General features: G+C 34.3%; 1 protein-coding gene across 1 annotated transcript; it reads right to left on the bottom strand.

The window, feature by feature from the left end:
- Positions 1–33,255: 33,255 nt before the first annotated feature.
- Positions 33,256–67,009, bottom strand: LOC101890652 (tyrosine-protein kinase Dnt). Its single transcript, XM_005181747.4, has 4 exons — positions 66,314–67,009; positions 35,024–36,143; positions 34,609–34,905; positions 33,256–34,367 (listed from the first exon to the last, which is right to left on the bottom strand). The coding sequence occupies exons 1-4, from the start codon at positions 66,462–66,464 to the stop codon at positions 34,256–34,258; spliced, it is 1,680 nt and encodes a 559-aa protein (XP_005181804.2). The 5' UTR covers positions 66,465–67,009; the 3' UTR covers positions 33,256–34,255.
- Positions 67,010–72,089: the final 5,080 nt, after the last annotated feature.

Here is a 72,089-nt window from a genome sequence, read left to right as displayed (position 1 = left end):
GAGCTATATCTAAATTTTGTCCGATTATCTCCAATTTCCATAGGGTTTGGGCCAAATAAATGATTTGTGCAAAATTTCATCTGGATAGGGCAATAAATGCGAACTGTACATTGTTTACAAAAATATATGGACAGACGGACGGACGGACGGACAGACGGACGGACGGACATGCATAAATCGACTCAGAATGTGATTTTATGCAGATCATCAAAAGGAACTATGGGTCTATCTCGTTTTCTTTTGCCTGTTACAAACAAATGCACAAAGACATAATACCCTGACCACCTTGTGGTGTAGGGTATAAAAATATATATAAATGGAAATTAAATTATTTTCAACATTTTCAATATTGTGTGCGGCAACTAATAAATCAAAACAAAACTACATCTTGGTTTATCATGAACAATCAAACCAAGAAACCGCGTGTTCCAATTTCAAAACTGGGCATTGAGCGCTGGACTTGGAACCCTTTCTTTTGTTGTCTGACACACTAACCATGTAAATTTGACAATAAATCCCTCTAATTCTCATGTCAACTGCCTCTCTCTCTCAGCACAATGTACCGCGTTATTAAAGACAAGTTACACCGCAACAAGTGTTGTTGCAACTTGCAAGTATCAATAATTTCATCATCGCTGTACTGTACTATCATGTGGCGCTACAATACCAATCTCATAAATATGTGCTTTGTGTCAATTTTGAAGATAACGTTATTACACCAGTTGGACGGGGCTAAATCGCTGACTAGGAATATAATTTATTTACTTTATGGGTTCTCAAAGGAAATAACGAACTTAACATGGAGTTTGGTACAAGGTAATTGCGAAAATCGGCTAATTTCTCTTAACAATGTAAATTAGGAAAGCATTTTCTGGAATGCAAAATATCACAACTAATCATTTCAATGGATAATTGAAGAACTTAAAGGTAAGTGTTTGGTAAAAATAAACGTTGGAAAAAACATTTAATTTATTTGCAAAATATGTTAAATGTAACACAGATTGCCTTTTAGGATTGACTTAATATTGATCGCTGATTTTTTTATCGGGTATCGTTTAATTATTCTGATTTCTAACTATCCAAATATGCACAAAGAGACCTGTTCATTGGAACTAAGGAAGTTGTAAATATAATTTTAACACCAAATAATTAAGCAATGTGGATTATGATCCTCCCTATATACGAGAATTTCAAGCGTTGTTGAGTATTTATTTAGAGAACAACATTCGAGTTTGTAAAAATTATATAAATTTAAATTATCTGTCTAAAATTTTGTGGTGTGCATAATACTGGCCATAACCAAATTTCGGCTGATAAATAGACCCCTGCTGGGCTTTGCTCTACTGACAACTGCGCATACGCGGAATTTTTAAGAACCTTAGAAATTAGAACATTATTTTCAACGTTTAATACGATGCAGGTATCGTCATTGTAATTTGTACATTTTTGTTAAAATGTTGCCTGTTGTAGGAATATTTTTGCAATGTCCAATTTCAATTTATTTCAAAATATCAATGCATAGAAAACTTTTATGCCAATTATTCATGTATTAAAGATTACAATAATAAAAAATATATAAATATTTTGAATAATTCAAAGAAAAATACAAAATGGCTCCCCAGCAATATGAATATTGAAAGTTTAATTAATATAAAGATTTAAAATTGTTTAAAGATGTTGGTCCAGCAGCATAGAATTAGATAAAAACAACAAGCATTACAAAATATGTACTTGATTGAAAAAAAACTCTTCCACTTTTTCTTAAAGGTGAAGTAGGAATATGAGAGCATTTTAAAAGAACTTGGTAAAAGGTTCCATACTCTATAGATTGTTCAAATATTGAAATTCTAATCAGGGGAACGTCAATTTGTACATTATGTGTTGAATGTATAAGAGAAACCCGACTAACTAACATTGAAGGTGCTGAAATTTAATTTGTTTATAGAAATGTAAAACAACTCTTTGACTTATAAAATCACGAAAGCTGCATCCGAGAAATCCTTCCATTAACTTCATAGCACGTACGTACAGTTGTAGGAGCATGTGCTTTTAGGCTATAAAGTCTTCTTCAAATAAGACAAACATTTCTTGAAATATAATTTATGTGGCCTATGTAATTCAGATTAGACAATGCCAAGACATTTCATACAATCAACAGTCAGAATAAAGGTATTACCAATTTTAACACTGGAACAAGATGAGACTAAGGCTATGTTTTTGCACGACTAATATAATAAGAAAATATCATCAGCAAAAACATAAGGATGGCAAATTGGACTTCTTAGGGCATTAACAATATTATTAACGTAGGAAAGAAGGAGAGTGGTTAAATTGATCCCTGTTTGTGCATGTTTTATTAACTGGTATTGTTACTTATTATACCCTACAACTCTGTGTCTAAGATTGATAAGTTTGATTGGGCCAAAAATTATGTAACACCTCAAAATATTGGTCCCCGACATAGGAAACAATATATGGATCTTCATACCTCGCAGAGCTAAGTCGATCTAGCTATGTATGTCCATACGTCCGTCTGTCCATGTTAATTTGTAATCACGCTAGACATCGCAATTATGATCCGATCCTCACGGAATTGAAATTTGAGGTGGGGTTAGGGTCAGAATAGAACCCTATTGAAATGGCTGAAATGGACCAAAAACAAATAAATTTCCTGCTTTTGCTTTTGCTCTACATGCTACATATATAAACCAATCGACGCTGAATTTAGAATGGAGTCTGAGATTAATGCTGGGCAGCAGCCTACCAAATTGGGCGACCATCGGACAATATTTCGTGGGTAAAATATAGCCTAGCTTTTATGTAAGACAATATGAACATTTCAACTAAATCGCGAATATATTTATACCCTTCACCATACTATGTAGGGCATATTAACTTTGTCATACCGTTTGTAACTCCTCCAAATACTCATGTCAGACCCAACAAAGTGTATATATTCTTGATCAGCGTAAAATTCAGAGATGTCCGTCTGTGAAAACCACTCTAGCTTCCGAACGAATTTATATAAAAGGCTAAAACTTTGCATAAATTTTTATTTTAGGCAGGTTAAGTTTGTAAGTGCGCCATGTCGGTCCACGTTTTCATATAGCCCCCATATAACGGTACCTTTCTACATTCGGTAATTTGGTAATTGTTCGGTAATTGTTTCAAATTTGGTATTTGAAGTTCGTAATGAATGCTACAGCCTATGACAGAAAATTGTCTGTGCAGGTCCACGTCTTCATATAGCCCCGATATTTGGTACCTCCCGATATTCGATATTTTGATGATTTTAGTGTCATTATTCACCCGAAATACTTCAAATTACGTACTTAGAGTTTTTAATTGGAACTACAATCTGTGCCAGAAAATTGTTTAGGTACAATACTCACCGATATTGGTTAAGATGTTGTATTTAAACTTCGTAATGTATGCTGCACCCTGTGACAAACAATTGTCTATGCAGATCCAGGTCTTCGTATAGCTCCGATATAACGGTACCTCCCTATATACGGTATTTTGATGATTTTAGCAACATTACTCACCGTTTATTTATGACAAACAATACCAATGCAGGTCCACGTATTCGGTATTTTTAAGATTGTAACAGATTTTATTTTTTGAAAATTTTCAAATTAGTTCGAAATGGTGGAGGGTATTTAAAGTTCGGCCCGGCCGAACCTTCTGATTTTAAACTTTGATTTAATCCTGACAAAATCACAAATACATTAAAATGTTGCTTCTGGCCGTTACAGTGATACTGATAGCCAAGACATTGGATATATGGCAAAATAGGTACAATACATATATATGTAAAAGAAATAGATCTTATTTTTCTGTTTATAAGTCGGGATCCGCCGGGCCTATTTTCACAGTGCTCATCAATCAATTCGGAATGGTCTCTAGCCAGAAAAGGATAAAATCTATGAAAATAGCGGAATAATATGCATTTAAAAAGGTGAATATTTTGTCTTAATTTTTTTCAATTTTTGTCATATTTTTTTATCGCATGCGATTTTTTCAATTTAATTTACAATTTTAATTTGTACATTTTGTAAAGTTTTTCTACACCCCGCAACACTATGTTTTTAGGATATTTTATACAGATCGTCCGATCCCCAAAAGAATTTTGCATGAGGGTAGGGTTGTGGTTGAAGATGTTTTAGATGTACAAATGAACCAAAAAATTTAAGAATTTACAGTCGTTTTACAGGGCACAATTGAAAACCAATTAACACGAAATTTTGCATAAGAAGAGACTTAAAGACAGGGAAGAAGTCTAGCATTTTGGATGACCATTAAATTATATTTAGCTGCAAAACGGGCCACAACTTTCGTGTGAAATTGGAAGGTAATTATACCCTACACCACAAGTTGGTCAGGGTATTATGTCTTTGTGCATTTGTTTGTAACAGGAAAAAGGAAACGAGATAGACCCATAGTTCCTTTTGATGATCTGCATAGAATCACATTCTGAGTCGATTTATGCATGTCCGTCCGTCCGTCTGTCTGTCTGTCCATGTATTTTTGTAAACAAAGTACAGTTCGCATTTATTGCCCTATCCAGATGAAATTTTGCACAAATCATTTGTTTGGCCCAAGGGCGAACCCTATTGAAATTGGAGATAATCGGTCAGAAATTTAGATATAGCTCCCATATATATATTCGTCCGATTTGCTTTTTTTTATTGGGTACCAAACGTGTAATATCAGCCCGAATAGTATGGAATTTTGCACATACGACCAAATTAGGCCTAAAAATAAGTATGCCAAATTTTATCGGAATCGGTTCAGATATAGCTATATATTGTTCATCCGATTTGTTATTTTTGTTCTCCGTAGCCGTAATATGCACTCTGTAACAACAATATTTGGGGAAATCTATCAAATACAGCTCAGAAATACGTTTGCTAAATTTTATCGAGATCGGTTCAGATTTGGATATAGCTCCCATATAACTTCGTACGATTTACCTTTTATTGTGCACCAAACGTCTTATATTTGCCCAAATAGGATGGAATTTGGCACTTACGACCGAATTAAGTCTAGAAGCTAGTATGTCAAATTTGGTGAAGATCGGTTCAGATATAGCTATAGCTCTCATATATACTGTTCATTCGATTTGTTATATTTGTTACCCAAAGCCGTAATATACACTCCGTAACAACGATATTCAGGGAAATATATCAAATACAGCTCAGAAATATCTTTGCTAAATTTTATCGAGATCGGTTCCGATTTGGATATAGCTCCCATATATATATATATATATATATTTATCCGATTTCAAATTAATTGAGCACCAAATGGGCAATACAAGTCCGAGCTTAAAAGATACAAATGCTTCGGCATATTTAGTCCCTTGAACTTTAAACTATAATTATAATCATAGCGTGTATGATTGAATTATCCCATAAAAACTTTTAATTGTTCTGCGGAGCTCTACTAAATTAGCAAAGTGGTGTAGGGTATCATAAAGTTGGCCCCGCCCGACTTTAAGACTTTTTTACTGGTTTTCCAAATGGATTTGGATATAAGGAGACTTCCGACATATTTAGGGTATCACAGTGTAGGCTCCGCACGACTATGGCCTTTCTTACTTGTTTTTATACCCTCCACCATACTATGGAGGGTATATTAATTTTGTCATTCCGTTTGTAACTCCTCGAAATACTCACGTCAGACCCAACAAAGTATATATATTCTTGATCAGCGTATAATTCTAAGACGATTTAGCCATGTCCATCTGTCTGTCTGTCTGTTGTTATCACGCTATCGAACAAATTGAGATAGAAGGCTTAAATTTTGCACACATGTATATTTTGCCAGTAGGCAGGTTAAGTTCGTAAATGGGTCATGTAGGTCCAAGTTTTCATATAGCCCCCATATAACGGTACCTCTCGATATTCGGTATTTTGATGATTTTAGCGACATTATTCACCGGAATTGTTTCAAATTTGGCATTTGAAGTTCGTAATGGATACTACAGCCTAAGACAGAAAATTATCTGTGCAGGTCCACGTCTTCGTATAGCCCCCATATAACGGTACCCCCCGATATTCGGTATTTTGATGATTTTAGCGACATTATTTAACGGAACCGTTCCAAATTTGATATTTGAAGTTCGTAATAGATACTGCAGCAGAAAACAGAAAATGGGCCATGTAGGTCCACGTCTTCGTATAGCCCCCATATATCGTACCCCCCGATATTCGGTATTTTGATGATTTTAGCGACATTATTTAACGGAACCGTTCCAAATTTGGTATTTGAAGTTCGTAATAGATACTGCAGCATTATAAACAAATTTTTCTTCATGTTTCGCATTTAAATGTTGTAATAACTTTTGACAAAAGTTGCCTATGCATGTATACGTCGTCGTATAGACATTCGGTATTTTTAAGATTTTAACAGAATTTTTAAAGGATTTTTTTTTTTATTTATTTATTTATTTTATTTTATTTGGAAATTGCCAAATTTGTACCAAATGGTGGAGGGTATTAAAAGTTCGGCCCGGCCGAACTTACAGCTTTTTTACTTGTTATTACAATAATGTGAAACTACACATTCATCTGTTGAAACTTGCGCGTGCCAGTCTTACGTACTACGCTGTTCAGTGGACGAACGCCGACTGGTAAAGAATTAACATATACGTATCACTGTATTGCTGATATGTTATGTTTTTATCACTCTATCTTCCCTCTCTTAACTACAATTATCTTTTAATCACAAACACAACACACGTGTGTTGAGCAAAAGATGCCAAACAAACGGTGTGGTGTGTTTCTAATAAGAATTTAAACAAGGGCCCGGCAGACAGTCGCTCATGTATGTTCTTCGAATTTTGTTATTCTGATCAGTGTTGCCATTTCGGTAATTTCCGACCAAATTTTTTATGGTGTCGGATGGACGGTCCAACTCAATCTTAAGATTAAAGGTAATATAATATATTATGATCAGCTATATAAACATTTAAAGCATCAGTCGCTATAAATGTAATTAGTTAGCGTATTTGGGATATAAAAAGCCTGGCTCCACTTTTATTTGCGTGCAAAACTGATCATATGGTGTTTACAATAACCTAAACATGTAGTACTTATTTCATCACTTTTGTAAACAAATTTTGAAATTAGTGGAATGGAAAAATTTTTGTATAAACGTGTGTATCGATTTTTGTTGTTGTTTGAGTTGAGAAAAGTGACTACTTTAAACGTATGAAGGACGCAGCTGCTGAGGTTTCCGACGAACATGTTATTAATCATTTTCAATGACTACCTCAATGAAAACAAGTTAAAAAGCAGAAAGATCGGCCGGCCCGAACTATGAATACCCTCCACCATTTTGAACGAATTTGGAACGGATTTCATCCGTTAAAAATTCTATGAACATCTTAAAAACCGAAAACAGCCGTAATATTGGGGTATCTACGTCGTGAACCAACATATGCTTTGTTTGTCATAAGCCATTACCATATTCAAATTCGAAACTTGAAATAAACGGTGAATAATGTACCTAAAATCATCAAAATACCGGGAGGTATCGTTATATGGGAGCTATACGAAGACGTGGACTTGCATAGACAATTTTCTTTCTAAATAAGTAATTTGAAACTACTCCGGTGAATAATGACTCTTAAATCGTCAAAATACCGAATATTGGGAGGTACCGTTTTATGGGGGCTATATGAAGACGTGGTCCCGCACAGACAATGTTCATCAAAATACCGAATGTAGGGAGGTACAGTTTATGGAGGCTATACGAAGACGTGGACCTGCACAGACAATGTTCTGTCTTTGGCCGTAGTATCCATTACGAACTTCAAATACCAAATTTGAAACAATTCCGATGAAACATGTCGCTAAAATCATCAAAATACCGAATATCGGGAGGTACTGTTATATGGGGGCTATATGAAAACGTGGACCTACATGGCCCATTTACGAACTTAACCTGCCTACTGGCAAAATAAACATGTGTGGATTATATTCGCTCGGTCTACCAACACCTGAACATGCTAGGAGCAGCTGATCATGAGAAAAGCAAGAACATCCCACGAGGAGTTTGTCCTTCGGATTTATTAATTTCATAGCAAATGGCAAGCGTGCAGGAAACTGTAATCTTTTGCTTTTTAGAGAATTCGAGGTAGCAACATACTTCCACGTAGAAATCGTATCCTCAATTAAATTGTTGTGTAGTTGTTTACTGTTAGCCTAATACCATGGCGAAGGCATTGCGGTTTAATGTTTCTTAAAACAATCATATCCCAATCTGAACCGATTTCAATTCAATTTGACAACATTTATTTTTAGACAAAATTCCGTCACACCTTTCATATTTTATTGAAATTGGAGATACATAGCGTATTTGGTGCATCAAATATACAAAATCGGCCGAGAATACATATGGGACATATATCCGAATCTCAATCGATTTCAATAGATACCGTGTTTGGAGCATCAACTATATTTTTGTACCAAATTTAGTCACTCATGCCGAATTCCATTGGAATCGGACATACGTATCGCGTTTGGTGCATCGAATATGTGTGTCAAATATACTTTGACAAATTTATTTTATTTATTAAATTTATTTTTATTTATTAAATTTATGCGGGAAATCGGCCGAAAATATATATGGGAGCTATATCCAAATCTTAACCCATTTGAATATAATTTTACAAATTTATATTTGCAGCAAATTCCGGCACTCGTTTCGAATTTTATTGGAGTCGTTCGAATATATATAAAAGTTAAACGGCATTTTGGTAGCTACTGGAGGGATTCGATGTAGCAATACTACTAAACCTACATATTTCCCCGTAATAATCGTAGCTTCAATAAAATTGTTGTGCAGTTTTTTTACTGTGAGCCTAGTACCTTAGCATATGGGCGTTGTGGGTCTATGTTCCTCAATAAAATAAAAATAATCAGTTTCAATATAAATTGACAAAATTTATTGTACGACCAAATTCCGAACTTCATTGAAATTTGGGAGCTATATCCATACGTCAACAGATTTGAAAATAATTTGACCAATTTTTTTTTTTTTTTTTTTTTTTTGTACCAAATTCAGTCACTTATTCCAAATTTCATTGGAATCTATATATATAAAAGAAAGTTGTGTTAGTTACTACGCTTATAACTTAAGAACCGCTGGATTAATTTTAACGATTCACACAAATTCGGAGTTGTCTACTCTCCGAAAAGGATAATATCCAAAAAAATCGCGTAAAAATGTGATATATTAACATTTTCATTTTGACTTTTCAAATGTACAATAGTAATGTTTTATTTTGCATGATTTTTTTCCATTTTGACTTACTTTTTTCTAATGTACATTTGTAGTGTTTTTTATATTTTATTTTTGAATTCAAATATTAATACCAATTTATTTAATTGACTTGATTTTTTGAGAAATGAAATTGATGGCGAGTTACATGGAAGTGTAGTACCGAATTATGTGGTGGCGAAACGGAATAGATGATGTCGAAATAATTTAATGGAATCGAATTTTAAAATAGAAGTACATTCTATTGACAAACTATATAAGGATCTTTAAACATTTTCTGTAAAAAATCAGCGAACAAGTTGAAGATTTTTTCAATGTGTTATTCTTCTTTTGTCAATTTTTTTTTTTTTCAATTTGTATTATCTAATTGAATTCAGTAAATTTTTTGTGAACAAAATAAAAAATAATTTTTCACTATATACAAATTTTCACCAAAAAATTAAATAAGTGGGAAATACGATGTTAACTGACATCTACCTTTCAACTCCAGGGCCGACATTGTGGTTCAGCTCGAAGATGCGAACACATTTGAACAAACAAAAATTACGGAAAAAGCCTAATGGGGCTTATTTCAAAGCGTGGAACTACTTCTTTCCTGTCACAATAATCCGTCCAATGTACATTCAGAAGAATACCAAATATAAAGGGTGGAAAATAGTAGAGCGAATGGGACTCTTAGTAAGAAAAGGATTTCTATCCTTCCAGAAATTCTTCCCAAACATTCAAGATACCTTAAATCGCTTTTGCAGGTCATGATATCGATCATAACCCACGGATAAGGGTACAACCCGATTTCATATTTATATAACCATCGTATGATTTAAGCTATTTTTGGTGTCTTGGTCACTTTATTAATATTTTTGCCATTATTTGGCATCTTTGTTTCTAAGGAGCTAGAGAACCTCTTCGCATAAAGTTTGACATTTTCAGAGTAGGGCCCATTTTGGTCTTGACCACATTCATTAATTGATTTGGCTAAAAATTGTATTTATGCTACTCTGGGGTAGGGAACCATCATACAGATAATTGCCACATAAGAATTTATTTAAGTAAAGTCCCCACATTGGAATATCCCCAAGTCCACTTTCACATCTAATTGGTGGTCAGAAAAGAAAATTTTGTTTTCTTTTGAATTTGTAACCCCCAAGAGAATATTGGTTGGGCCACGGTTTTGGTATAACCCTTATATAAATGTATCCCTGATTTCAGCTGTAACCGTGGTCTTGGCCACGTTTTTCAACTGATTGGCCATTATTTGCTGTATTTAGGCTACTTTGTGAGTAGAGAACCATCTTACAGAAAAATGTCAACATACGTAAATATTTTGGTACAGTCCCCATATAGTCCCCAGGCCCGCCGATCTATAGTGATGTTTACCGATTGGCGGACAACAACGCGGGTATTGTTTAATCGTCATTGAATTTTACTATGAACAAGAACATAGACTTTTTGGGGACTCTAATGCGCAATTTGAGGTGCTATGGTAATGGGTGTAAAAGCGTAATTAACTTTGACTATTCAGAAATTATTTTGATTAGTCGAATCAATATTTATATTAAAATTTGTTCACCTTTATGAGCTAGATTTGTGAAATATTATGCTATGCTAAATTTGCATTAAAGACTAAAACTACGGGCCGGCAACGCGGACAAATCCGAGGAGAAATGTGACAAAAATCGTCAAAATAACGAATTTCGAGTGGTACCGTTATATGGGGACTATACCAAAACGTGGACCATTTTCAATACCAACCATCCTATACACAGTACAAATTGTTCTGCTAAATTTTGAAGCTCTACGTCAAATAATGTGGACTGTATCGTAATTTAAATAAACAGACATACAGACGGAGTCTATGACGAACATTTAGGGATGTTACAAACGGAATGAAAAAGTTAATATACCCTCCTTTCCAAGGTGGGGGATATAATAAGCATTAAAGACTAAAATTACGGGCCGGCAACGCGGACCGGGCCAGCTAGTCTGTTATAAATATTGTGTTTGCTGCATAAGATACATGAAGTCGGCCAAAAATATATATATCCAAATCTGAACCGATTTCAATATAATTTGCAAATAAATTCTCAGATCAAGTTCCGTCAGGCATTCCAAATTTCATTGACATCTGACATACACGTCCAAATCTAAACCGATTTTAATATAATTTTGCAAATATATTTTCAGACCAAATTTCATCTCACATTATAATTTCATTGAAATTCGGGATACATAGCGTGTTTGTTGTATTAAATACTTGAAATCGGCCGAAAATATAAATGGGAGCTATATCCAAATCTGAACCGATTTCAATATAATTTGGCAAGTAAATTTTCAGACCAAATTTCATCTGACATTGAAATTGGGGATACATAGCGTGTTTGGTGCAATAATACATGAAATCGCCCGAAAATGTATATGGCAACACTATCACTAATTACATAGTTTTTAAATGTCCCTGATTGAGAGTGTGGTGAAAATAACATTCAATCCAGGGACGGGTGCCTACTCGTCTATATTTAAACCTTCAATATTATGATTCGCATAATCAATTTCCAACATATTTTTTGTTTATATACAACGTTATTGCAATCGAAATTCGGTGGCTCACCTCTCTTCACAGACAGAGTTGTCCGCAGCCTCTAATTGCGGAAAACGGTGTAATATGAGGTTTATCTAATGAATAAACAGGTGTAATAAGATGTTGAAAAAGTGTATTAAAAGGTACCATCGACGTGTTCGTGCTTTGGTCGGAGGTACATGGCTTTTAAAGCTGTTGGAGAGAGTGAGTTTGTGGTCACCTTTTTTAACGCGTTTTTAAAATTATTAGCTATTGACAAAATTAAGTCAATGATGTCCGTTTGGTTGTAATATGTCATACTAGCTGGCCCGGTCCGCGTTGCCCGCTCGTATGCATATTTTTAAAGCATAAAAAGTTACAGATCTGACTTATGTATGCGGTACAATTTTTATTATAAGTAATGACTCCATAGTAATTTCTAAATAGTCGGTTTTAGATATCTTGAATAGCCCGATCTTATTTTTCAGCCATAGGCTTTAATTTAAGTGTTAAAAGCCTATATGATATAGAATATCTATAATAGCCCCAGGTGAAACCCCAGCTCAATTTTGGTATCGAAAGAGCATTCAAACGATTGTAACATTTTCCTTTCAAATGAGCTGTAATTTGGAGCTCATATTTCCAACGTTTAGAATACACTGCTACGTGGTGTTTAGTTTTGTCCACGCGTTACCGTAAGATGGGAATTATTTTTTTTTTTGTCATTTAAATTCTGCGTTGGAGACCCCATAAAATCCACATTTTCATCATAGTATAATTCAATGAAGATTAAACAAATGTTCGGTCCCGTGCTACTTTCTAATATTCGTAATTTTTCATGTTTCTGCCACAATTTCTAACTCATTGAGTCCCAGTTTGACATTTCGGAGTTTATTTCATATATACGTATATCCCAAATCTACGTTCCCAAACAATATTTTCTTGGTGGTTACAAATTCAGTAGAATGCCAAATTTTCTTCTGACCACACATTGGTTGGGAAAGTGGACTTGGGCGTACACTTTTGTGGGGATTATACCTTAATAAATGCAATTGTGATGGTTCTCTTCCCCAGAGTAGCCTAAATTCATTTATTTAGCCAAATCAACTGATGAATGTGGTTAAGACCAAGATGGATCCTACTCTGAAAATTGAAAATTTTAAGAGAAGAGGTTTTCTACCTCCTTAGAATCAAAGATACTAAATAAGAGCCGAAAAATTAAATAAGTAGCCAAGACCCCGAAAATAGCTTAAATCATATGATGGTTGCACAAAAAGGTTATCATTTTTTGCAAGGATGGTTTCTTCTCAAATTACCAACATTTGCCGAAATTAGTATGAAACAAGTTAAAAAGCAGTAAGTTCGGCCAAGCCGAACTTTTAATACCCTCCACCATTTGCAACGAATTTGGAAATTTTTAAAAAATAAAATCCTTAAAAAATTCTGTTAAAATTTTAAAAATACCGAATATAGCCTTTATATTGGGGTCTATACGACGTGGACATACATAGGCATTGTTTGTCATAAGCCATTACCATATTCAAATTCGAAACTTGAAATAAATGGTGAATAATGTAGCTAAAATCATCAAACTATCGTATATAAGGAGGTGCCTTTAAATTGGAGCTGTGCGAAGACCTGGACCAGCATAGACAATTTTCTGTCACAGGCTGTAGCATCCATTACGAACTTCAAATACCACATCTCAAACAATTTCGGTGGGTATTGTACCTAAAATCATAAAAATACCGAATATAGGGAGGTACTGATATATGGGGCCTATACGAAGACCTGGACCCGCACAGACAATTTTCTGTCACAGACTGTAGTTCCCATAACGAACTTCAAATACCAATTTTGAAACAATTCCGGTGAATAATGTCGCTAAAATCATCAAAATACCGAATATAGGGAGGTACCGTTATATGGGGGCTATATGAAAACGTGGACCTACATGGCCCATTTACGAACTTAACCTGCCTAAACATGTGTGCAAAATTTTAGCCATGTATCTCAATTCATTCGAAAGATAGCGTGATTACAACAGACAGACGGACAGACAGACGGACATCGCTAAATCGACTTAGAATTTTACGCTGCTCAAGAATATATATACTTTGTTCGGTCTGATATGAGTATTTCGAGGAGTTACAAACGGAATGACAAAGTTAATATACTCTCCATAGTATGGTGGAGGATATAAAAATATGGATAAAATGTAACATCTACTTGAAATAGGGTTGTACCCTTTAGGAAGAAGTTCTGGAAGGATAGAAATCCTCTTCTTACTAAATGTGCAATTCGATCTTTTATTTTGCATCCTTTATATTCGGTGCTTCACTGATTACAACCCAATGAATATTCCATTTTGAGTTCTCATTCGACGGATTATTGTAATATGAAATAAGTAGGTCTATGCTTTGAAGTGAGCCCCATAACGCTTTGTCGGTCATTTTTAGGTGTGTCTGGTTACTTTTCCTGCAGGAATTGTCCAGTAACTTCTTTCTGAGAGAGTAAGGTAGTTTTATTCTCTTTTGCAAGGAAAATGCGAAAAGTAAACAGACGGTATTCCTGCAGAAGCTTGCAACTAATCAGCTGATCAAATCAAAACAAACCAATTTGTCCCCCATAAGGAGAATTAAAACAAGGGAAGCAATACTAATTTTACAAGTTTTTTAAATAAAAATGTTAAAAATAGTCTTTTATTTTCTTATTACATATTAACATTTACGTTTTTCACATTTTGTAAAGTTTTTCTCCAAAAACTATTAGTCTTGCTAATTCCAAAAAAATTTTTCAAATTGAAAGCACAAAAATAAATAAACAAACAATAGATAACATCTGATTGAATGTCGATGAATGAGAAGAAGAAGAGTTGCAAGTGATTGCAAGAAGAAATTTTTCCAGCAAGAATTTGCAAACTCTCACTGAAAGAACTGTCAAAATTTCTCTCTCCAACCGCTCTCTTTTGCAGAATTTTTGGGTTAACAGACGACTTCCAGTAACAATTTGTAACAATTGTTACAAATTTTGGGGTAACCAGACACACCTTTTGTTTGTTGTTGTCGCATCTTCCACCGGAAGCACGTTGTAGGTCTGGAGTTGGAAGTTAGATGCCAATTTTAGACATGAACGATCGCCATTTAAAATAGTATTTCGCACTAATTTTAATTTAGCATTATTCCTTCAGAATTCAAAACAATAAAAAATGTACTCTTCAATATTGTATGTCAAATTGAAAAAAAAAATCACGCTAAAATATATTTTTATACCCTCCACCATACTATGGAGGGCATATTAATTTTGTCATTCCGTTTGTAACTCCTCGAAATACTCATGTCAGACCCAACAAAGTATATATATTCTTGATCAGCGTAAAATTCTAAGACGATTTAGCCATATCCGTATGTCTGTCTGTGTGTCTGTCTGTCTGTCTGTCTGTCCGTCTGTCTGTTGTAATCACGATATCTTTCGAACAAATTGAGATAGAAGGCTAAAATTTTGCACACATGTATATTTTGCCAGTAGGCAGTTCGTAAATGGGCCAGGTACCTCCCGTTATTCGGTATTTTGATGGTTTTAGCGACATTGTTTACCGGAATCGTTTCAAATTTGGTATTTGAAGTTCGTAATGGATACTACATACTAAGTCAAAAAATGAGCCATGTAGGTCCACGTCTTCATATAGCCCCTATATAGCGGTACCCCCCGATATTCGGTATTTTGATGATTTTAGCGACATTGTTTACCGGAATCGTTTCAAATTTGGTATTTGAAGTTCGCAATAGATACTGCAGCATAAAACAGAAAATGAGCCATATAGGTCCACGTCTTCATATAGCCCCCATATACCGTACCCCCGATATTCGGTATTTTGATGATTTTAGCGACATTATTTACCGGGATTGTTTCACATTTCGCATGTGAAGTTCGTAATGGATACTTCAGCCCATGCCAGAAAATTGTTTGTGCATGTCCACGTCTTCGTGTAGCCCCCATATTCGGTATTTTGATGATTTTAGCTACATTATAAACAGATTTTTCTTCAAGTTTCGCATTTAAATATTGTAATAACTTATGACAAAATTTGCCTATGCAGGCCCACGTCGTCGTATAAGCATTCGGTATTTTTAAGATTTTAACAGAATTTTAACGGATTTTATTTTTTGGAAATTGCAAAATTTGTACCAAATGGTGGAGGGTATTAAAAGTTCGGCCCGGCCAATCTTACAGCTTTTTTACTTGTTCACTTATATTCTTATTGGCATATTTTCACGCTATTCTTTTTATACCCTCCACCATACTATGGAGGGTATATTAATTTTGTCATTCCGTTTGTAACTCCTCGAAATACTCATGTCAGACCCAAAAAGTGTATATATTCTTGATCAGCGTAAAATTCTAAGACGATTTAACCATGTCCGTCTGTCTGTCTGTCTGTTGTAATCACGCTATCTTTCGAACAAATTGAGATAGAAGGCTAAAATTTTGCACACATGTATATTTTGCCAGTAGGCAGGTTAAGTTCGTAAATGGGTCATGTAGGTCAAAGTTATCATATATCCCCCATATAACTGTACCTCCCGATATACAGTATTTTGATGATTTTAGCGACATTATTCGCCGGAATTGTTTCAAATTTGGCATTTGAAGTTCGTAATGAATACTACAGCCTAAGACAGAAAATTATCTGTGCAGGTCCATGTCTTCGTGTAGCCCCCATATAATGGTACCTCCCAATATTCGGTATTTTGATGATTTTAGCGACATTGTTTACCGGAATCTTTTCAAATTTGGTATTTGAAGTTCGTAATGGATACTACATCATATGTAGGTCCACGTCTTCATATAGCCCCATTATAACGGTACCCCCCGATATTCGGTATTTTGATGATTTTAGCGACATTGTTTACCGGAATCGTTCCAAATTTGGTATTTGAATTTCGTAATAGATACTGCAGCGTTAAACAGAAAATGGATCATGAAGGCCCCCATATACCGTACCCCCCGATATTCGGTTTTTTATGATTTTAACGACATTATTTACCGGGATTGTTTCAAATTTCGCATGTGAAGTTCGAAATGGATACTTCAGCCCGTGCCAGAAAATTGTCTGTGCAGGTCCACGTCTTCGTATAGCCCCCATATAACGGTACCCCCCATATTCGGTATTTCAATGATTTTCGCTACATTATAAACAGATTTTTCTTCAAGTTTCGCATTTAAATAGTGTAATAACTTATGACAAAATTTGCTTATGCAGGCCCACGTCGTCGTATAAGCATTCGGTATTCTTAAGATTTTGACAGAATTTTTAACGGATTTTATTTTTTGGAAAATGCCAAATTTGTACCAAATGGTGGAGGGTATTAAAAGTTCGGCCCGGCCGAACTTACAGCTTTTTTACTTGTTTCTTCTGTCAAGATAGAAAATCAGAAATTGTATGAATTGTCAAAATCCGTCTAGCCATGCTTGAGTTATAAGAGTAGTAACTAACATAACTTTCTTTTTTATGGTGAAAATAATTTTATATTTTGTATACGCTTCTGAAATGATATTATTCGTATAGTTCGATTTACCCAATAAATAAAAAAATTGTCAAAAAAAAAAAGAAAAAAAAAACACTACCAATGTACATTCGAAAAAAATAAGTCAAAATTAAAAAAAGGCTTGAAATATAAAACAGTACATTTTTACGAGATTTTTTTTTTTTTTTTTTTTTTTTTTTTGCATTTTATCCTTTTCTGCCAAGAGACAATTTCGAATTTGTCTGAATCGTTAAAATCAGATCAGCAGTTCTTGAGTTATAATGTAGTAACTAACATAACTTTCTTTTATATACATATAGAGGGTCAAGAGTTTGAAAATTCATAACAGAAGTCAAAACTTTTTAAAATAATCGAACATTTGCTGAGGTTATACATCTGTCGGCAAAACCGACCGATGCTTTTTTACTTGTTTAATCTGACTTGAACATCAAACAAAAACTTAGGCAAAAATACTTCACATCAACAAGACCTAATCAAAAAGAAGAACAGATCTCACCCACATATATACAAATGTTTCTCAGTTTATTTCCAAACTCATCAACATCTACATAGAAATGTTCTTTACAAGACTTATAAAAGGTCGGCTAGAAAGTCAATCTCTGAGTTTGCAGTATGAAATTTGAACAAAGTCCAATCGCAATAGTGAACAACTAATAATTTTATTGTCAAATTGTTGTTACAAGTAGTCTCCTTGCCCAACCTCATATACACATTGGTCCGTTATTCTTTTTTGTTTGCGCGATGAACAATTTTGCGTTTCTGTAGCGATTTAAAATAGAAAATCGCTATAACGTTTAAACAGTGGTTTTTATACGTCAAAAATCACCACAAGTAGCGGGAAAACCACCAAATTGGCATCTCTGATACTTACCACTGCCTTATCTTATTATACCCTCAGCCATATGGCTACAGAGGGTATATATCATTTGATACGGTCAAAACGTGCCTTGTCGAAATAACGGTTTTAGACCCTAGGTCTCTTTGGACGTTTCAGCACATTTGGAGTCGATCTAGCAATGTCCGTTCGTCCGTCCGTCTGTCTGTCTGGCTGGTGCGCACGATAACTCTCGAAGGGAGTTGTCAAACTTAGATCGAGTTCGGAGATGGGCAATATTGGTCCACTCCTTCTGATACCTCCTCCACAAAAGGTCGAAATTTTAAAAAAATATATTTTTTGCACAGAAAAAGAAAGGATAATACGAGTTTCCTCCAACTTTGCATATCCTAAAATTTGCGTCAGTGCTAGGTCAAGTGTGAAAATGGATAATATCGCTCCACTCCATCAAGTACATCCCCCACAAATGGTCAACATTTTCAATAATTACAACTCTCATAAAATATGATGTAAGAGTCCGATTGTCTTCAAATTTTATACACCCTACTTCTTTTATGTACCCAAGATCTGGTAGTAAGACGGAATATATCGGTGCCCACCTTCTTGTACTTCCCCCACAAACGCTCAAAATTTTGAATATCTATGAAGTTCATAAAAAGCGAAATCAACATCCGATTCCATTCCAGATATGGTACATCTCAATATTTGCACCAACACCAGATCTGTGATAAATATGGTAGAGATCGGACCATTTCTTTTGCTACCTGCCCACATAGGGAAACAAATTTGAAAAACATAACCGCCAAAGAAAGCGAAATAAGCATCCAGCTTTAAAACTTGCTATATCTAAATATATGTCTCACATTCAGAATCCTAAGATGAATATGGAATTTATGATTTCCCATAAATTGGGTATAAATGTTCGATTTTCTTATAAATAATATTTGTTACATTTGTTTAGGTCAGATACGAAATGTACAATATTGACCCATTTTTTCCAAACCCACTCCATAGAGGGTCAAGAGTTTGAAAATTCATAAATTCATAAAAATCAGTTTGAAACTAATATTCCTATAATTACAAATAATTTTATTATCATTATTTCTATTATAAATTATTTTCGAAATAAGTGTAGCTCTTTTTGTTGTTGCAAAATGGTCTGGCTTTATCCCTTTATTGTTGTTTTTATAAAAACAACGTTTGTTTATTAGTGGAGAACGATGGTAATATTTACCAGGGGGTAAGGCAGGGAATACCTAGGTTTCGGAAAGAGCCACCAATCCTCATCAGTTCCCTTGTTTTTGTCTGGGATATTCTCCCCAGAAGTTATTTTAAAAATAACTTCTATGACAAAAAAACATTTTTTACCCAAGTGACGAGATCGTAAGCTCAATAGAAAAGGAACCAAAGAATTAAATAAAACTATAATTCTTTTGGAAAGTCTTCTAAATCTTACAACCGCACTTATAAACATTTACATCTTTCTCCACTTGTTATGCTTTCGTTCAACCTGAACGAAGTAGCATAACCATGTAAGTTGGTTTTGTCTGTTACAACAAAAACCCCTTCGTCGAGCGTGCCTTGTCTATTAATAGAACAGTGTGGCTTGTTTGTTCGGGATACCATAGTATTTTGTGGTTGCAAAATGGTCTGGCTTTATCCCTTTATTGTTGTTTTTATAAAAACAACGTTTGTTTATTATGAGGTGGACAAAACTTATTACCACGCAGCACTTTAATCTACACCTTGGAAATACAAATTCCAAATTACTGCTAATTTGAATCAAGAATGTTGCCAAGTTCTTTACAATACCAACCAGTAAGGAAAGTCTTAAAGTCGGACGGGGCCGACTTTATGATACCCTACACCACTTTGCATATTTAGTTGAGCTTCACATAATAATGAAAGTTTTGATGGGATAATTAAATCATACAAACAATGATTATTATTATAATTTAAAGTTGAAAGGACTAAATATGCCGAAGAATTGATATATTTTCATTTTGGGGCTTGTATTACCCATATATACATGGGAGCTATATTCAAATCGGAACCGATCTCGATAAAATTTGGCAAATATATTTCTGAGCTATATTTGATATATTGCCCTGAATATCGTTGTTACGGAGTGCATATTACGGCAGTGGGGAACAAATATAACAAATCAGTTGAACAGTATATATGGAGGGATCACTGCTATACCGAACCAAGTCATGAAAAATAAAAAATGCCGAAATTAGTGCCAATGTCCCCGTATATGGAAACTCTGTTTACTCTGTAAAGCACAATGTCAAAAAGTGTTTCGTTCCAAAGATAACGGTAAAAAACCTAAGTCAACGACTGTCATTTTCGACATTTTTCAAAGCAAAAATGAACCAAGTCAGTGTGTTTCACTTTGAATCAGTACTATTAGTGAGCACGTATTTATTGCCGTTCGTTACTAAATCGATAGTAATAATAGCAGTGCCAGTGATTTTTCCAGTAATGAAGATAAGGAATATTTGCCAGCCCCAAAAATGATGAAGACGGACATGACGATTTTTTATGTGTAAATTTTGTTGTATGGTAAAATTAAGAAGGTAAAGTCATTTCAAATAAGCATATCCATCTCTGCATTTTGTGTAATTTACTCTGTCAAATTTCCCTGCATAGAAAGCAGGTTCCCATCTCTGATTTGTATGTATAATGGATTTATAAATATACATTTTGACAATAAGATGTTGTTAAATGGTTAATTTTGAAAAAAAAAAAAAACAAGTAAAAAAGCTGTAAGTTCGGCCGGGCCGAACTTTGAATACCCTCCACCATTTGGTACAAATATGGCAATTTTCAAAAAATTAAAATCCATTAAAAATTCTGTTAAAATCTTAAAAATACCGAATGTAGCCGAATATTGGGGCCTATACGAAGATGTGAACCTGCACAGACAATTTTCTGTCATAGGCTGTAGTATTCATTACGAACTTCAAATACTAAATTTGAAAAAAAAAAAAAACAAGTAAAAAAGCTGTAAGTTCGGCCGGGCCGAACTTTGAATACCCTCCACCATTTGGTACAAATATGGCAATTTTCAAAAAATTAAAATCCATTAAAAATTCTGTTAAAATCTTAAAAATACCGAATGTAGCCGAATATTGGGGCCTATACGAAGATGTGAACCTGCACAGACAATTTTCTGTCATAGGCTGTAGTATTCATTACGAACTTCAAATACTAAATTTGAAATAGTTGTGGTAAATAATGTCGCTAAAATCATCAAAATATCGGGAGGTACCGTTATATGGGGGCTATACGAAGACGTGGACCTACATGGCCCATTTTCAATACCAAAAGTCCTGCAGACATAATACTCATTTGAGTAAATTTTTATCAACTTACTTCAGACGAACAGTCGGATAGACGGACAGCCAGACGTACCTCGCTAAATCGACATAGAATTTTATGCTGATCAAGAATATATATACAGTACAGGTTCTAAATTGTATATATACAAATGGGTTCCAATTTTTTACATATAATTGCATGACTTTACCTTCTTATTTCTACCATAGTTGAAACCTTAAATTTTCCTTTGTCCTTGTTAACATTAATTTATTTTTTTAAAAAATGGATTTACTTTATTTTCCTAAAAATCACAATGATTGTCAATTACAATAGAAGCACCTGCAGCTGCCAGCCGCCAATCCAAGACATGACTTAAAATAAATCTCCGAAACTAGTGGGAAAGTAATCACTAAAGTCAACTATATTTAGTCATATAACGAACACTTTATTTTATTTTTTTGACTTGGTTCGCTTTAGCTGTGAAATCTTGAAATTTTATTCAGAGTAATAAAGAACCAAAGTAGATTTTTTTGTTTTTGAATATTTTTTTAGTAATATATTTAAATTATTTTTATTTTAAATTAATATCAGTAGTTAATTTTGAATGTAGACTTTTACATTTTCTTTTGGTAGACTAAAATATTCCTTCCAGAAATTAATGGCAGTGCATTTACTTTACCTCTAAATATCTTCGAATTATGTTTTTATGACTTAGTTCGGTATAGCTGTGAGCCCTTCATATGAGAGCTATATCTATATCTGAACCGATCAAATTTTGCATACTTATTTTCAGGCCTAATTTGATGGTTTGGTTTACAAAAATACATGGACAGACGGACCGACCGTCCGTCCGTCATGCATAAATCGACTCAGAATGTGATTCTATGCAAATCATCAAAAGGAACTATAGGTTTATCTCGTTTCCCTTTGCCTGTTACAAACAAATGCACAAAGACATAATACCCTTACCACCTTGTGGTGTAGGGTATAAAATTTGACAGAGTTTTCACATGAGGCTGTTATAGTTGTTCTATATCATATAGGCTCTTAACACTCAAATTAAAGCATATGGCTGAAAAATAAGGTGAGGCTATTCAAAATATCTAAAACAGATGGTAGGTGAACATCTATTATAATTTTTGTCATGAATATTTATCAATAATAAAAATTATGCCGCTTACATAAGTCAAATCTGTGATTTATTATGCTTTAAAAAATATGCATTAAAAACTAAAAGTTCGGGCCGGCAACGCAGACCGGGCCACATACAGCTATAGTCCCCATAAATATGTTTCACCCGATGTGGTGGTTAAGTCCCTCACATTCGCAAAACAATAATTTTTGGTGCCAGATCGGCTCAAATTTGGATATTGCTCCATGTATATATCTTTATCAGATTTCACGTTAACTGCCTACCAAATTTTTGACCTGGATTTTGACAAAAATTACCGAATTCAGTATAAAAGCAATTATTTATAGGCGGTCCCGAATTTTGACATTTCTTTACTGTTTTTTATACCCTCCACCATACTATGGAGGGTATATTCATTTTGTCATTCCGTTTGTAACTCATTGATATTAGACCCAACAGAGTATATATATTCTTGATCAGGGTAAAATTCTAAGACGATTTAGCCATGTCTGTCTGTCTGTTGTAATCACGCTATCTTTCGAACGAATTGAGATAGAAGGCTATAATTTTGCACACATGTATATTTTTCCAGTAGGCAGGTTAAGATCGGAAATGGGCCTCTTGTTTGTCTGTTTCGTCAAATTTGCATTTAAAGTTCGAAATGGATAATATAGCTTGAGACAGAAAATTCTCTGTGTAAGTCCACGTCTTCTTATAGCCCCCATAAAACGGTACCACCCGATATTCGGTATTTTGATGAGTTTAGCGACATTATTCACCGGTATTGCTTCAATTTTGGTGTTTGAAGTTCGAAATGGATACTACAGTCTAAGGCAGAAAATTGTCTATGCAAGTCCTTCGTATTGGTCCCATATATCAGTACCTCCTTATATTCGGTATGTTGGCGATTTTAGGTACAATACTCACCAAAATTGTTTGAGATGTCGTATTTGAAGTTCGTCATGGAAGCTACAGCCTGTGACAGAAAATTGTCTATGCAGGTCCAGGTCTTCGTATAGCTCCTGTATAACGGTACCTCCATGTGTACGGTATTTTGATGATTTTGCCTACATTCTTCACCGTTTATTTCAAGTTTCGAATTTGAATATGGTAATAGATTGTGACAAACAATGCCTATGTAGGTGCACGTCGTACAGGCCCTAATATAACGGCTATATTCGGTATTTTTAAAATGTTAACAGAATTTTTGGCGAATGTTATCTTTTTCGAAAACTTTCAAATTCGTTCTAAATGGAGGAGGGTATTCAAAGTTCGGCCCGGCCGAACTTACTGCTTTTTTACTTGTTCTATTTGAAAATTACAAACGTAGTGTTTTGAAGTGAACAATGTACCAAAATAATGTTGGACCAGTATATTTTGTGTGAGAATTGAATAGATATTTCGTAATCAAATCTCAAAGGACGAAGAGAGAGAGAGAGAGAGAGAGAGAGCGAATCACGTTCCACGTGAACTTGTCATAAATCAATTCATTTTCATCCATTATACATCTTTAATTTCGAGTTTTGTCAAATATTCATCCATTGTCTTAAACATGTGAATTTTGGCAATAATTGTTGGCATTTTTTAAAGTTTATTTTTGATGCATATATTTATATATATTAAATTTGTCATTCCGTTTGTAACACCTCAAAATATACATTTTAGACCCCACAAAGTATATATATTCTTGGTCAGCATAAAATTCTATGTCGACTAAGGAATGTCCGTCCGTCTGTCCGTCTGTGGAAATCACTCTAGCTTCCGAAAGAAATGAAGTAGGTTGATAAAATTTTACTCAAATGTGTACCATGTCTGCAGGACTTTTGGTATTGAAAATGTAGGACCACGTCTTCGTATATCCCCCATATAACGATACCTCCCGATATGCGGAATTTTGATGATTTTAGCGACATTATTTACCGGAATTCTTTCAAAATTGGTTTTTGAAGTTCGTAATAGATACTACGGCTTAGGACAGAAAATGGGCCATGTAGGTCCACGTCTGCGTATAGCCCCCTAACGGTACCCCCCGATATTCGGTATTTTGATGATTTCAGCGACATTATTTACCGGAATTATTTCACATTTTGTATTTGAAGTTCGTAATGGATACTACAGCCTATGCCAGAAAATTGTCTGTGCATGTCCACGTTTTATAACCCCCATGATACCACCCTATACTCAGTATTTTGATGATTTTAGCAACATTATAAACAGATTTTTTCAAGTTTCGCATTTGAATATTGTAATAGCTTGTGATAGTTGCCTATGCAGGTCCACGTCGTCGTATAGACCCTAATATACGGCTACATTCGGTATTTTTAAGATTTTAACAGAATTCTTAACGGATTTGATTTTTTTGAAAATTGCCAAATTTGTACTAAATTGTGGAGGGTATTCAAAGTTCGGCCCGGCCGAACTTACTGTTTTTTACTTATTTTTATTCAACATGAATCAATTCAAAAACGTTATCTTTTAAGAACACTTAAGTAGGATCAAGCAAGTGAAAACATTAATTAGTAGTTAGTTGTCTTTTGTTCCTGGTTGCTTAAGTTAACTTGGCAATTTATCCATGTTTTTAACAAAATTTGTTGATAATAAGTCATTACACAATGAAAACAAAACACATTAAAATAAGCTCTATAATGCTAGGGGCAGCGGAAACGCAACATTATTTCGCTTTTTAGGTGTCCAAATGAGTAAGTACACAAAAGGGCGCCGGTTGACTAGCAATGGAACAATGGATGGCTCGTTGCCAATTGGCAACTACAATCATAACAAAGTCAAAATATCCATTACAAGCAAGATTATATTCATAACCCACATTGCACTGTGGAACAAATAATTATATGGATTTGCATTTGTTCTCTTTATGGTAGGTACACTTCTCCCTGAACTATAGCATGGAATGCACATTAGGTTTGTCATTCTCGAAATATCTTTTAGGATTTCTCAAAGTATCTATATTCTTGATCAGCAAATAATTTTTAGTCGATGTCCTTCTGCCTGTCCGTCGGCAGAGATTACTCCACCTTCCGAACGAAATATAATAGATGATAACATTTTGTTGAGATGAATTTTAGGCCAGCAGAATTGTTGGTATTGAAAATGGGTACCTATATGATCCACATTTTGATATAGCCCTCATGTAACTGTAGTGCCAGATTAAAAGTTTTTTGGCTGTTTTAGTCATTGACAGTTTGATCCAAGTTTACCGATATTCGAAATTATAATGATTTGTGTCACATTTTTTACTGGAATTTTATTTAATTTTGTATTTAGGATTCGTAATAGGTACCATTCCCAATGAAAGAAAATTGCTTACATAGCCCCCACTTCCTATATACTCCAGACACAATAGTCCAACGGATTGGTATCAAGTGATTTTGGTGGCCATTGTGCGCTGGAAATGAAGCGAGGAACCTCATTTTGTAACCATTCTTGGTGGCACCCTCCAGAATATTTTGGCGATAATATTCGGCATTTAATCTGATACCACGGTTGATTAATACGAGCGGAGAGCGACCATTGGCTGTTATGGCGGCCCACACAATCACCATGGCCGGCGCTTGACTTCTGGTGTCCAACCGAAGGTGCACATTTTTAGCTGACCTCTTTGACAAGTAAACACTATCATTTTGTTTGTTTACAAACTGCTGAACAACGAATGTTTTCTCATCGGAGAAAACCAAATTCGGCAGTTCACCACTTTCGGTCAAGCGAAGCAACTCTTTAGCTCAATTGACTCAATTTTTTTTTTCTGTTGCAGTGTAAGTTCTTGCACTTTTTGGAATTTCAATGGCTTTACCCCGAGCTCATTTTTCAATTTTTGCCGAATGGGATATTGCGATATATTCAGCCACCACCACCACGAACCATTTCTGCTGTTATTGCTGTTTTCTTTCGTCCACCTCCTTGACGTCGGGCTACGCTACCAGTATCACGGTAACGAGCGATGGTACGAGACACAAAAGATTTATTCACATTTAAATACTGGAGTGCTTTAACGATAGCCACTTGTGGTTTTCGAGCCAAATATAAAGAAATCACACTCTCACCCTTGAATTCCATAACGAAAATTTTTTTTCTGGAAAATTATCATTAAAATACTTTTGTACGCTTGTAAACAATATAATGAACTGTCACTAGAATAATTTTAACAGTTGTCGGACAAGTGGCTTAGAAATGACAGCAGTCTGAAGTTGGTTGCAGTTTTTTCATCTCACCCTATACATAGGTACGTCTTCTTAGTACAGGAACGTTTTCATATGTTCCTCTTTGATTATACCGCTCGAATAGTAGATCTGAACACTATCTACGCAATACCAAATTCGTTAAAAAAATGTGCCTATAATAATCAAATCAAAATCTTTGCAGAAATATAGAATATAATGTAAACACTTATTTGATAATAAACACCTATTATTTATTTGATAATAAACACCTACTACGAACTCCAAGTACCAAACTTAAAAAAGATCCGCAGGAAAGTGCTGATATATAGGGATGGTACCGAAAATTGTACCTATATGGACAGTTCTTTGCAAGGATGTTCCCCATATACTAAGAACTTAAATTGCGAATTTACAGCAAATGTTGATTAATTGGGGTTTTCCATGAAAATATGGAGCTGTTGCAAACTGAATGTCAAAAATAGTACGTCTCCAAACGCCTAATTATGTAAAGGTCGACCAAAAATAAAAAGTTTTCCGACAAAACGTTCTTTAATAAGAACAGCCGTTCTTTCGTTCCGTAATCACGGTAGATATAGCAAGACTCAGTCTATTCTGATCCCCTAAAGGTAGGAATATGTAAAGCGCTGATTTGGATGGCTTAAGTCATCGACTGGCTTCTTCGTAGAGGAACAAAGAAGTTTTAGTTTGACTTAGTTCTGGTCCTAAGCTCCTTTGTCCATTTCCGAAGAAGCCAGCCGAAGACTTAAGCCAGTCAAATAAGCGCTTTATGTATTCCCACCTTAATTCTTGATTAGTTATTTTTCAATTTTATACAAACAAAATAAATTGTCATCAATAACTGAGGATGTCGTGATTTAACAAAATATTTGTTTAAATGTGAATTGTGTTATTTGTGAAATTGAAAATGAAATGAATTGTCGAAGTCGACCAAGAAAATAATCTATGCATCAGACCAATTGGACAGTAACTAAGATTTTAAAAACGTGTTAAAAAGGTGACCACCCACTCACTCTCTCCAACAGCTTTAGAAGTCATATACCTCCGACCAAAGCATGAACACGTCGATGGTACGTTTTAAATCAGCTTTTTCAACATCTTATTACACCTGTTTATTCATCAGATAAACCTCATATAACACCGTTTTCCGCAATTAGAGGCTGCGGACAACTCTGTCTGTGAAGAGAGGTGAGCCACCGAATATCGCTGGCAATGTCGTTGTATATATACGAATAACATGTTGGAAATTGATTATGCGAATCATAAAATTTAAGGTTTCAATTAGGGCCAGACAAGAGTAGGCACCAGTCCCATTACATGAACATTAATTTCACCACACTCTCAATCACGGCCATTTGAAAACAATGTAATCTCTGCCCGGCCCTGGCTTGAATTATTGTTAGAAACATACCACACCGTTTATTTTGGATTCTTTTACTCAACACACTTGTGTTGAGTTTGGTGTTTATAAGATAATTGTTTTAAAGGGGGAAAAGGGAGAGTGATAAAAAAAATAACAAATGGACAATGCAGTGATGCGTATATGTCAATACTTTACCACTCGGTGTTCGTTCACCGGACAGCAAACTACGTAAGAATGGTTTGCGCAAGCTTCAAAAGATAAATAAGTGATGAATATTTATTAGCACAGTATAAAACTGAAGATTGTTGAGTTCTCAAGAATGTATGCCCATTAATGGCATAGATTCATAAATTGAATTAAAACATTTACAAACTAAAATTGCATGAATTTTCCTACAACTTGACAGTAAATACAAAAGTGTACAAACTAAGATGGACACCAATGGACAATACCTGTTTCATATTGAACGTTCTTAATACTGGGGTTCAATTCTATGGTTTTGAAAAATTCCGCGTATGCGCTGTGGTCAGTTGTGTGCAAAAGCCCAACAGAGTTTAAGTTATCAGTATTTGTTAAGTTTAAGAATCTTTCTTACGAAGAATGTGTTGGAAGTATAGTTTAAAGCCAACCTTGAATACTGCAGTTGTTGTCCCTAATAATTTGTCATTAATGGACATTGGGAAAATGTCCGCATAGTCAGTATTTATTGCTTTATCCGCATTTATTCAACAGATTTAATGTTTCCACAAAGCGTTGTTCAACTTTTTCATTCGAACAGTAACAACATTAAGATTGTATTTGCTCATGGTAATACTTTGAGAGATGCACTTGTATTCCATGCAGACGGTCTCCGTTGCGAAAAACATTTGTTTTTAAATTGTCTCCATTCTTGCATTTTACCACATTATTTTTGGCTAGTTTTTGCACTCTCACGCAAGGTTAACCCACTACATCTATCCAGAGGGCTAGTCCTCAAAAGTATATACGTGCTATAAGTTTGGTCTATAGTTCTTTGCTAAAGGACTCCTTAATTCTGTACACAGTTTTAAATACTTTTAGAGGTTTTTCTACATATTTTCCAACACTGTATAACTTTATTGTTATAGCGAATGAATTTTATCGGTTTCCCGGTTGTAATTTAATATGTGCTTAAATGGCGTTTTCCGTCATTAAATTAAATTCACATACGTACTTATGTTGTTGCCATAATGTCATAATTAAATTACATACTTTATAGGCTGTGGAATTAATATGACTGCTTTGGTTATGGTTTTAAATGTTCATATTTAATTGTAGGGTGCTCCTATTTTACCACGGTGGTGATCGTGAAAAATTCATGTGTCGATCTAGCCTTGTGTGTTCGTTCCATCGCAATTTTAATCGGATTGTCGAACCATTTTTCGTAAGATGGTGGTCTTCCAAAAATGAAGCCTAATTGTTTTTTTTTTTTGTCGGGAAATATTTATATTCATCTATTTGTTAGTGTTTTGTTCTGTGATTTCAATCACAATACTGTGTTTTGCGATAAAGCTAGCTTTAAGGGGAGCCTTATAATTGACCCATGGGTTAAATTCTTCCAAACTAATGAACGTATCGCTTAAAGAGTTTGTATACGATACTGGTGAGTTATCACAATCAATTGTACATTTCATTTTGAGTGTGGAAAACATTTATAGTGGAGAAATTATTGGTGATATGGTCTTTAAACATGGATGGGATTATTTCAACAATAGTTTACTCAATTTTAACATGGTTTGGTGGCTTCACTAAACGATCACGTCCTATTTTAAAAATCGAGTACAATTGTTATTTGATATTGAGATCTACGACCAAAAATTAAACAGTCAATAAGTGATACAAACATGTGGTATGAATGGTAGACCTGATTATTATTTGGAAACTTTCACAGTTTTTATTTGAAGGTCCATCCTTGGCGGAAATATCTTTAAAAACTAAACCAGTAAAGAAAGTCCTAAAGTCGGGTGGGGCCGATTTTATGATACCCTACACCACTTTGCTAATTTAGTTGAGCTCCACTTAATAATTAAACGTTTTTATGGAAGAATTCAAATATAGACGCTATGATTATAATTATAATTTAAAATTCAAAGGACTAAATATGCCGAAGCATTTGTATCTTTTAAATTCGGACTTGTATTGCCCATTTGGTGCGAAATTAATTTGAAATCGGATAAAAATATATATGGGAACTATATCCAAATCTGAACCGATCTCGATAAAATTTGGCAAAGATATTTCTGAGCTGTATTTGATATATTTCCCTGAATATCGTTGTTACAGAGTGCATATTACGGCTGTGGGTAACAAATATAACAAATCGAATGAAGAGTATATATGGGAGCTATAGCTATATCTGAACCGATCTTCACCAAATTTGGCATACTACCTTCTAGACACAATTCGGTCGTATGTGCCAAATTCCATCCCATTTGTGCAAATATTAAACGTTTGGTGCACAATAAATGGTAAATCGGACGAAGTTATATATGGGAGCTATATCCAAATCTGAACCGATCTCGATAAAATTTAGCAAAGGTATTTCTGAGCTGCATTTGATATATTTCCCCAAATATTGTTGTTACAGAGTGCATATTACGGCTGCGGAGGACAAAAATAACAAATCGGATGAACAATATATATGGAAGCTATAGCTATATCTGAACCGATTTCGATAAAATTTGGCATACTTATTTTCAGGCCTAATTTGGTTGTATGTGCAAAATTCCATACTATTCGGGCTGATATTACACGTTTGGTGCACAATAAAAGGCAAATCGGACGAATATATATATGGGAGCTATATCTAAATTTTTACTAAATTCGTCCTTGGGCCAAACAAATGTTGTTTGCAAGATTTCATCTCAATCGGATAATAAATGCGACCTGCATTTTGTTCACAAGAATACATGGACAGACGGACGGACAGACGGACTGACATGCATAAATCAACTCAGAAAGTGATTCTATGCAGATCATCAAAAGGAACTATGGGCCTATCTCGTTTCCTTTTGCCTGTTACAAACAAATGCACAAAGACATAATATACCCTGACCACCTTGTGGTGTAGGGTATAAACAGCGTGCTAACCATGCGGACTGGGTCAGGTATAATATTTAGAAATTGGATTATTTAGGAATTTATATCCCCTAAAAAGTAATTAGTAATGTCAACAAATCGAAAAACATTTACAAATCGAAAACCAGTAAAAAAAGAGCAAAAGTTGCTCGATACCGACTTTATAATACCCTATACTGTGCAGTGCATGTTTAGTAGAGCTAATACCAAATAATAAACATTAACATTGCGAAATTAATTGTTTAAGGCGGTTTAAATTTAAAATAGGATGAAATATATACCTTAATATCAATCGATTTCAACTAAATATCATAGCAAAGAGTCCATGTTATGACTTTGGGAAGACTTAAATTAGAATGGGGTGGATCATATAGCTATATCTGAACCGATGTTCACCAAAATTTTACAAACTTGCTTCAAGATTAAATTTGGTCAAATATGCCGAAGTGCACCAATTTGGCTGATATAACACATTTGGTGTATATTGAACATAAAATCGGACGAATATTTCTATTGGAACTATATCTAAAATTGGGTCGGTGAGCAGGAATTCCAATCGCCTCTGTCGGACAATAAATTCAACCTGTGATTTGTCCACACCAATACATGGACAGACGGGCGGACATGAATATACCGACTCATAATGTGATTCTATGGACGACATCGAAAGGACCTAACAAACAAATACACAGAGATATAATGCCCCTAGTGTATAATTACAAGAATTTAAATACAAATTGACGGTATATATAATATTTTAACATAGATCCACGAGTTCATATAGCCAGCAAAGACTGCGAGGTTTTGAAGAACTGCAAATATGCACACTAGCATGTACAGCAAGAGTCTTAGAGATAGTGTTGCATTAATTCTATAAAAGGGATAACGCCAATTTCAAACACGTTAATCTGTAATCCATATTTTGAATTAGATAATACTCAATGTTTTCCATTCAATTTATTCGTTACTGCAGAATGTTCTACTGAAACATTGAAAATGTGATATCTGAAAGTAGAAATATTACGTTTTCCTGCGTTAATTAGCACTATAATATCGGTCTATAAATTTAGTCAATTCCGAAATGCCGCCGTAAGGTATATTTGACGTAGGGTCGTGACCACTCTTAATTAACTTTCAAAAAGGTGAGTTTATAAAATTGTCGCAAACTTTTTGCAAAGTCATACTTACTCGTGAATGAATCGAAAGAAAAACTGAACGGAATCACAAAAAATGCTTTAAAATTCTTTGATGATGGAAAAATACGGTCCAAAGTGAAATTTATTGCTGAGGGTGAGAAAAAATGTTAACCATGAATAAGTAAAATGTATTTAAATAAATAAGATTTCCGAAGACCTCTTACTGATACACAGTGTTAACTGAGACTGAATGTACAACTGAGGTTCATAAACTCACATTTGTGGTGGTTAATTTCCAACATTTATTCAATAAAAACTTCCAATTGTTCGCTACATTATTTTATATGCTGCGACAAACAATCTTAAAATGGTAAATCGCTCTTTCCACATGTAAACCGTACAGTACCTAAAGAATTCGATTAAATTAATTTTATTTTAAATTTCCAATTGAGATTTAAAATAAATCCGAAAAATGCAAACTATTCATAATGTTCGCAACCTCAACAAGTTAATTGCAAATCGATTTCATTTTTTGTTTGCTTTTCAGCAACGATGTTTTATTTAAAAACCCACTTATCAATGCAACAACATTAATTATGACTTCAATAATGGCCAAAGAGGAAAATTATCCTAATGGACGAGTGGTAAACAACAGTGGCCGAGCAACGGTAGGTATCTTTAGGTTTGGTGCGGCGAATCGATAGCACATCAATATTGACGCCATGACTGATATCCCTCGTAAAATGAGAAATAAATAAAAACCACATAAAATATGCAATGCATTCTTTTTTCAATTTATAATTATCATTTATTTACTTCACACAAAATTATGTGAATATTTAATTCGTACTCTTCATCGGCAGCTTTATAATACATGTACAATATACAATACAATCATTTTTCATATGTGTATATATCTATATGTTCATATAAAAAAAAGTCCTTATAACTATAAAAAATCCTTCCTATAATTTATTAATAAAACCTCACACGTCTGTGGGACGAGTTTTAGCTGGAGATGGGGGCGAGCAAGTGCGGCAGTGTCGTTCGTTGGCTTCACATTGGCATACAAAAATATGCACTCTATTTAATAATTATCACTATTATTCGAAATATAAATTGTATCGTAAAAAAGATATTCAGTCACAATTACTCCGCCCCCGCACCATAATAAACAACCTATAGCTACGAAATAATGTTTAAAATAAAGCGAATTTAACTCTATCTTTAACAAAAAAATGAACAAGTTTACAAATGAAAAAAGAAAGTCGAAAAATGTAAAAAAATAATACAATTATGCTACGAATAATGCAATTTTTACAGGAAATTAATGTAATTGGCATTACATGATTTTGATTCACTTTGCTTGTTGTAATGACTTAATGAACGTTTTTTAAACCTGAATGCGAGTGTATGTATGAGTATGCACACGAGTGGATATATATGTATTTACAAGTACAAATACAAGTCAATCAATCAATTAATCGATTCGATTAAATAAACAAATTGAATTCGACTTAAATCATAAAATAAGGAGCTTACTACACAACTTATGCTACACTTTTGGCAATGAAACATGAATAATTAACCTTTCCATAAACAACAACAATAGATAATCTATTGTAGAAAACACCTAAGTATGTTTAATGATGTTTTTTTTATAGATGTGTGAGTGTTTTTTTTTTTTAATTACATAACGTAGTATGAGAAGATGTTAAAATTCTGGAAAGTATCGTAAATCCTATTGGGATGTCTGTCCAAACATCCGACAAAGACGAAACACTACACGTAACGTGTTATTTGAGCATAGAATTCCGATAGACAGGCGTGTAACTGAATGAATGATGGTCGCTCAGCAGGCAGCAGTGCCCAACAATATGCCATTATTGTAAATCTGTAATGATAAGAAAAGGCACAAAATAAAAAATATTAGTTAATGATTGAAACACATTACGAACGGATTTGAGTTTAAAAATCAATGACATTTCTAAAAATTGCGCTTCAATTGTTTTCTTTTGGAAAATAAATTGGTAAAATAAAAGTTAAAGCAACTTTGCCATTTTACTGTTTTCAATTTATTTGTTTAAAACAATTTTTTAAAGCTTTAAAGAATTTGTTAAAGAACAGCTACTTACAACTCATCTGGACAATTAAATGGCTGAGCCAGTCTATAACCATCCCTAAGATAATGTTCCATTTCGAATGGATCAACTTCAGCATAGGGTTGCTTGGCCGATGTACACAATTCCCACATGAGGACGCCGAACGCCCAAGAATCACTTGCTTCTGAGAATTGTTTATGCTGCAATGCCTCCAATGACATCCACTTTACGGGACGATTCTCACTGTCACCAAGACAATTGTAATCGCCGGGAAATAGATCACGTGACAAAGAACTGTCTGATAATTTTACACGCAATTGATCATCAATTCTGTAAAGAAAAACGAATAGGAATTTAAGAGAGGTCAATTACGAACGAATTAAATAATAAGTGTAAATTTTGAATCTTTAAAGTCTACATTGAAATGCGTTTAAGCATTGATACTTACACACAGTTTCTCGTCGCAATATCCTTGTGTACAACTCCGTGACTGTGCAAATGGCTAAGAGCTGTCGATAAATTCGATGCCATCATAACAATTTGAATAGTTGTGATGGTGCGGGCACACGACGGATCCAGCAAAAACATTTTCAAATTTCGAGTATTATTCATGGCCGGATATAAAACAAATGGAGTTGTGTGATCCTCAATTGAAACTCCCAAAACGGACAAAATACCCGGATGGGAAGCGCCATACAGAGACATACCCTCTTGCAATAGCAGAGAAACTTGCATTTGACTAGCGTGTTGGGCAACTGTTTTTACCAAAACATCCTGATTATCGTTGTAGGATCCCCGATATACCCGGCCGAATGTACCCTCCTGTAGGAGACTGGACAAACGGACGCGACAACGTTCCACGGTCAGCTCCGATATGCGACGATGCAACTCTTCTGGTTGTTGCGGTTCCATTTTGCGAGGCAACGTACTGTGTATTGGAGCGATAATAGATGGGGTAATGTAAGAAGCAGATTGGCAAGGGGGGTTTGTATTAAGTCTTTGGAAACTAGATGTTCTCATGGGCTGACCATGATGATTCTGACGTTTGGCCGATCCACGAACACAATAGGCCGCAAGCAAAAGTATCAAGACCAATGCCAACGCCAGAACACTACCCACAACTAATGTAATTAGGCCAGTAGGTGGTTGTACAACAGTTTCCAATAGTAACGGATCTTCAACATCTATTTCGTCCTCTTCAGCGGTCAGACAGATTTTCTTTCTGCGAAATACCAAATGCGTAACATTGTTCAATGCCCGATTAAGTATGACCTCTATAGAGATGCTGACCTCCACTTCCGCAGCGCGTATGCCCGAACATTTCAAGCTGATCGAAAATGTCTTTACTTCGGTTGGAATTTCGCCAATCTGTGATATATTGAGAGTGGGCCTGGGCAATACTGCTGGATCAGAAGTGACCACATTTATACTGTACGGTAGAGTACGACCAGCCAAACTTTGCCATGTAAAACTGATGTCTCGCACATTGGCCGGCACAGGCACAATGAAATTCAGGGCATAGTTATTTATGTGACCATCACGTACATAATAAACTTCGGCCGAAACACCTGTAACAAACCGAGAAAAGAAAATGAATGAAATGTTTAGTGTCATAGAGAAAACGAACACAGTATTGTTTCAATAATTTTGATACAACAACTTTTGTCATCCCAAAACGGATGGCATCTCCAAAATAGTTAATAAATTCTGAACACATACATTGACTCCTAACTAAAATATACTTGCTGTCTGCTGTGTTTATCTGTGTTATAAACCTAACAACAATATCATGTCTTTATAAAAGGGGGTGGTCAGAATAATTGCAAAGTTTCTGTAGAAATGTCGGAACGAAAACAAAATCCTAGAAATTTTACTCTGTTTTTCAATTGCAACAAAACTGTGTCTGTGGAAATTTCTAATAAGCTCATATTGCGAATTTGTCATTAAGTTGCGAATAACGACAACTATCAGAAGGTTAAAAGAAAAATTGAAACAAGAATCATTCCAAACTCAACTTGTTGCGGTTCCTTTACAAATATTTTTTTTTAACTTGACTTGTCTTGTAGGAATGTATTTTCTAGGATTCTTCTCATGATGGTCGGGTTTCCTGTCCGAAGCTGACAAAATTCCACTATGAGTCAGTCCATTCGGCCCTATTGGTTGACCTGTTCCAAAAACAAATTACAGACTTCTAATGTATCACATGATAAGGAATTCGCCAAATTTAGATTCTATTTATCATTCCTAATTGCAAACCAGATGGCCACCTTTATTTGTTTTTGTAAGTGGCTACCACCACCAGAAAATAAGGAACATGTCCAATCCACTTGTTAACTTGCCGTTTCATTTCGTTGTTGTTGTTATTCGATTACTACAGCAAAGAATAGATTGTGAATAGGAAAAAAGTGACAGAAGAATCACTTGAAGAAAAACCTCACATCAAATCAAGTCACGCACACTTCATTAGTATCATAACAAGATGTGTAAATGTGTTTATGTTGCCGCATGTGTAGTCAGTCAGTCAGCCAGCCAGTCAGTTGTTCTTTGGTTCGTTCATTCGTCTCTTTTTTATCCTTATTGGATTCTTGTTGTCTGTTGTGGCGATGCCAATAAATCTGCACATAATCAAGTTCCGAAGAATAGACATTCAATTTTTCGATTCATTCAGTTTGGTGTAACATACCACAAGATCAAAACTATTTGATTCTATTTTTTTTTTTTTTTTTTGTTTTTCTTGTTTGGCGAATTTCAATATGTACTGAATGCCATCATCATTGGCCATTTCGAAAGGATGTCATCCTTGTGTCACAATAAACTTTCAATTGTTTTCTATGTTGGCTTGTTTTTGGTTGTGGTCAGCATGGCATTCGAACAAGTTTCAGTTTTATTCGAAGAGATTTATTTTATATGGCATGGCACAATTAAAATTTTTCCAATGCTGGCTGGCTGCTGGTGCCCATTCGAAACTGTTTGACTGCCTGACGGTCCTGACGGTCTATTGGCCTAGATAAAGTGAATGTGTTTGGTCTTGGTACGTGCTGCATACGAAGGACTAATGATATTTCCCTCTGTGACATGAATTTGACATCTATTTAAATGGTTTTTTGTATTTTAGAGTAAAACATTAGCCGTGGAGAATACAATTCAATTTAATTCAACAAAAATGTTTAATTTAAAGAATGAGTGGTCACATCCAAGTAATCCCAAAATGACATTAACTAATGCAATTTCCTCAAACACCTCGATAGCAAGGAATCGTATTTCTTTTTTAAGCCATGACAGTTTTTAATCATCCCATCTCATCTCCAGTATTAGTTGGAGTACAATAGAACACTTACCCCATCTCTCTCTCTCTCTCGTTTCGTTTCAATTCACACCTCAGTAAGACAATTTAAATCATTTTAATCCTAAATTGTCACAAGTACTTACAAAGTACCTATGACAGACAGTTCAAATGCACAAACACACGACGGCAACAAGAAATGACAAACGAATGGCGGTAATGAAATGAAATGTTTTCATTACAAAAGTTAGACTAGGAAATGTGGAAAAGGGAGACCAACGCTACGACAATAGCGCTCTGTTCACGTTTTCTTCTCTTGTCTTGTGCAGTGTCCCACCAAACCCACACATGATAACGAAAAGATTAAAAATATGATGACAATGATGCACAGACACAGGACAATTTGCACCTCCAGGACGCAGGCACACAAAACAACAAAATAGGATGCCATATAAAATTTGACACACCTCCATTGGATGACTGTATAACTGTCATACATCCGACATACCCAGCCATATCATCTGCTGACACATCTGACTTCAGGAGTGAAATGGGAAAAAATGAACTGCGAAGCATAAAAAGAAATACACATTTAAGAGGATTTTCCCTAAATGACAATAGACCGTGGAGAACTCTAATGGAAACGAAAGTAATAGGATACATTTTAATAGCACACTGAGAATGGGTATAATAGATTTCCTCCTCCTCCTCCTCGAAGAATCATGGGAAGTTGTTCGTTTTCCTTAATAATTTAATTAAAAATATAATTACCCAAATGTTTGAAGGCAGAAGAAGACGTTAATGATTCTTGAAGGTTATGTTTTTGTTAAAATAAAAATATTGTTAAAAATTGATTGTAATACAACAATTGGTATGTTACTGTGTTATCTAAAATTCGACGTACTCAATCGACGTTTTCACCACGCAATTATAACACCTGTATTTATATGAGAGTTACCCCAAATACGTCGGGCGTACGATATTTCAAAGTTGAATAATATCAATGTTGACAATTGAACAATTTCTTTTTTTATGTGTCGAAAATATAAATAAATAATACAAAAAATGCGATAGTTTGTAATTTAAAAATATATTTGGGTAAATTCTTAAAAATATCAATTTTTACGACGTCTTTATTTGGTAGATTTAAATATAGACATGACGTATTTGTGTAATACGGACGTACGAAACATTTTACTATTCGAAATTTAGGTAAATCACGTTTATTCTTGAATTGAAAACAGACATATCACAAAATTTTAAAATGACAGAACAATGACAACCAAGGCAATAAAACAATAGATAAAACTTAAGAAATATATTGTTCGTATCGGGAGAAAGGAATGAACCCTACTTTTCGTTAGAGAATTACAAAAGATTCGAACAAAAAATTGGTATGCTCATTACAAAGTAATGCGTTACCAGTAAGAAAACGTAAATGCCAATAACGTAATGTCTGCATTACCATTACGCTAACTAAAATGAGTTATTCCAAAAAATTATCTAAATTTTCCCTTACTATGTAATAGGAAAAAGTATGATAAATGATGTAATAGGAATGAATTGCATACTCTGAGCATGTTTGAATTTGTGACAGACAAATAAGCAAAAAGGCAATGAATAATTACCCAGCAAAAAATACGAAGCCAAAGATAATGTTTTATCATTGGTACAAATGATGGGTTGGCATCTTTTTTGGCACATCTTCTTTTTACAAGAGAATGGCAAGCAAAAAAAGAAAAAAAAACAAAACAAATAATTTTTGGATCCTAAACATGCCAACTTTTGGCATGATAACTGCATCACATCGAATACTTTGTATTTTGCTAACTTGAATATGTTTATGAAAAATCTACTCCTAAAAAATCTACTCTTCTTGAAAGACTGTTTAGTTTTAAAGAAATTGGTTCAAATGTTCAAAAAAGTTGGGACATTTCCATGGCTTCACCAAAACTAAAGAAATTAACCAGTGAAATCATCGCATCACATAGAACCACTTCCATGAAATTAGATTGGACGGCCAAGTGAGTACTACTAATAAAAAGGTCACTAATTATTATTGTTGTCATTATTGTTTCATATAATAATTTAAAACTGTCCATGTTAACATCAGGTTTAAGTAGGCTTGTTTTTATTAAGTTACTGGTGCCAAATATACTTGTTAACCTATATTAAGAGATTTTGGAAGAAAAGTTGGAAAGACAATAGTTGAAAATCTAAAGATCGTATAGTGAGATTATAGCCCTTAAGACGCTACAGAATTTTCCACTTATTTTATAATTTTTTTTTTTTTTTTTTTTGGCTTATGACATTTTTTTCTCCACTATTAACAGAAGCAAATATTTGTAATATACTATACTATATACTGTTATATTTGTAATATACTAAATAGTTTAGTAAACAATAAAAAAGGGAAGGAGAAAATAACAATAAATGCGGAAGCACTCAAGAAAGCAAATGATATACAAAAAAAAAAAAAAATAAATAAATTCTTTTTTTCCCGCTACCGAAAAAATGGAGCTGCAAATGATAAACTTTTAAAGTCAATGTGAATAAAATGTGCGTTTCCATATACGAATAGACAAAGCAAAACAAAGATACGCATACAACAATACTCCAAGGAGGCAGAAGAAGGAGGAGGAAACAGTTCAAAAGTCTTATATAAAACAAAATACGGATGTGGATAAATAGGCAACCAAGAAGACCATTATTCCAAGCAGAAAATATGACGAAGGGGGAAGCAATGAATGCATTAGGATATTTAAATAGCTTAAAAAATCAAAGCTAACGTTCCCTTTCGCCATTGTAGGCATCAACGTCATCATAACCATCAGCGGCATCATCTTCGTATTTCTGTATTCCCCCATTGTTGCTGTCATAGCCCTAGCCATCTCAGCTTTATCGCCTTTAAAACATAAAACGTTTTGTTGTATACAACAACAGCTACAATGGACCCTTATAAAAAGTGTCAAATATCCTTTTATTTTATATTCCTTATTTCAATGTTGATGTCGCCAACGTTGCCTATCGTTGTCGATGGTTGGTACCAATCTTGCAGTCACAATGCTGGAGTAACATTCCCCTAGATTCTTTGGGGTTTTCTTTATGGCAGCATACTATTGTATTTCTCAGTTTTTTATTAGTTTTTCTTTTCTCATTTTAAATTAAAAATAATACTTTTTGATTCCTTAACGGAAGACACAAGGCAGAAGCTAGAAAGAACGAAACAAATTGTTTAAAGAAAAAAAAAACTTATTACAGCATTTGCAAAGTTATTAGGATGAATATATTTTTGGCTTGAATTTCCAAGTGACGGACGAAATGAAATCGGTTTAATGGTGGTCGAACTTGAAAATTTGTATAGATTTTTTCCTCTCTTTATGTACGATCAAGTAATTTGTACAAATTCTCTAATATAAGGGAGTTATAATATTTGGTCATCTACTGTCGGATTATGCAGCATTGATGGAAACTGTCAACGAAATGATTTTAAATGGCATTGATAAAATTATATTCTTTACCATACCGCACATACATCAGAAATCATTTATTTTCATTCTTTCTACACTCTTTTTGATTACCACAATTCTTTTATTTTGGCCAACACTTCTACAGAGGCTCTAAGCAACCCAACTGCCATACCAAAGACACAGCCCGCTGATGTTCATTCAGCGGAAAATCAAATTTAAAATTCCTTCTAGACCAGCATAAATACGTGATAAATATTAAGGACAATATAAACGGCATAGAAAAAATCTCAAACGGAGACCAACGAAATTTTAACTCACAACTACACAAATTTGAGATGAAAACGGCCAGCAGAGAAATGTTATGACCCACAAAGTGACAGCCTACAACAAATAATGGAATTCAAACAATGGATGATCAACAAAAAAAGAACAGAAACAGAAAAACAATAAAATGGCTAACACCAGCGGTCATTCAAAACAAAATATCATCATGGACCCAAAAGAAGCGAATAAATGTCTTAACTTGGCTTTTGTTGGTATTATTGCCGGAAATATGATGAATACAAAATGAGAATGGAGTGGCATGGCATGGGAAGGGAGGATGGAAATAGGAGTAATTTCCCAAACATTAGGTTCTCAAACAAAAGATTATTGAACTATGAAAAGACGTTCATGAAGACATACAGACAAACAGCTACACCAAACGGACTTACGGACGGTCAGTGGTGGACACATTACTCTAGTCCCCAGAATAAATGTAAATATTCCAATTTCTTATGGCATAACTGGAGAAAATAAGCGACATTAAGACGACATAAGAACAAGAAGAGCATTTTTCTCAAAAAAAAGAAGTCAATCTTTTCCAACACTTAAACACAATGGGAGGCATGGTTGCTGTGTTGTTTATAGTTTTGAACTATTCAAAATCCTCTTTACGCTTTGTTGGAACATCGGCCATGAATGGGATATTAAGAGCCGTAAGCGGCATTAGAAACAGCAGCATATTGATTTGAGCAACAACTTTATCATCATCAACAGCATGAACATGAAAACATCTGAGTTCTGCCTGTCCGACCGTCTCGTGTTCATCTACTACGAAATTTTTTGATAGGATTAAATTCCTTCAGTTGTTGTGAGACAACAACAACGACGACGAGAAACACAACAATAGCAAAACCATTTCCATTTCATTTTCTTTGGAATTTACATATCAAAAAACAATGCCAACAGAATCAACGCTCTACGCTTGTAGAATTTAATCTATTTATTTAATATATCCCTATCATATGTTTTTTCTAAGGGATTTCTTTTATTCCACTTGGCTGGAAGTGAGCTATAATCACTTTTTTTTCTTGCTTCTTCTTCTTCTTCCTCAATACTTATTTTAAGAAGATTTGTAAGTGAGAAGTTGTCTAATGGATGAGTGTGTATGTGTGTGTGTATGCTGCTGCTCCTGCTCGACTTTGGATATGCAAATTTATTTTGTTAATTTTCATATTTATATTTTTGGCACCGAAAACATTCTTCTATTTGGAAAATTTATTTAATACTCTTGGCCCAATTTTCATGCATTGGCAGTGGAAAAACTTTAAAGCCCTGTTCGTTGTTGTAAAACTGTGGAACAACTTGCCTTCGCACACAGTACATAAATAAAGTATTTCTTTGAAAATGGGGAAATTATTGTTTATTTTATATTTGCTAAAGGCAAGAAGATAAGGATTATGATCAATTGTGACTTAGCGATTGTACTACTAGAAATGAACCCACTAACCCATTACTTTTTACAATATGTAGTTATTATATGGCGATTAAAAGTCAACAAACAAATTGAAAATGGTATTTGTTTTCTTTGTAGAATCCACTTTCCCACAGTATGTAGATATAAATCTTTAAAAGGAGTGTTTGGTGTGTCGTGAGATCGGAAGGGTAATACAACGCTGCAAAAAATTCACCACTATTATTTTAAATATATGAAGTTAATGCTGGTTGTTTTATATGCGATTTGTTCTTATCGGAACAAGAGAGATTTAAGTAAGTTCTAATGACAAAAGCTCCTAATAAATCCATTCACAATGATATTTGTTTTTTTTTTTTTTTTTTTGCACATAAGCTGGGTTGTCACTTTCAAATTAATTAACTCTCTTATGTAAAGAGATGAAGTAATATTTTTACGCGTATTGTTATTATTATATTTAGGATATTGATAATAAACAGTATATGTTGTTGTTATTACCTAGTAATGTGAAACGTTGCACAATTGGTAATAATATTCTAAAATAATTTGGGTATCGATTGGCTTTAGAATTTTTGGACAAAATATCGATTCTAGTTAGACACAGTATTGCAGTCCAAATCAAGAACCCATAGCTAAATATGAAAATCATAATGTGAAGCCTTTTTGAATGTTATGATTCCACTGTGTAACCTACTAATTATGATATTTTGCCATAATTATAATACCAAAAAATAAAAAAAAAACTCACGTTTAATGCGAGCGTATCTAATTAAGTTTTATGCTGCATTTAGCGCCCTAAAAACCAAACAAGAAAACAAAGCAAATTAAACAGACGATTGCTATTGCAATGGCGCGCTGCCGCTGCTCGATTACGTTTTTTACGAATTGGTACTTCACAAACATTGAAAAAAACAACAACAAAACAACTTTACTCCTTTTGGACAGCAAATCAGTTGGTGGACAAGGCTAATGAGTATACGCTCCTAGAACCACCAACGAGAGCAGCGAATAGAGGCAAACGGAAGTGGTTATGGCAGCAACAGCGAATGTGTTTTCCAAGTATGGAGCCGGGCACTGTATTATGATGATTATTGTTCTTTTGCATTTCAAGGATTATTGTTGTTAGTTTGTTCATTTGCCCATTAGACGTTTTTTTTTTTTTTTTTTTTTTTTTTGTGTAAGCATTATATTTTGCAGATGGGAAGTGAAAAACGTTTTGTACTTTTCTGTTCTCTTTTAATATTTAAATCTAAGGTCAAATAAGCAAGGCATCGGGTTAGTGGCAAAAACAACGGAACGAACACTGAGCATCGTTTTTTTCCACTGACGAAACCACCGAACACAAAACAATGGCCCGTTAAATCCTTAATTTCGTTATGGTGTTCAGCAAGGAAAGAGGAATATTGAGACAGAGTTTTTGGTTGTCTTAGCCACATGCAGCACAACCACCATCGTTTTTATTGGCTATTTGACAAATAATGTGACCTAAAAGTTATTTACTCAAAACACACACAAACATGCACACATTTATACCGACGCATACTCGCAATCAAACCAAGGAGTATTTCTTGGAAGGCACAACTTGGTTTATGCTGGGATTAAGTGGTAGGAAACAAGGCAGGCAGGCAGGCAAAGTTTTTTTTGGGCCATAGCCACGACAATGCGATTATTGTTGCTACTGGGTCGGCGGCTGGTGTTGGTAACGATTTTGAAATCGTGTCCTAAATGATATTCTACTGTAGTGCAAGCAAGCAATAAACAAAACGACAAATAATTTCAAATCAACTCTATAAATGTTTGTCATGGCAATAGATGCCATGGATGAAATTGGATGATTTGGATGAAATTGTATTTTATCATCCAAAATTGAAATCTATAAGATTTAGATTTTAGTTTATTTAATTTCACAGAGTCTAAGATGGAGTAGTAAATGTTGTGTGGTCGGAAATATCTATCAATGACTTCGATAAAATTGTATTGCTACAATGTCTAGATTTGTTTTCGAATCGATTATTCAAGAAAAAAAGACGAAAAAATAAACAGCAAATAAAACAATATAATAAAATGTTGAACATATTTTTATTTGTTTCCCACTGAAGGCGTTGCCATAAATTACATTCATATACATTTTTATTGTTTGGCTACTAAATCAAAAACAATATTTTTTCTTCGCTTACAACAACATGTGTTTCCGATTTTGTAAGAAAAGCTGAAACAATACACCAATGATATTTGGCCCACAGAACTTTCTGTTAATAAATCAGAAATTGCTATTGGAAGAAGACTGAACCGGAGTCATAAACCGCCAATTAGAAATATTACCTCATACACAACATTTGGGACGTGTTTGTTGGTTTTAGAATCCAACCAACCACCGATAATTCGTGTGGAGCAGAAAAGCATTTTATTTTGATGGGAATATAGAAATAGAGAGGTATTGAATTGCTTTATAGCGGCAACATTTTTTTTTTGGATTGAAACAAAATAAAAATATACACTTTTTGAACAAGAACAATAACAACAAAAGACATATGGTAATACTTTAACCCGCCTATGTCATGTTACACAACTCTCTCGTCGGCTCCCCCTTTCATTCTTTACCACCATCAACTGGAGCACACAAAACACAAAGTACCACAGTATATCCAGCGGATTTTGTTGCCGAGAATCTTCCTGTCAACTAACGAACACTGCTAGCGAATGCAATCAGAATCCCCACACATAAAAAAACATACACCAAAAACCAAATGCCACCGAGCCTTGTCATTCATTTCTGTTTGTTGGAAACGAAGTATTGAATTGAGTGATGCCCTCCTCTACAACATACAGAGGGCGTTGTAGTCTGACAATGTCAGCGGTGAAAAAAGAAGAATGTGTGACATCTCGAAAATGCTGCACATTAATTACAAACAACAATGCAAACTTGTCAGGGTTAGGCTGGAGTTTCCTATCGGAGAATCTTGATTCGATTTTTTTTATAGAAGAATATAAGTTATAATTTTGGAAAATTTTATTGTAAGGCAGATCTGGGTTTTTGTACTTGAAGGCTTGTTTTTTTTTCTAAATTTGGCAAATGAAGTTAATGCGATTAAACTGATTTTTTGTGCTATAACAAATGTTGCAATAAACAACGATAACCCCAGCATTACACGAGGCAGTGTATACATTTTATTGCTTTGAAATTGGATTGCTATTGTTCCACAGAAATCAAAACATTAGCAATACCAATGAATCGGAGAAGATGGGGTAAAGACACTAGCATTTAAAAGACAAAACAAAGAATTTTACGACAACAACACACAGAGAAAAACCCATTGCGTGTCTTTCCCAGTGCCCTTTTTTTCAAAAGTAAACAAAACATGGGATATAACGAATGGCCAGACCCTCACAACGGGTAACTCACAACAGAATGCCTAACAGATTTTTACTTTTTTCACATGAAAACGACTCAAAGAATGGGAGAGTCAAGATCTCAATTCAAGGCATGTATTAATTACCTGAATGTTACAATGACACAATGCCAGGCAAGACAGGAGATTAAGTTTACCCCATAAAAAACGGTTACACCCCTGATAACGATCCATCCAATTATCTCGATCACGTCGAGTAGTCATTCACGTGTGCCGTTATTATCGACGACAAAACAACACAAAAGGTAATTCAAGAAGTTCAATTTGATCAATTGACTTTTGGATTTTCTGTGAATGACAGTAATCCGATGATCTGAATTACTTTTTCTTAAGGCATCCTTAACGAAATCGTCTTCCATCGGATGTTATTCGATAAATACCTAAATATCAAATGTAACAACATAACATAATCGTTTCTCTTTGTTCGTAGAAAAATGCCGTAACATTATCATAAATTCTGCTTTTAGACTTTTTCATATTTTATTTGGAAATATTGTGGCATGCCAGCGCGGTTGTGGTTGACGTTGTCTCTAACATACATTAATATGGAAGGGCAAGCACGCATAAATTTCATTCCAGGGAAAACAATCCGAAAATTTCAGCCCACACATAGTATGTCGATGACAAAAATTGCCTCTCTGGCCATTAACACTTTCATTTTTTTTTTGGTAGGGGGAATCTAGGGTGCATATCTCTGGGAGAGGACCATTAAATAAATGTATTTGTATATTTTTTCGAAATATTTGCAGTCTTTCAACGCCAACATAAAAACTTGTTACCATTGTTCACATTCGAGCAGGGTGTGTTAAAAATTATAGTTTACAATATGTGCAATAAACATTCAAAAGGATTTTCAGCAATCATGATGCATCATGCCAAAAATTAGAAATAGTATTTGGCGATTTCTCATACCTAACCAATAATATAATGACAGCTAGTGTCTTATAATTTTAAGGACCCACATAGTACTTAACAGATAATTTGTGTATTGGTTTCAAAGTTGTAGGAAAAAACACTTTTTTTTTTTTATAGAAAAGCAAGTAAAATTACTTTAAGTTGGGCTGGGTCGACATTTGTATACCCTCTACCACGTAAAACTTAGATTATTGTGAAACCTCTTTTCTTAAATCCCTTTAACCTGTAAAAAAACTAATTTGTAGTCCATTCAGTTCTAAAGGGAGGTTGGGACCTTTAGTATACGCAGCCAATTCGGTTGGAAATTAGCAGGAGATACCGCAATTTGAAAAAGTAATACAGGGAGGTGGATTTAATGTGCTTTGAGAGGGTGAAGCAAAAATTATTGTTCCAAAATATAAAATCTTGCATTTAGTATTTACAATGGAAAATGTTGATATTTTTTATAAAGCTGTTGTAAAAAAAGACAATTTTGTTGTTGTAAATACCGCATCAAACTTCCTCATTGTCTTTTCTTAACTTAAAACAGAAAGAACCAACCCATAAAGAAGAATTTAATAAAAATTCCCTCACACTCAACAACATTTATTACAAATTTATTTTAATTAATCGTAGTCTCCGACGGCCCCAATTGAAATAAAATTTATGATTTTTTTTTTAATTCGGTGTGCTGTGTTGCATAAATACCTTCGGAATATTGAGGGAGTCTCTGTCGGTTACACCCACTAAGAGATACAACGTTGAAAAGCTTTCAACACACACATTTCGTTCCGTTGTCGCTGCCATCGTTCGACACTCATTCATTAGGTTTTTATCATGTTTTGGAAACGTTTAACAAATCAACAGGTGTTTTTCGTGGCTTAATTATGTGCGGCTCATATTTTTGTAATATTAGCCGTGTGGAAGAAAAAGAAGAAGACAAAAGGACAGACACGAATTATTAATGGACGAAGGGACGGCAGACCGTAAATAGCAAACTAACAACTGGAGACGCGTAGCACAACCCCAAATCCCAAAAGTCACTTGCAGAATATGGGTACCTACAAAATATCACGAGGCAGGTTTGTGCGAAATGTGTTAAATCATTTATTATTTTCCATTTAACGCCAGATTTTTGTTCCTCTTTTATCCGACATTTTGTGGTTTTTGCTACTATTTGACTCTGTTAATATTTTGTGTGAATCCATTGGCATGCTTTTTGGTTTCTATTGGATCCGTCTGAGATTGCCGGAATATTTCTTTTTGGCAAATTTGGTGGTTGGTTTCAAGCTAATCAAGACGATGAGACGGGGTATGGCAGTGACGATAACTGCTTTGAAGGCGCAACAGCCAAGCAAGAAAGAACGACAAAAACGCTGCAAGCAGTCTAAGTGTTAAGTTTATGTTTTATCGAATTGACGGTTTTGTGATAGGTACAGTGTTTAAATAAAAAAATAACTCCGAAGGCATTGAATTCGATCGTGACGAAATTGTTAACCTCACAAAACGTCTAACATTTATGTATAGCAGAGTTACATGGTCGATGTCGCAATACGTATAATTGCCGGAGGTGCAAGGAGGAGTTCGTTCGGCCTTTTAAGACTCCCAAACATAAAATTGCAGCCATCCAAAAATTGTTTTTACGTTGCTTTAGGTTAAAATGTGAAAAGAAAAACAATTCATTTAAAATGGTATCGAACATCTTAAATACTATAATTCCTATAACCCCAAATCAAACAGTTACATCGGGTTAGGATTGTATGTTTATTAGGAATGACAAATCTACCACTTCATGTTAGAGTGTATTTTTAAAATAAGCTTAAATTCAATTTTTTCTTCAAGGTGACTGTCAAAAGTGTGTTTAATTATTTAGAACAATATTGAAATTATCTATAGACACTTTTAACCTATATCTGTTATAGTGATTGGACACAATAGACCTGATCTCCGCATAATGGTGATATTTAAAACATTGAGTGTTAAGATTCGCAATTATGGTTAGGATGTTTGAAACCATATATTTTAATAGAATTCCAAGACGTAATAGAAACAACACCATTAAGACACTGTATTTTATGTTTAAAATTCAAAGTTTCGTCGTCGCTTAAATCGTTCTCCTTGCTTCATTGCCCTTAGATGCCAAGAATATAGCGTATAAATTCCCTTTTTACACATACATGCATAGATACATAAACATGTGGGCCTCACAGTTGATTCTGTTGGGGTAGAACGCCATCACATAATTCAAACAACTTGACTTTTTGTCTTGTTAACTTGTCGCTGCCAATGACGACGACAATGAAAAAGACGATGCATACGAAGAAAGATGAAAACGAAAAGCACAGCAATTTTTTTTTTTAAATACTAAATAGAGGCGGCTGCTACGTTACTATACCAAAAAATAAACATATAGTGCTTTTAACTGCAAATCATTTCGGAAATAGTCTTTTTTTCTTTCGTACTGCCACCAACTGAGCTGGCATGATGGTGTAACACCAACAAAAAACACGATGGCACAATACAAAATGAAAGGTCCAACGAGGGATGCATGTTTGGCTAAATGGGCAGACAAAGATACCGAAAAAAAAGGAAAAACAGACAGTACTGAAATTTGGTGTCTTACTACTCGGCACCGACACCAACACCACCACCATCATCATCGTTATTTCGTTATCCGAAAAACACCGCAAAGAAGACAGTAATGTCCCCCTTCGGTACAACAACATCAATGCGTGTTATGGTTACTGTTGTTTGTTTATCTTTTCATGTGAAATTTCGCACAGAACCAATAAAATATAAATATTGGATTTATGCCGTTGTTGTAATATTCGCTAAGAAGCCATTGTTCATGAATTACATGTAAGCAAGACTGGGGGTTTATCCTTTCTTCCCTATTCCTTGGGCCTTGATGGAACGAGCGCAATTCATATGCATATGTGTCTTCCAACCGTTGTCCAGTCATCTTATCCTGTCTGACCGCTGTGTCCCCACAGCAGGGGGGACATTTGATACATGGGATTTCCGCAAGAAAATGACAAATAAGATGCCTGCCTGTTTTTCGTATTATTTTTTCGAATAATGAACTGGGCTTTAGATAAAAGATCGACTTATTTTGTAGAGAATCAATGTAAACAGCTCAGATGAATTATAGCATGACCATCAGAGGAAATTAATTGTTGGTAACTTACACTGAGTAGTATTTTTTTCTTTTTGATTTTTAGAAGAAAATAATTTGTTTGTATGTTCGTCTTAAGGGTTTCTCTTTACGATTCCCCATTTTTTTAGAAATTCCAAAGGTTAAACGTTTCAAATTCACACACGGCGGTGGCTCATGGCATGTTTGTGATTACTGTCATGAAAAGTGACAGTCAGGCGCGATAGCTGATGTGTAACAACATGACAAGTGCGACACATAGTGCGAATGCATGGCTCCACCATAAAGTTGAAAAGAATGTGGCATGGCACACGAGCAAGTAAATATACCTCATTAGTGTTGCCAACATCGGTTAGTATAGGAAGCGAGAGCTTTGGCAAATGCCAATATCAAGGACAAGTTCAGATCTTTAAGATCATTTATATTAGCGAGAAATACAGGACAGTAAATTTATGAAACGGTTTAATAAAATATCGCGCACCTCATAGTATTTGTCAACCTCACTATGTGGCAGTCATGTGTATCTGATTATACAGTAAGTGGAAATTATTTGAAACTAAAATATCTTGGGATTTTCTTCGTTTACATACTGCTAACAAAAGTGGGAAATACCTGGTGCAGGCGAACCCATACGATGTTTACCGTGGCAAAAAACCTGAATCATGTACATATGTAAGTGAGAGATTTTCGTGAAATATTACGTCCCCATAATCGTGAGTATGTTAATACGGGCAACCAAGTCAACAAGATGATGACTAGGCGTGTAACCAGAAAATAAGCGTCGTAAATGCTGTGTTTCTTTTTAACAACGGCTGTGGGGAGATGCCTGCCAAGAATATGAAAGCTCGCCCATTCACTCGATGTAGGAACTAGCGGCTGTCTGGTGGTTGGGCAAGGCTCCATAGCCGTTTTTTCTCCAGCAAAGTTGCATGGCGCACGCTGACTTGGCATAAAAAATATATATGCACATGCAAATTTTCTGCAACATCTTCTTCTGTGCCACCGTCGTCGTCACTGCTGCTGCTGCTTCGCCCAGAGAGTTTTGTGATGCAAATACATATGTCAAAAATTTGCAAACGCTTGTTAATTTATTACAAGACTCGTTAAATACAATACAACATAACGCGGCAAGCAAAATCTAAAAAAATAAAAAATAAAATGCAGAGAAGAGAAAAGAAAAACATGACTCGAAACACTTGAGATGATGTTCCTGCCACTGCATTTTGACTTGACGAACCCAACTACAGCAAATGGATGTGCTGTGCTGGAGGAATACCAAGGGATGTGAATGCAAAAAAAGACATTGGCCACAACCCGACGTCCAACTGAGGCAGTTTTTCTCCATTGACACGTTTTAATTTTTTTTGTGCATTGTATTAAGAGCAGAAGCATAATTTTTCAATATGGTCGGTTTGATGAAGGTAACCATATTTTTACATAAGAAATGAATGCATCAATAGAAACATTTTTCAATGGGGAAGTACAGAGATAGAGGAATTCGTCAAAAAATATTTTACAGATCCAGTAGAAAAGTAAAAAGTAAGGGAAGAATTGACTTCGGACGGACCGAGTGTGTTGTGATTAAAAACTTGAACAAGGAAAATTTAATCTTGCAACGAATCCGTATACACGAAATAATGTTGTTGCTGCATATATATCCAAATCGGATGTTATCTTTGTATGGGGAGACAGATTCTATGTCCACAAATTAGAGGGTTTTTGCACGTAAACACGACAAATGGACTTATAACTGTTGACTGATCAGATGGATTACTTCAGGGACGAAATGAATGTAAGTAGTGAATGAATAAAAAAAACATTATGTTTTTCCAAATCACAACTTCATTAAGAAACTGCTCAATTTTTCTGTATCTAGAACGGAGAATAAATGACCTTTTTAAGGGTCAATAAAATGTTGAAAAATATATTTTTAATGCCACTTGTGGCACAGCCTCATATCTTGTTTGACAATTTTCTTATAGTTCATTTCTTTTCAAACACCATTAAAAAAATTTGATATTGGACGGACATTGATTCAGTCAGTTGGCAAGCACAAGTATTTGTAATAGTTCTGAGTTGGCGTTTTTTCTGCAAATTTGGTTTTGTCCTCAATCGGTTTTATGCCTCTGTGCCAACTCAAGTTAGTTGCTGTGTTCGTTTTAATTATGTTTGTCATAAATTATGCAAATAATAAATTTATTATTTCTCTGTGTGGTTGGTTGGTAGGCTAGTTGGGCATTTTTTTCTTCACTGCCTTTTTCCATGTCGAGATAATGGTAGCTTGGTATGTCATACCATGTATCCGCTTGCCATTTTCATATAATTAATTACATTATATCTAATTTAAAATGAAATAAAATAGCAATTAACAACTGTCGTGCAAGTTACGTTGCTTTTTTTAGTGTGGACAGTTTTGGATATATGACAAAACAATTTAATTTGCATCAGGCAATCACATAATTTAATAATGACATATTTTTAACTAAAAATGTTTACATAAAATAGAACATTTTAATAAACTCCAGTTATTTTCAATGGAATTTCCCAAAGGCTTTAAAACGCCGGAAATGCTTGTTATGGCCATTAAATGAAGACAAGGCATCACACCACTTCAAAGCAAATTATCAAAATAGCTTTTTTTAGTGATTTTCAATTTTCCACTCCACGAACCGAAAAAAAATTATAATTTTAAGCTAGAAAGTTACAACAATCATTTGTTCTATAAAAAAATGCTTGTAACTGTGCTGCAGATCAATGAGTTGCATATTTCTTGAAAAGAGATTTTAAGAATGTCTAAAAATAAGCATTATGATAAGGTTAATTGTTCGTCAGTTTATTCAACTTAAAGATAAAATCTGTTTTTTCAAACATGTTATGGTCTCCCTGCTGCTTCCTAACAAGGGCTTATTTCAAATTAAATTCTTTCCGTCAAACAAAACAAAAAAAACAAAGAAGAGCCAACAAAATTATTTGTTGTGTTCACCTCTGGGCAGTTGTTGTCAATGATGGCTGGAATTAAATGAAACGTTGAATACCCAAATGTCGAGACCACAAAATAAACACGCAATACTAACGACTTTTATTTTGCCACAAAAAGTATGTACGAATGTAAACAAACTTCTCTAAGAACATTATAAGATTTTCACGAGTTGATAAGATTTTAATTTTGCCAGTTTACATAGACCCAGCCACCAGCACGGACATAGAAAGGCAGGCAACCAGCCTTTCAGACAGACATTTGTTCAGACAGTGCCACAACAAAACATATATGCCAAAACAACTATATTCTTCATGGAAGAAATCTTTAACCATCAGATGAGACAGGGTGAACATACCAATTCAATAATTCGTTTGTGTTGTCTTTGAAACTCGGTGCAATCTAAAATAGAATTAAGTATTTAATTTTGTTATATTTTAAGTTCAAGTATGGATCGTATATTTTATTACACACTGTTTTGTGCAAAAAAGGTTCGTTTTCAAAAACGTACATTTTCTATGAATCATGGGAACAAACATTTATGTTTTAAGGCATTCGATGCCAATCAATATTAGTTAAAGCAAAACTTTGATGACAATTTTTATCATTTTCCTTTTTTCATTCAGTGGAAGAGAGTAAATTTTTCTGTTTTCCAACTTCTGTTGCAAGTTATGAGATGGTGTCAAATCGTTTCAAATGCCATGCCAAAGGTTAAAACTCCATCATATACGGAAATAAAGAAACGATGAATGTCGAAAGATTTTCAAAATAAGATTTGGTTGCAGCAACAAGCATCGAATACAGCAAACAGAGCAAAATGTATGCAGAGAAATGACTAAAGAACACTACACATAAAAACATGACTTTCATACACCGATATTTTTGTATGAAAAATGCTAAGTTCCTTGTGAAAAAAGTGTACAAGGATGATGTCGATGATGGCAATCATGCGGATACAGATGACGATGATGATGTTGCTGCCTTTGTTCGAATGCTGTTGACGACTTGTAGCCAATAACAATATCCAGCAGCACCCACAGTGGATGTAGTAACGGCAACCACCAGAAGCACTTTCGGTGCAACAACATCTTCAACAATTCTTGAACTAATGCCAAATATCGCTACTCCGGCATATCGCACACTCAAAGATACGTATGTGGTGCACGACTTTTCTGTTAACAGATAGTTTGTGGGACGAGCGTTGGACGCACATACAAGCACATGCCTGCCGAACAAAAAGCAACAACATACATATCCGGCATGTTTCGTACAACCCTAAGGCTAAGCATTTTTTTCTTTTGGTTTTGACTATTGCAGTAGGGTGATGTTGCTGACGATGACGATGATGATCACATCATAAGTGCGGGGCTCCAACATTCCATTTCAGTTTCATTTTAGTTTTTGGCCAAAGGAAAGTTCAATGTAAAATATTTTTAACAAGCTTCCCCTATTCAACAGCAACAATCCCATGATGCATCAAAGGCGTGCGTGCATGCTACGTTGGCGATTGAAAATTCAAAATATTTGCCTGAAAATTTGAGTGTAATTTAAAATCGCTTACGTGTGGCTTCCTCAACTACGCCCTTGAACAAAACAGCCACAAGAAGGGGGAGCAAATAATCTGGCTATATCTGTGGACACAGAATACTATATTAGTTTTATGAAAATCATTTGCTAGTTTGCCTATGTATGTTGTAAAAATAGATTCCCAAGTTCCTTGGTAATGGCATGAGGTTTGACGCCTGTCTTCTTATCCACATTGGTGTGTAGGCCCCGCCATCATTGTAGACTGGTGGTTGGGTGGGTTTTGATTTCTTAACGATTTTTTTCATTTGGAGAAACAAATTTATTCCAACATATCTATGAATTTAAAATAATATGATTTGGCTGCCTGCAAATCTGTGCGGACAACGAACAACAACAACAGCTGTGGAAAAACTAAAAAAGATTGATTAGGCGACATTAACATACAAAACAAGAAATGTAAGCAGAGTAAACATGTTGCCGTCTGACTGACTGCCTGCCTGCCTCACTGCTTTGCTTGCTTGTCTGAATGAACGACTGTTTGTTGCAAGCGCGCCAGATTGCCTGTTGCAATGTTGTGTTGCCACAAAATTGTTGACTACTTGATGATGGCTTTTCAAATGCTATAACAACAACTCCTGTCAATGCATGCAGCAAAGGCAACAGCTAACATATGAAAATGAGTTACATCGTTGCAAGCAATGGATGGATGTATGGACGGACGGACAAGCTGCAGAAAAATAATACAAACAAAAGAGTACGTCTGTCGTCAGTCAGTCACTAGTTGTTGGGTAAAACAAGAGACCTTCAGGTTTTGGGCCGAAATGAAAATTTGCTACAAAACCATTTCCGATAAATGAGTTTTAAACAATGAAATAAAATATAGAATACGATTTTGATTAGAGACTTTCTTGCTACTGGAAACGGTGTACAGTGGACATTTAACATTTTGTTCTGTTTTGCAAATATTACGAATTCATTTAAATATGAATATATCTGTCATGTGACCTTTTTTGAAGCCTGTACAGTCTTGATGTTGTTGCCCTGTTTTCGTACGTCTTCTTCATTGTGCAAATAAGATAAAACATTTGAAAGCCAAACTTCATTGAAGATAGAATAGTAACGAATTTCATTAAATCTTATATTTTATGCCACAACAATGCCACAAAACTTTGTGCAAAAAGTGGGCAGACGGATGACTAGGGCCAATGAATGGATGCGGAATTATACAGAAACTTGCAAAGCGGCCAACAAGACAGTATGTCTGCAAGTATCCAGTTATTGCGAACCAACAGCCTGATCCTATTGCATTTGCCGTTTCTTAAGATTAAAAAAAAAATTACTGCATTTTAAGTTAGAGAAAAATTTTGCATAACCAAAAAGTTGTGTTGATATGCAAAGACGGTGGTAACAATCCTTCACTCACATAGAGATTTCTAAACGAAATTTCCATAAAATATTTTTTTTTGTAACAGTATCAACCACATCAAATGAAAATTATTCAAAATGGTCTCACAGACCTCCGCATATAATTTATATTCGGCGAATAAAAAAAACCGTGAATCCTGGGGTTACTTACAAAATGTATTTGTTGGAGACGATTGAGTTTATTTTTAAAGCTTACCTACAAAGAGAAGAAAAATACATTTATTTAATGTTGTATACACGAATATGATTTTACATCTAAATATAAAAAGTACCAACATATTATTAAATAGTAAGCAGGCACATTTACTAATGCTTCAATTGAATATGAAAAACTTATCAAAATCCTATGTCAACAAAAAATGAAATTAATTCATTTGTAAAGTAATATATAATTATGTGATATTATCACTTAATAAAATCTCGAATTAAATCAAACATTTAGATATTCAGAGTGTATTTTAAGTCCACAAAAGCTATAAAACATTGAGTAATTATAATGCAATATAAGAACAGAGGACAATCATTATCTTGCAATTTTAAGAAGTCTACATTTGATGCCTGACGAACAACCACTCATTTCTGTTGTATAGAACAAAGCTACAAGACGTTTGAACAAAGACAGACAAAGGAAATATGTTTGTCCTTCTTAAGTAATTGAAATACAACTAGGATTAAAAGCCCTTAATTTCTAAATTGGTATTTTTTTCTGGTGTTTGTTATGGTAGATTTAGTAGAATTTGTGTGTGGTATTAAAAACAAATTGTTTTCGTTAAGATCTCACACTAGCATAAAAACATGGGGCCAGACACATGGGGCCAGACTAAAGGGCGAATTGCTGTCGGTCCATCATCACCCAAGTAGCTGCTACTGTGGATGCAGTTGTTATTACAGCTCTTATCTTATGAAAATATAAAACAAAAACGATCACTTCGAACATTATTTAAATACTTAAGCGTTTATGCCACTTTGCCACACATTTTTCGTTTTCCGCTCTACTCCCCCCACCGCCAACATCAACGATAGAGAAAATATCAACCACTATGTAGCATACCGAAAGATCCCGCTTTAATGAAGCACACACATCCATTCGTAGCTTTCAACCATTTGTATTTTGTTTGGCTGCAGGAATTTTTGTTTTAATAATAATCTTTTACTCATTTTTAGAAAAACAAATTATGAAAATGTTGTTAAGATGATGTATGGCCACGGATAATGCTAAACGGCAGAACAAGTTGCTGGCAAGCGGACAGACAAGGAAAAACGGACCGTGACGATGTTGTAGGGACAACCGCAATATACTCGGCAGTCAAGTCAGTGTAGAACAGTACCCAACAATCAGCGATCCAGCCACCCTGGCAATATGTGTTTTGTCCGTCTCCAATAGGTTTTGGGTGATTTGTGGTCGCTGCTGTCGTTTTGTATTGGTGGCACCCAAAGAGTACCACTGTGATGAAGGAAGTATTTCATTTCAAACACTCCACTAATACGAAAAGTAATTTCTCTTGTTCTTCTTACTACAACCGCGGCTAAAGCAGTATCGCTTGTAATAATAAGAATAATTTGTTTTGAAAACATATACTTCCAAGTAATGCACGATTGGCCGCAATTATTTTTAAGGAGTGTTTACATCCAAGCACTTGCTACAACCACAACAAATTCGTCAGAATTTACATATTGAAAATAAATGGCCCCTAAAGCCGAGACTGCAAAAGAAGAACCAAACTTATTTGCAATGCATTTCATCAGTTTAATGGCGAGAAAATTTTTCCTAATGAGGGTAAAACATGTCAATTATGTTGGATAACAAAATTCACACTGCTGCGGCTAATGGGCCGGTAGTTATAAGATGCCGAATATTTAGTCATAAAAATGTAAACCTCAACACTAAAGACGTCCAGATTCAAGTAAAACATTCACATGTATGTATTTTCTATTGTAATTTTTTTTTAATTCCTCCAACGTTCGAATGGAATACTTGTGGACAACTTTTTTGATAGTTTTTTTTTTTTTTTTTTTAATATTGCTCTTATCTCAGATGTGCATGTAAAACTGGATAATATGACAGCAATGTTCACAGATTGCCAGCTTATAGGTGGTTGGAGTTAAAAAAAGACAACTAGTAAACAAAATCGAAAGATAAGAGCATTTTGAATTTCTTAAGAAACCCAAACCTGAACACAGAGCACCAACAGAAAAAAGTATCGCTTAACTGATAAGAATCTTGTTGAAGGTATAAAACATAAATGAACGAATAAACGCTCCTCGGCTGTGTTGAGATGTCGTGCAGCAAACTATGGCAGCTTCGATTTCGTTTCACAAGCAGTCAAACTGTCGGCAACCAGCAGCAGTTGTACGACAACGACAGGCACAGTTCAATAACAAAATCAGTGTTGCGTAAATACCGATATAATACGTGACGCTTGTAAGAGATAATAAATGTACAAAGGAGCAACAACAATAAACCAGAACCTTGCACCCAGCCTATTGTGGTTTTTAGGACTCCTACCAGTTAGACGTTTTGTTTGCTCGTTTATTCCATGAAAGTAGCCAATATCATATCATTTAAAATAACAGCGCATTGTGCACTTAATGTTAGGAGCAGATAAACCGGCTAATTTCTGTGAATAGAAATCTAAAAAGCAGAAATAACAGTTCAAATGGATATCTACCATTTAGTCAAATAATAGTAAAAAATCCTTTACTGATTTAGATTATCAAGGTCGTCTCACAATCCCAATAGCAAAAATGAAACATTATCTTTGGACAAAATAAAATAAGGATATTTGTCTTATTTTATTTTGCAATATACTGCACTTCATTTCTAACTAAAACAGGTAAGAAGTAGAATAGATCCAGTTGGTAACACAGTGCATATTTATTACTTTTACTGCGCCCAAATGGTATATAATTAACGCCGTACATTCTCCGACACATTTGTTTACAATTCAAGTTGCATTGTATGACTTTGTTTGTTTGTTAAACGTTCTGCTTTATTACATTTGAATCTAATTTCTTCATCTTCTTGTTCGACATAAGCGTTATCATCAACTTTTTATTTGCTCTTAAAATTCGAATGAAGGGTTATCGCTGCTGTGATGGCTGCCATAAATGAATACATGAAGACAATAGCGACGACTAAGCCAACCGATTCGAGCCTTTGAATCAAAAATTTTTTCATGGCTTTGTCATTGTTACGCATACCAACAAAACAAAAGATCAGGGAGAGTAGCTGGCTGTGGGCGATACACAATCATATGGAATTACAATATAATATTATTAAACTAATAAGCCATTATTGAAAGTTAATAATTGATTTGTATGTAGTAAATATGGTGATTATTATTTGATGTGTGAATAATGTCTACAAAAAGATGAATGAACTTTTCCAATGAAACGATTTAATCAGGATTAATGGTAAACAACAAGAGCGAAACTTTTTTCAATAAAGTCTTTGATCTATTTGCTGCACGAACACATTCATATGAACATTAATAATGAATGTAATGGCCATTGTATAGGCTTAAAGGTTTGTGAGGGCACAGTGTAATGAACGCATAAAATACGTGAAGGTCATAGTCTGTAGTCAAATGATTCTAATTAAGATAGAGGAATAGAATGGGAGATAGACCAAGCCACTTGGCAGTGAAAGTAAAACATGTCTACTTACTTTGTTTTTTGTACATCCTTCTTTTTTTTCAGAAAAAAAGTATTACTTCTAATTGTTTATCAAATATGTTTGTTTCTTCTACGATGACATCATTTTTTCCTACCAAAATGTGATTTTTGTCTTGGCCTTTTGTGTCAACTTTGACTGAGTCTGAGTAATGTGTTACAAGCCTTTTTATCAGACGCTCATTAATTTATTGTATGTCTACATTTCTTAATAAATGATCACATCTCAAGGAATATATATTTCCAATATTCAACATTACAAAGTATTTGGATAACAAAAAAATGTGCAAAATGAATCATTGATATTCTGTTGGCTTGAGAAATAAATTGATCAAAATTAAAATGATTTAGTGACAGGATTTCGAAAAAAATAATAAAATAAAAACGTTGAGAAAAGAAAGCAAGAAAACATGTTCGAAGAAGTAGCAACGCTATGCACAAGTCACAATTAATATTTATGACCAGCTGTGCTGTCGTTGCACACATTTATTTTGCTGATAAAAAATATTTTAAAACAGCTTACCCTACAATAAGCAAACAGAAGTAAAAAACATATGTCATTAAAAGATATTTTGGTTTTTAAGTTGTCTCGATTTAAACTAATTCTTCTTAAAAAAAAAAGAAAAACAATATATTCATATTTCTTTTAATCAAATCGTATCTTTTTGCATAACTTTTCATATATAACTTATTGTACAACACACAAAACTCAACGTACGAAAATCTTCCCTTACAGGGCCATTGGAATACTGCTTCTGAGCGCTAGCCGAGAAAAGTGTAAGTTGAATTTTGGTAAAGATGTTGCTTGCACAAAATTGTAAATATCAACCGACAGAGATCATATGACTCTCAACAATGCCAAAGTAAAAAAAAGGAATAACGACATTTGATCGTCCGACCCAGTTATCATCCATGTTGGAAATGGAGATTGTTAAAATAAGAATTTTAATAAGACACCGACATTACACCCCCGTCTTAAAACACCAGTTCCTTATAGGTACATATTAAGGCGCCAAAGAGCGTTGTGTATAAAGTACATGCTATTTTATGAATGTCGAAGTCAACAATTTGTTTTATGGACAACGAAATAAACTTCAATAGAAGCTACTGACTCGCGAGAAAAGTTTATGGCATTTGTCAGTAGCAGCAGCAGCTATTTGACAAGTGTACTGCATAAATAGTCATCATTTCACGTTGCACAACTGTGCTAAAGGGTCCATGTTAAATCAGAAGTTATATTTTTATGGAATTTGTATGTGTATGATTTTGTAGGATCCCGCTTATCGGTGCTAAATTTTTCTTCTGCTGAAATGTTGTGGTATAATTTTTCAACTTTAACCCAATTTAGGTATTTTTGCAGATACATAGATATGTATACTCATCAGCTTCATATAAAAGCGACGAACTATGAGTGACATTTTTTATGATTTTATGGGACGACGTTTGATGTTATGGCCTACAATGCAAAAAACTGCAAACATAAAGTACACGTACCATATTCGCTCACAGTGGTTTTTGGGTCGCTTGCAAAACTGTTTTAGTTAGCAAATTTGGTTTAGCAAGTGGCTAATTAATACGTATTTATAATATTATAATTGAAAGTAATTTAAGACAAAATATTCCTTTATGAAGGGTAGAGACTCGGGGCAGAAGTTGAATTAATCATTGAGTTAATTGGAATAATGTCCTTCCTATGACGCTACGCCGTTTTCGGATGTAATCCAAAATATTTTGGTCTTAATTCGACAACTTGATTGATTTCTATTGTAATTTGAGAATTCCGCATTTTATTTCATTTCCTTTTCAACAGGAATTGTTGTATTTGTTCCAAACAAAAATTATACATTTCTTAGCATTTGAACGAATGAATTAATAAATGCTTCGCATTACATCTGTAGTACCAAGCGATAAATTCCTTCTACACACGAACACACATAAATATAACAGATACAAATTTATGAACCCATAAAAGAAAACAGGAGTGAAACCGCTGTGTTTCTCTGCACATCCGTTGCTGGCTACCGAAATTTCATGTTTGCCTACCTAGAAATGGGGACATGCCAAGCATCAAATTCATGCATCGCCATGTGCACGAACAATTACATTGATGACATCGTTTTCAACCCCCCACCCACACTCTGTAACACCAGCCAATTTATTCATCAGATTAAACAGAAGGACCGACCAATTCACATCCACCACATTGACGGCAATCAGTTGTCGCTTTATAAACTATGCATGCAACTAATGCGTTTAGTTTGTTTTTGGTTTATTTGCCACATTTAAATGATTGTTAATTGTTAAAGATCAAAAAACTCCAAATGTTTTCCCCAACAACAATATCTAGCGGAATATTTCCAATGAATTTTGTAGATTATTTACATAAATTCCCATTGCCATTGACAGTGTGTATTTGATAACGGACTCCTCGTTCAGTATCGAATAAAATACAATAGTATTTCTCATTCTATGAGTTTTCATTTCAATGTGAAACGCTCTGCAATTAATTGGATTCCCTTCTTACCACAAAAATGTTTGTGGGCTATTTCATGCTCCACTGTCCCATCTAATCAAACGTTATGATATTTTAATTTCTTAGAATATTTTCAAACATTCTTTAATGTAATTTAAATTAGGTAACTCAATGAGTGGCTGCTTTTAAGCGTGTGGCGTGTTTTATTTATGTTTTCCTATTTCTTTTGTTTCGGTTGGGGAGGGCAAACAATGTAGACACAAAAGGCCAATGACAATGACGGCAATCAAGCCAAAGATGTCTCAATAAAACGACTAAATTCAATCAAAATAAAAGAAGAAACAAACACCATAACATTTCGTGGAAATAAAAAGACTTGAACGTCGAAGGGTAACCTAAATTTATCTTTTTTTTTAAGTCACGATGAAAGAAAATAGTGAGTCTACAAGTTCCACAAAATAATTTTAACAAACATTTCTTGTGACATATAAAAGTGAATTTCGCGGAACGGCCCAGAAGGAAATGTATAATTAACTTTGTACCAATTAACAGACATATTTTTTAAATATTAAATGACTAAACCAAAAATTCTTACGAAAATGTAACCAATGTATATTTAATGCGTTACATCAAGCGGTTTTTTTACCTCTCACATCTAAAATTCTAACTAAATTTGATTCATGAGTTGCGAATCCTTTGTAATCAAAAGCTATCGAAATCTATTTACAAAGACAAGGATTTAAATATTCAAGAAGTAGCTTATGGTTCTTCAATAACTCAGCTCATTAGAACTTTTTTCTATTGATATCCTCATTTTCTCGAACTGTAAATGCAAGCTATTTGTAGAAATATCTACGTTGCAAAGTGCAATTTAATAATTAAATAAATTAAGGGACATAAACATTTTGCGCTATATTGGTATTACTTAAATAAATTGATTTTCTACGGTTATTTATTCCAAAAATCAACCATGTAATTGAGAATGTCAGATGTCAAGCAAACGTGGATTTGAATTTGGCAAAGAAAACAAATCACACAAAAAAGCTTTCTGATACCCTCATAATAGAATTCTGTTGTATTATGTAATGATGTACACAAGAGGTCCAGAAGATTCATGTAACAGTCAAACACTGACACTTTCATCGCTCAAGTCAATGATGATGGTAATGTGTTTAGAGCATTAGTTTTCAAACAAAACAAGTGATTGATGATCGAGTGTTATTCAACATAGGTATCACCAAAAAATTATAAACCTACGTCATGCCAGCACCGCAATTAGACAAATTTCACAACAAAACCAGAAACCAATTAAATTTAAACATGTTTCCAAGAGCGGAGAAAAATCTCAGTTCCAGCATCAACCGAACCAAACCTTTTCACGAGAAACATAAACCATTAATCGAAACATGCGTACAGCAAGAGATAAGTTGAAATTTGCCTACAACCAAGCAATAAATTAGTTATGCTGGCATTCCTACAACAATCAACGAGAAGATACCATCATACGAGATAGACTTGATGATGGGATAACAGCCAATAGTACAAGTAATACATCAAACAATCATTTACGGAGCGATTTAAGCCAAACGACAGCAGCAAATAAAACGAAAACATTTACAACGACAACGGTAACAAATTTCATTAAGCCAAGTCAAAGTAAGCACAAGAGCGGAAAAATGACGACACAACGAATAGCGTTTCTTTTCGATTACTTCTTGTTTGGTCAATCAGGGGTGTATGTAAGTGTCGATTGAATACTTAAAGCGTCTTAACTAGGGCGTCCCTTCGTCCGCCTGCCTGTCTGTCTGTCTGCCAGTCGCGTTGCTTACTAAATAAGTATTAGCATCCGCTTATACCTTCGACTGTCCGTCCGTCCATTTGTCTATGTCTAATTAATAAGGTTCGAGGTGGTGCATTTATGGAAATTAAACATACAAAAAAAAAAAAAAATAATATTTATTTAATTATTACAAGTCATAAATTATCTATGCACACAAATTCCAAATACGTTTGACAGTCATGAGGAGTGGTGTGGCTGGGGCCATACGTGGGGCATAATAAACACAAAATATACAACTCATTGAAAAGAGATACAATTTAATAATTTTTCATAAAAATCATTTGTTAATGTAAACAATGACAACCATGTCTCAAGTGTCTACAAATTTCCTTTATTCTAATTGTACTTCATGGTTTTCTTGGCTTCATCCTCGTTAGAAATTGTATTTCTTTAAGTATGGCATAATTTCTTGTTGGTCTGCGGCATTAAAAATTTTAATGCATTTTAAGTAGTGGGGGTTAGGTATTTTTTAAAAATCTAAATTATTGTAGATATTTTTTTCAACATTCTATATTATTAAAGCAATGAACGTGCGTGTGTGTGGTCTGGATGATGTAGGGGAATGTAATTTGTATAGATGGTAAATATATTCATAATAAATTGTTTCAAATATCGACATGACAGGTCTAGAATTGTTGTTATGGCCGCTTTTTTGGAGTTATTGACTATTAAGTTTTTGAGTGAGTTCTTTGCCACTCCCTTTCAACTATTTTGTATGACAAATAAAGATGTAGAGTTCTACGAGTTCATGTACCTATTTCTTATATCTCGAGTTATATACTCCAATAAAATAAATAAATTAAAAAAAGATTTTGCCATCACTTAAAATGGTTGAAATCGAATTATATTTTCGAATCATTAATTTTCAGATCATTAAGCTCATCTCGAAAGAGAAAACAAACACATGAATTATATTTTTGTTCTCCTACAAGCAATAGTCAATGCTCTAATTTCTACTTTCTTGCTAAATTATGTCTTCAGCAGACTATATAGAGACAACATTGGACAAAATTTTAGATCTGGCTCAAGTCACCCGCATTATTGTGTGGTGATCTCCGCCAAAGATTTAAGGTGCATGTTCTGAATGTCGATCGGACCATTATTATAGTTTCGAGTTTCATTACAAATTATAATCGACGGATATACAAACATTGCCAGATCAACTCCGTTCTTGGACAAAAGAAACTTGGAAGACAAAAGAAACTCGAAGAAACTTCGAAGTCAACTCGTCGAGAAGTTTTGGCTTCCCAAAAAAACATCGATATAACTGAAATAACTTGCAAAGATCTTTAATCGAACATAAATTAATAATTTATATTTTGATAATGTTTTCAATATTCCCAATCCCTTGCCGATACTGTAATACATTATGTTCCTGTTCTTTCCCTTCCTATTCCATTTTAGCATGAATATGTGAAAATATTCCAATTGTAGTTCACAATAGCATTTTCAGAGAATTGTTGGAAAATCGACATTAAAATATTGACCAAGGCACACAACTCAGCAGCAATAGCAACAAAAATATACACAAAGTTAATTTGACATGTATTTACTCTCATAACAACAAACAGACAATACAACACACACATGCATGCAACAACTTCACAGCATCCCAAAAGGGGTAAAGGAAACCAATACGAAAGAGCTTCAAAAAAATTCCTGGAAATGGTCTGTTTTTTTAGACAAAATGTAACAAAACAATATGTACAAAGAAATAAAATCAACCAAACAAAAACTACAAAAGAGTTAAAGCAAATACAGAGAGGCACACAAATATATTTTTATGTTGTTAATCTGCCAATTCTGAGGAAAACCAACATTTTTTTATCTGGGCAATACTGCCAACAAAAACATGTGTCTGATTAGTGAGTGACTTACCTAGCAGACGCATTACTTCCTGCGGATTTAGATACAAATTTAAATGGCCCCAGCAGCCACTGATTGTGGACAACAGGAACACCAAAACCAGTGGTGACATCTTCCAAACTGTTTTTGGAATGGGTTGTGCCGATGAATGTAAACACGCCATTTTCAGTCGTCTTCTCCTCACTATTTTACGGAATTTAGTTTTTGTTTGTTTATATTTTGGCACTTGTTTATATAATTATTATTTTTAAATCAATATTGCAGGCACAAGATTCAATAATTTGTGTTTATAAACATTAAAATAAGCATTTGTTTTTTTTTTGTTTCGCTTTTTCACTTTTCCTTCTCTTTATTTACGTTGCTCTCTCAAACTCTCTTCTTCCGTTTAGATTTCTCAAATTTGCTCTTTTTGTTTTGCTTTCCTTTAGTATTCTTCTTCTTATTTTTTGTTCGCTTTTGTTAGTTGCTTCTCGACCATACTTCTTTATGTATACAAACTAAATTCGTCCGAAAATATAAACAAAAGTTTTAAAAAAATATATTGAATGGCATTTGCAAAACATCACGATTGTAGAGTTTATAAATTGTAATAATATTAAATTTATGAAGGCAAACAATAAATAGATAGACACGATATGTTCAACGGGAAATTGTTAGTTGTATTGTGAACAAGCGCACTGTCACACACCCTTCACTCTTGAATTATAGCTGTCAACTAAAACTGACAAATTCGTTTAGCTATTCTGACAGTCCAGTCGATGAAGTGATGCCAAGTTTTAGAGATTTGCACAACAGCGACACCAACAATATAAAATGAAACGAAAACAATTTTAAATGACGAAAGAGAGAGCGAGAGAGAGGAAGAGCAACAGAGTAAATATATCCCACTGAGTGTGTGGATTATAAAATGTATTTTATAACAGAATGAAATGTTCCAAAACAACTTCTAAGCATTTCCCCTGAAAAAATCGTAGCTACTTTTGGACTGTGACCGAAGGGGCAATTAGGGTGTTTATGTGTGACGACAGAAAATAAATGTGAAAGAAAAATACAATTTTAACAGTGTTTTTAAAGTCTTAGATGTTATTAATTTAATATTTTATACCCTCCACCATACTATGGAGGGTATATTAATTTGTCATTCCGTTTGTAACTCCTCGAAATACTCACGTTAGACCCAACAAAGACGATTTAGCCATTTCTGTCTGTCCATCTGTCTGTCTGTTGTAATCACGCTATCTTTCGAAAAAATTGAGATAAAAGGCTAAAATTTTGCACACATGTATATTTTGCCAGTAGGCAGGTTAAGTTCGTAAATGGGCCATGTAGGTCCAAGTTATCATATAGCCCCCATATAACGGTACCTCCCGATATTCGGTATTTTGATGATTTTAGCGACATTATTCACCCGAATTGTTTCCAATTTGGCATTTGAAGTTCGTAATGGATACTACAGCCTAAGACAGAAAATAATCTGTGTAGGCCCACGTCTTCGTACAGCCCCCATATATTCGGTATTTTGATGATTTTAGCGACATTATTTACCGGAATCGTTTCAAATTTGGTATTTGAAGTTCGTAATAGATACTGCAGCATAAAACAGACAATGGGCCATGTAGGTCTACGTCTTTGTATAGCCCCCATGTACCGTACCCCTGATATTCGGTATTTTGATTATTTTAGCGACATTATTTACCGGGATTGTTTCAAATTTCGCATGTGAAGTTCGTAATGGTTACTTCAGTCCATGCCAGAAAATTGTCTGTGCAGGTCCACGTCTTCGTATAGCCCCCATATAACGGTACCCCCTATATTCGATATTTTGATGATTTTAGCTACATTATAAACAGATTTTTCTTCAAGTTTCGCATTTAAATATTGAAATAACTTATGACAAAAGTTGCCTATGCAGGTTCACGTTGTCGTATAGGCATTCGGTATTTTTAAGATTTTAACAGAATTTTTAACGGATTTTATTTTTTTTTGGAAATTGCCAAATTTGTACCAAATGATGGAGGGTATTAAAAGTTCGGCCCGGCCGAACTTACATCGTTTTTACTTGTTGTAGTTATAAACTTTTTATTTATTATAATTATTAACTAATTAAAGGATATATTTATATATGAGAAGAAATTAAAACATGAGGTCCAAAAGTGCGTCTACAATCAACCCTTTGGATTTTAGTTCCATTGCTTATACGTCAAATAAATCCTCATAACCTCATGGTACAATAAAATCAAGGTATGACGATTTGATATATACGATTTAATTTTTTATTTTCTTGGCTTAATACGTCAACTTTATTTGTTTACGTGTGTATTCTTTTTATACCCTCCCCATAGTATGGAGGGTATATTAAGTTTGTCATTCCGTTTGTAACACCTCGAAAATACATTTTAGACCCCAAAAAGTATACATATTTTTGATCAGCATAAAATTCTATGTCGATTTAGCGATGTCCGTCCGTCTCTCCGTCTGTGGAAATCACCCTAGGTTCCGAACAAAATGAAGTAGGTTGATAAAATTTTACTCAAATGTGTATTATGTCTGCAGACTTATGGCATTGAAAATGGGCTATGTAGGTCCACTTTTTGGTATAGCTCCCCATATAACGGTACCTTCCGATATTCGGTATTTTTATGATTTAAGCAACATTATTCACCGGAATTGTTTCAAATTTAGTATTTTAAGTTCGAAATGGATACTACAGCCTAAGACATAAAATTGTCGGTGTAGGTTCAGGGTTTCGTATAGCCCTCATAGCGGTACCTTCCGATATTTTAGTATAACCCCCATGATGATTTTAGCTATATATAAACAGGATTTTTTTCAAGTTTCGCATTTGAATATTTTAAGAGCTTATGACAAAAATGACCTATGCAGGAAATTTCTGCCATACAACAGATAATAATTTATAATTGGTTTCTTATATACTGAATGCATAATATGGACCCAAAGAGATCCACCCAATTCGCCTTATTCTATTGCAAGTTATTTCAAATCTATCCCTATATATCCCTATATACCTGTCATACGATTTCACACCTCTGCTGAATTTTGTTAAATCGGACCAGATGATTTTGAGCATTTCCCAGGTCGTAACTTGCTCCCCATATTTGATATTAAAGGAGAGAAGATTTTCTCAAAAATGTACTTATTATTAAAAATTCCACAATTTTTTAGCCTGAAAGTTCCTGAACCACATCATCCATAAAAAATAGCTTAAATACATTATTTTGAAATTCCAAAATTCTTGACAACAGTCTGTTAAAGATCGCAATTTTTTCACGATATATCAAATATATTTTGAAAGCAGTTCATGTCTAGTTCTTAAAAGTTGCCAGTTTTTGACCGAGGAGACGTTGACTTTCTTTATTTCCAATTCTTGGCCAGGGATCGGTTGAAAAATATTTTAAAAATATGAAGAAGAACTACACTTTTTGATCAAGAAGTTCTTCAAAAATCGAAAAATGTTGTCTAGAATAAATTTGAACAATTATATTAAGATAAAATCACCCGAATCGTTCCATGAAAATCTGAATTTGACATAATTTTGTAATATGAAATGTTTAGGTCAACACTAACAATTGCTTCTAATTTCGTTTAAAGTCCTGGGATGTGTACTTCAGGAATGTCATGGACTTATTTCAACTTTTATGGTTTTGACATGATTTTCCATTTGCAAACTCGATCTGATATTGACAAAACAAAATTTGAAGAAATTTGCACAGTGATTTCACATTTAATGAGAGTAATTAATATTCGAAATGTTGACTTTTTGTGAGAAGGGTATAAAAAGGAGCGGACTTTTCAAGCCCCTTGCGTTACGAAAAGAAAGCAACACTTTTTAAATTATAGGGCAAAAAGTTGTAAAAATTACAATAAAAGTTGATTCTTCCAGATTCTGGAACACAGAACAATTGTGAAACATATTTCAAAATAAAATTACTTGAATCATACTTGAGTTTAAAATAATTGTCAATAATGGAATAATAATAATGGAAGAGCTACAACTTCATCAGCAAAATGGGACCTCACAAGTGTTTCAAAATTTTCCTATCTCCTTTGGATTTCTTGCCACTAAAAAATCTTGAATTTAACTAAGAAAACATCGTAAGAATGCATACTTTACTGGATCTTAAATTATCATTTCGGGGATTGAAAAACCGGGCCCGACTATTTGATACCCTATACCACTATGCATTTTTAGTAGTAGTAATAAAAGTTTATATTGGACTTATAAGTGTAGTATCATATTAACCAACAATAATCGTGTTTGAATGTTAATTATGGTGTAGATCAAAAACGAAAGGAACTTATATATGTTTCAATAGCGATGTCGTTTATTAGTTTAATCGCCATTTTCATTTGTTAAAACATGACATTGTTAAGCATTAGCCTAAATACATATGTCATTCATTGCATGAGATTATGATGATCTCTTCAACGGCAACTGAACGATATGGCCGGGGATAATGCAGGTTACTTTCCAGATAATTCCCAAAAATCTATACCTGGATATGCCATATCCATCGTTTCCTAATCTCCTACTAGATCGCAACTTGGTATACAGATTATCACACCACACGTACTAACCGTATTCAATATTAATGTTGACATTATTTGTTGACACAAACAAACACTGACTTATGGAGAGGCATTTTACCTGCAAATATTGTAACTTATCTGTGAAAAGGGAAATTTATGTGTTTCACCTGTTTGTCTGTTCGTACAACTTATTTTTGTTTTATTGTTTTTGAAAATAAAAAGTATTGAAAGATTTTGTTGAAATGTAGACTATGGGGGTTATATGATATCGTGGACCTATATAGATAATTTTCTTTTAAGGGATAAAGGAACTCCTTGTGTGGATTTTCAGACAATATCATTGGAAAATGGGGCTAAAATCATGAAAATACCGAATATGGGGAGGGTATACGATATCGTAAACATATGAAGAGAATTCTCGCTCAGAAAATTCCGTTGAAAAAAATACAGAATATTGGGGGTACCGTTATATGGGGGCTATTTGATATCGTGGACCTATATATCTAATTGTCTTTTAAGGGATAAAGTACTCACAAGGAACTCCTTGTGTGGGTTTTCAGACAATTCCATTGGAAAATGTGGCTAAAATCATGAAAATACCGAATATCGGGGGTACCGTTAAATGGGGGCTATACGATATCGTGGACAATTCTCTTTCAGGGGGTAAAGAACTCACAAAGACTCATTGTGTGATTTTCAGACAATTCCATTGAAAAATGTGGTTAAAATCATCAAAATACCGTTATATGGAGGTAATATGATATCGTGGACCTACATAGATAATTCCCTTCCAATGGATAAAGTACTCACAAGGAACACCTTTTGTGAAATTTCAGACAATTGCGTTGAAAAATGTGGCTAAAATCATCAAAATACCGAATATCGGGGGTACCGTTATATGGAAGCAATACGATATGGTAGACCTATATAGATAATTCTCTTCCAACGCATAAATTACTCACAAGGAACTCCTTTCAGACAATTCCGTTGAAAAATGTGGCTAAAATCATCAAAATACCGAATATCGGGGAGTACCGTTATATAGGCGATATACGATATCGTCGACCTATATAGACAATTCTCTTTCAGGAGGTAAAGTACTCTCACGGGACTTCTTGTGAGGAATTTCAGACAATTCCGTTGAAAAATGTAGCTAAAATCATCAAAATACCGAATATCGAGGGGAAACGTTATATGGGGGCTATACGACATCATAGACCTATATAGATTATTATCTTCC

The sequence above is a fragment of the Musca domestica genome, unplaced genomic scaffold (assembly GCF_030504385.1).
Source record: "Musca domestica strain aabys unplaced genomic scaffold, Musca_domestica.polishedcontigs.V.1.1 5, whole genome shotgun sequence".
NCBI lineage: Eukaryota > Metazoa > Arthropoda > Insecta > Diptera > Muscidae > Musca > Musca domestica.
The sequence above is the reverse complement of the archived record's forward strand: the minus strand, read 5'-3'. Positions and strand labels throughout refer to the sequence as shown.

Coding starts and splice junctions, on each gene's coding strand:
- LOC101890652 (XM_005181747.4), bottom strand. CDS start 66,464: ATGGCGTGTTTACATTCATCGGCACAACCCATTCCAAAAACAGTTTGG. Junction 36,144..66,313: donor GGAAGTAATGCGTCTGCTAG/GTAAGTCACTCA, acceptor GGTTTGTTACAG/GTGTTTCGGCCGAAGTTTAT. Junction 34,906..35,023: donor ATTGCGACGAGAAACTGTGT/GTAAGTATCAAT, acceptor TTTTCTTTACAG/AATTGATGATCAATTGCGTG.